Source organism: Aquila chrysaetos, chromosome 13, assembly GCF_900496995.4.
Source record: "Aquila chrysaetos chrysaetos chromosome 13, bAquChr1.4, whole genome shotgun sequence".
Lineage (NCBI taxonomy): Eukaryota > Metazoa > Chordata > Aves > Accipitriformes > Accipitridae > Aquila > Aquila chrysaetos.
In genome coordinates, this window is record NC_044016.1 from 5,497,853 (window position 1) to 5,569,941 (window position 72,089).

At 41.9% G+C, this 72,089-nt stretch overlaps 2 protein-coding genes across 3 annotated transcripts; one reads left to right on the forward strand and one right to left on the reverse strand.

The window, feature by feature from the left end:
- The first annotated feature begins 1,184 nt into the window (after positions 1–1,184).
- LOC115350052 (carbohydrate sulfotransferase 8-like) lies at positions 1,185–5,038 on the forward strand. 2 transcript variants are annotated; one of them, XR_003926312.2, is made up of 2 exons: positions 1,185–1,351; positions 1,896–2,172. XR_003926312.2 is itself a non-coding variant. In XM_030035181.2 (2 exons), exons 1-2 carry the CDS (start codon positions 1,252–1,254, stop codon positions 3,677–3,679), a joined length of 912 nt encoding a protein of 303 aa, XP_029891041.1. In that variant the 5' UTR covers positions 1,185–1,251; the 3' UTR covers positions 3,680–5,038. The 2 variants fall into 2 exon arrangements, 1 of the variants encoding a protein (XP_029891041.1); XM_030035181.2 differs by lacking the exon at positions 1,896–2,172 and adding an exon at positions 2,868–5,038.
- XDH (xanthine dehydrogenase) lies at positions 4,921–58,769 on the reverse strand. The gene is made up of 37 exons (XM_030035179.2): positions 58,520–58,769; positions 51,626–51,683; positions 49,083–49,179; positions 47,748–47,856; positions 46,525–46,651; positions 45,649–45,710; positions 44,277–44,345; positions 43,396–43,464; positions 42,858–42,944; positions 41,409–41,550; positions 40,517–40,609; positions 39,572–39,723; positions 38,538–38,631; positions 37,586–37,695; positions 33,634–33,818; positions 32,933–33,107; positions 32,345–32,434; positions 31,509–31,678; positions 28,825–28,948; positions 28,294–28,413; positions 26,636–26,732; positions 24,554–24,678; positions 23,704–23,837; positions 22,146–22,233; positions 21,450–21,536; positions 19,548–19,739; positions 18,910–19,055; positions 18,242–18,323; positions 17,546–17,641; positions 16,697–16,825; positions 15,608–15,682; positions 14,699–14,751; positions 13,438–13,552; positions 12,705–12,770; positions 10,755–10,943; positions 9,283–9,450; positions 4,921–8,325 (listed from the first exon to the last, which is right to left on the reverse strand). Exons 1-37 carry the CDS (start codon positions 58,571–58,573, stop codon positions 8,275–8,277), a joined length of 4,080 nt encoding a protein of 1,359 aa, XP_029891039.1. The 5' UTR covers positions 58,574–58,769; the 3' UTR covers positions 4,921–8,274.
- Positions 58,770–72,089: the final 13,320 nt, after the last annotated feature.

Sequence of the window (72,089 nt, forward strand, 5' to 3'; positions counted from 1 at the left end):
CAAGGCTGGGCTAGGTCAAGACCTCCTAGGAGGTGGGTTTCCACCACCCAGGGTTGCTTCACTGGCAGGCCCCCATGCAACACAGCCCTTGCGCCCACACCGGCTGGGCACTGCCTGGCTCGGTACCCTGCCCCAGTTTGTGTGCCCAGCGTGCCTGCTTGCTAGCCCCGAGCTTCGAGGCAACATTCCCTTCTCCTTCGGCCGCTATAGCCCCTCGTGGCTGCAGGGTCTTTCAGCCAGACTGCATCCCTGCCACGTGCCAGGCCGTGGCCTGGCTGCCGGAGGGATGCTGCTGGTGGCAGGCGGCAACTCTCGCCGTGAAAAGGCAGTTTGTAAATAATCAGTCCCGGATTTTGCGGTCTTTGTAGCCGTGATAACCGTGGGGCTGGACGGGAGCGTGTCACGCTCCCCAGGCTGCTGCAGTCCCCTTTGCCTTGGTCTTCACAGTTGTCACACTCCCCAGTCAGGCTGCGGCTCCTTTGGGAAGGGGAGGAGCAGCATGGGCGCCTGCCTGCCTGCGTGCGCTCCCTTTTCAGTATAATGGGGCCTCTGCTCTGCCTGGGGTCTCTGGGTGCTCTCACAAAACAAGCAGCAGTCACAGACTTTAAGCAGCCCCCAGCAAAAAGGGCAGAGGCAGCAGTTCAGCGCTTCCAGTCCCTGGGTAGTCATGGACCTGCCACATGACACTGGATGTGCCCCATCACGTCACCTCTCCTGCCCCAGCTTCTACCTTGAAAGACCCACCAGCACCACGGAGGCAGGACCCATGGCCCAGCACTCGCTTGTCCAGCCCCGGTCCCGGGACATGCTGCTCCCCGCAGCAGCATTCCCCTAAGAAGTACTTCACCAAGAGGCAAAGCCAGCAGAGAACAAGAGCGTATCGGGGGACCGGGGACATCTCACCCCATCTGGCTCTGCGGGACCCTGCACGGGGCTGTGGGTGCAGGGCTCGTTTCTCACAGCGACCTCAGTTATCTGGCGCGGCCGAGTGCTGAGGATGGCAGGAACGTTGAATAAAAAGGCAGGATCTGCCCCAAAAGCTCACGTTGTAAACGTAAGGCAGGAGGCACCTTTTGTGCCTCAGGCCATTTCCCTGCCCCTAGGCGAGCCGCTGCCCAAACAGTACTTTAACCCAGCTCTGGGTGTGTTTCCTCTTAAATAAACACAGGAGGTTCCCCAACACCCTTCCTCCAGGTCCCCACCTGCTCGCCAGCGCGGCGTTCGGCTCCCAGCCCCGCAGCGGCACCCGAAATGCGTTTCCTTCCCCGCCTCGTCATCTCAGCTGCCTTGGGCATTGCCACCTTCCTGAGCTGGAGGCTGCTGCTCCGGAGCCCAGCCGCCGGCCACGAAGGTAACGCCTGGGCACCGTGGCGGTTCTGCATGGCTGGCAGCATTTCTGTACCACTGGGGAAATGATCCAGAGCTTTTTTTGGAGGTTCTTGGTGGGAAAATGCCTACGGCACAGAAAATACTGTTTGCACAGCCCCAGGGGCAGGATAACCTGCGGGGAAAGCCCTCGGTGTGGAGCCCTGCAGCTTTACGTCCTTAGTGGGGTCATTGATCTCAGGTGTGGTGGGGAAACCGGGTGTCAGACTGCTGGAGGTAACTCCTAAAAATCTTTGCTGCGAAGGGAGAAATGCTGGTGGGGAGGCAGGAGGGAACAGGGGCAGGGAAATAAGTGATTCATGCCTCACTTGCCTAAAAAACGCATCCCTCCCCTCTGGTCCTGGTCAGTCCAGGGCAAAACCATCACTAGATTTTTGCGGACATTGTCGGTCTGGGGCTGGGTGAGTTGAAGAGCAGCCCAGGATAGCTTCAGGCACCACTGTGTTTCTTCCTGTGTTCCCGGTGTCCTTTTCCTAATTTTAACTGTGCTTTTCTTCCCTGTGCAACAGCCTCCCTGAATCAGTGGGAAATATTTAACTTCCCAAGGACTCGGGAGAAACCAACAAACTGACTGCCTCCCCAGGGCTGCCAAATGCCTGCACTGAGCAGATGAGACAGACGTGCTGCTGCTAAAAAAAAATCAAAAAATAAAAAATAAAAAGTAAAGTAGCAAGGCAGGCATTCGTCCTCTGCATTCAAAACCACTATGGCCCCTTCACATCAAAAATAAGATGATAAAGAGTAAAAAGCAAAGCTGAAATTTGAGAAATTAAACCAACTGTCATGAAGTCTTTTTATTTGCTTTTGCCTTTTATATTTGCTTTGTTGTCTTCTCGCTTCTATTTGCTTTTTGCTTTTTATTTGCTTTTGCCTTTTTATCTACAGGAGAAAAAAATTACATATGGAAATGATGCAAGAAGTTATGTCATTTGGATCCCTAAATCGCTCCGAGCCATTAAGAATAATCTCTTCCTTTCACATATATTCGGTAGCTGATGTTAACCAATTAACAGATGCAAAAGGGTTTGCAGGGGGTTATGTATTTGTAGCTACAAACCAATTTACTACTCCTCAGTCTCTCAGAATATTTCTGACTCATTGGTAAACTCACCTCAGTTAAGTTCAGTCGAAAGCGAGGAGTTAAAAGCAAAAATTATGATTTGGTGGAGAACGGGGTCTGTGGCACAAAGCTACAGTCAAGACCAGTGCTCAGACTCGGCGGTCTGGGGAAAGTGGGGTCTGGGTGTCCATGATCTCACAAATTCATGGGGGCAGAAACCCATTTCCTGGCAAAACTGAGCTCTTTGCCAGGCAGGGCTGGTCTCCCTTCTCCTACCTATCTTCTTCGTTCACGCTATATCCTTTCCATGCTGGAATAACTGGAAAAGAGCCTGCCACAGCATCGCGCGCTGGGGTACTGGCTTGGGGCAGAGGTCCACTACGGGCTTTCCTCACCCTCATCTACAAATGGTGTTTCCCAGGTGACCTGGCCCCCGAGGCGGAGGAGGACCTCACTTTGACGCTGGACACCTTCCTTCACATTCAGCAGCTCAGGAAGGAGAGACTGAGAGCTTTCTGCAGCCGATCAGGCAAAGTCACCTCTCCGCCCAGCAGCTGGGAGGAGAGAGCCCGCCTGCTCTTGAGTTTGAGGGTAAGCACCAAGCTGGACCTCCTTTACTGCCAAGTGCCATCGACAGGGATGGAGGAATGGCAGCAGCTTTTGGAGAAGCTAGAGGAGAATGAAAATGTGACGCTCCCGGTGCCGCTTCCCTACCCTCGGCAGCACGCTCCAGAGACACAGCTGAGTAAGTTCAACCTGACGGAGATAGAGGCCATGTTAGGGTCTTACACCAAAGTGCTGTTTGTCAGGGACCCTTTCCAGAGGCTGATCTCCACATTCATGCAAGGCATGGGCAGCAGCCCTTCCTTCAGCAGCTTTGTTCAGGACGTTTTAGACAGCGGGCAGCCCAACGCCCCCATGGCTTGGAATCCGCTCGTCAGCCTCTGCCAGCCCTGTCTCGTCCAGTATGACTATGTGGTGATGTTTGGCTTCCTCAGGCAGGAGCTGGGTCATCTGCTGCGGCGAGCCGGGCTGCCGGTGGACAGCCACCTCCCCAAGTTCACGGACACCCAAGTGCGGTGGACCTACAGCTGGTTATCAGAACAGATGTTCAGCGAGCTGTCCCTCCAACAGAAGAAGCAACTGTCTCATTTCTACCGCTGGGACCTTGCCGCTTTCTCATTTTCTGGCAGTTTGCTATCAGACCTCCTCAGCACCCCAGAGACCTGGTAGAAATATCCTGGCTAAAGGGACTGTTTTGGAGAGCGTTAATCCAAATACAAGTACTTCGAGATGCCAGCTCGGTCATAGGCAGATCCTTGCTCCACAGCTGCATGCAGTGCACTTGTCCATGTCACAGCTCCAAAAGACACGTCAGAGAGCCGAGACGGACCACTGCCAGGGACATGGTATCAAGGCTCTTCACGTAGTTGAATTGCGTTTAAATACGGCAAGAGCAGGCACTATCAGTAGACCCGTGGCTTTGGGGCTTGGAAAACGGCATGAACTGAACTGTGATGGGGTAAGCAGCTCTCAGCAAACCTAGCGTTTTGGGGTAGGGTGGGCTGGACCTGCTACAAACCACAGCAGCATCGGCACACGCTCTGCCTGCACTGCCATTTCATATTCTGGGCTCCCTTTTGGGCCAAGAGGTTTGGCAACAACTTCTTCATGACAAATGTCCCCGCGCAGAACAAGCAGCACTCCCAAAGGAACATGTCACCTGGAGTCTGTCTACTCTGCACAAGTAGGTGGGATATGGCACAGGGTGGCACACCCTTCTGGGGAACCACTGGTGATATTCCCAATCCTTTCATGCTCAGGGAAGGCCAGGAGGGGCCAGGCCCATCATTTGGTCTTACCTGTTCTGTGAGAACCATTCCTGTTTTATGACCTCACATCTGCTGCGTGTTTAGGCTCACGAGGGCCCCGGGGACACGACAGGATGCTTGCTGCGTTTGCAAGTTTTGAGTGAGGTTTCCCCCTCTACAGGGCTGACTCAAACGGGCCAAGCCTAGCTTTCAGCTCTACTCACTAGCAATGAGACAGGGATATGGCAGTCTGGACCAGGTACCAGTCACGCCACGCAGACAGCCAGACTTCCACCTTGTCTCAGAAAGCTGGTGGGCCCCGTGGAGGTGGCTAGAAGCATCAGGATGCATCACTGTGCTGCTGTGGAAAACACAATGCTGCTACTGTAAGCTCCTCTTGGCAGAGAAGTGCAAGGACCAGCTCTGCTTTCTGTCGGACTTGGCTGCCAGCGTGGCTGGGTGGAGGCCCAGGCTCTCCAGCTGGCTCACCTGCTGCATCCAGCTGGGTGGCCTTGGAGCAATCACCTGCCCTCTCCCAGCCTTGGCCACTGGGCTGATCTGCCTCGCAGCCTCTGGGAAGGGTCCATCCTTGCCAAACACTAAGGATGAGCTGAAGCTGTCCAGCTTTGAAATCGTGAACAGACTTTTACCATGCCATACTAGTTTCCAGAATATTTTTTAGCTTTATTTTGCAATGTTGTGACATTCACAGAGAATTCCGCATACATTCATGTGACAAAGACACCGATTTGACAATGCTCATTAAAAAACAACAGTGAAACATGTTGATTAGAACTGACTTAAAACAATTACAGAAAACTTGGCCTCCCTCTCTCAGTGAGGGACATGCGATTAATAGCGTTAAGACATCACATCAGATGGCCTCCGTTCACCCTCCCACAAACTATTCAGCTACAGCAATTATTACTTAAGTGCTGTTATTGTGCGTAATACTTTACAGTCTAGCAAGATGGCGTAGTTCCTCTTCTGAGGATACAGTTCTGGAAGGAGAGAAGCGGCAAATTTCCAGTTATATGTAACATTGGAGTCATGCATTCATGCTGTATTTCGCTGAAAAGTACTAGGAAAGGAACATTTTTCTTTTTGTAAGTAGCTTTCCCTTCAGCAATTGCAAGCTGAAATCCCATGCAGCGAGATGTGCGTGAAAAGATCTGATGCAGCACCTAGCAGAGAACAGTGCTGTGCACTCACAAGAGAGCTGTTCTCAGACAGCTTTGTAGTGCAGACCGCATATTAAGTCAGCCTGTCCTATAGCAGCACCATCCCTTCCTGCCAGCCCTCTACAGCAGGTCCCACTCTTTCCCTAAGATGCCTGGCACTTAGTTCCATGGGAAAGCAATGTATGAAATGTAAAGACACTGAGAGGCGAAATGAAAATCTCAGCTTCACGTTCCTTAGGGTCCCTGTCTCACCAGCAGCCCAACCAGGTATTACAATGATCTCTCTGTAAATTCCTGTTAGTCTCCAAGCTTCCCTTTTTCCTATACACTCAAAACCAGTTTCTGTGATTCCTTTGCAACCCTGATTTTATCCCATTGCCCCCTCCCCGCAGGTGTTTGGTATCATTTACATTCAATTCCAGTGCACCCCAAAAGGAAGGTCTTTCCTCCTTCCGTCAGCTAGTGGCTGTGGAAGGGTAATAAGAGGGCCCTGAGCTGGGGTGGGCTTGAGGGCAAGGACTGGTGCCTGGGAAACAGCAGCTCATTGATGCTGCAGCAAAAATGGCTCCACAGGCTAAGGTCTGCACGGAACTACCCTGCCCTGACCATTGCATGTACACATAACTTGACAAATACACTTCAAATGAGTGCACAAAGTGAATAATGAGAGAGACTTGATACATCTAATTTAAAAAATTTCACCTGACCAGGCAGTCACTGTGGCTATGTGAGACATCACAAACCCATTCTGAAATGATGAAAAACATGCTCCCAGAACCATGGGGGATAAAGAGCACTTACTCATCCTGCTAGTGACATACCCTCACAGGGAACAGGTCTCTTGTGAATGCTGGTGGCTTTCCCCCAAGACGATGCTGGAAGCTCCTCGACATCACGCACTCTGCCTGTAGCTCCCCATGTTCTGCGTTAACACACATTACATTCCCTTTGTACTTCTTCACGGCCTGGTCTGAATGAGCATGTCCAGCAATCCCATGAGGTGGATGCCACAGAAACACTGCCAACACCAATCTACCTTACAGACTTTGTATTTTGCATCCCTTCCTGGACATCCAAGAACATGAATACACAGGCTCCGATAGTTGTTTTTGCACACAAACGATCACGTTTTCTTCTCTAAGAGGTTTTTTACATATTGCCAACTTTCAGGAGAAAACAAAAACGTGTTCTTGCCCAGTACCTCAGAGCTTAAGAAACATCAATATCATATTTCAATTAATAAAGCAATTACATAGCAAGCCCAGCAGGCACAAAATACTTTCTGCAATTCACATATATAAATGCCCTTCTTCTAGACTGTAGAACCATAATATTTTAAGCTGAGAAATAAATCTACACATTTCCAAGCTATATATCCTGGAGTGTTTAAAAAAAATATTTCAAACTGTGCGTACATTGTTAAGTCCTAAGATGGAGACCAATTTTAAGCAGTTTGTATGTGAGCAAAATTTTATATAAGGCAATGGAGTTACATCCTCTTGCACCATGTTTTTTTGATGGCCCTAGGAGTGCAAAAATAGAAAAAGGACATTTTCATAAAGCTGTGGGCCAGAGAAACGGATAAAGTTTGCACATGATGAGCAGGTACAGTACATGGCTGACATCATCTAGAGATAACATGATGCTACAGTGTTAAATCTGACAGTGACAAAACCTGTGAAGAGGGATGCCCAGCATTAAATCCAACATGAAAAATGCATTCAACCCAGAAGGCACGAGGTCATCACATAGTCAGCACATTTTTCAGACAAGCAGTCCCTGTAGCAAAACATACCCATTCTTTTACATTCAGCAAAACTAAGAGTTGTCTTGAAAAGAAGGCAAGGCCATAGCATGACAGCAAGCGATTGACCCTAGAGGGCACCCAGAGCCAACTAATCCCCAGCTGTGTCCATCCTCCTGTTCCTTGCCTGGGCTGGTATAAATTGCCTTGGGAACAACAACGAGTAACTTTCTCTGTTACTCCAAGGTCTTTGATGTCCTTTCCTATTTAAAAGATGGGGAAAGATGTGGAGGTATGGGGCAGGAAAAGGCTGGGTCAAATGAAGAAGCATCTTGCTGGAAGTCCTCTTGGTATCTCTAGTTTTTATCTTTAAACAGAGAAGACAAGGTAGCACATGAACTAAGAATTCATTAAAGCCCCGGTGCAGACAAAGCAATTCTCATTTAACAGGATAAATCAGCTATTGGTCACATTTTAGGGTTTTCCTCTGAACCACTTTTGTTACAGAGGTAAGACCACTTTTGTTACAGAGGTAAGACCATCTTCGTTAGCTAACATCAAAACTCCTCCTCATCTTCCTCTAGTGTATATCTGGCTTTGTGTGCAGAGGGGACACAACAGGGTCCAGCCCTCAGTGCCTCTCATGCCTTCCCCCATCTCAGCTAGAGGACTGTTTGTCTGGGTTCAATGCATTTAAGTCCTTCTTGGCATAGCATCACAAGGTGATCTGTCTTTTCCCCATAGTAGAAAAAAAAGAAACAACCACCCTGCCATTTCACATTGGCTGGTAAATAAGCATGTCTCCCATCCTCACAGCAATTTTAAATGAAACCTGTAAGATTTTTCAATTACATCTGGATAACATCACCTGCCACTTACTCTTCATTTGAATTTACATCACAGCTATAATCTGGCAGCAATTACCTCTCCTAGAGAAAACAATGATTGGACAATTAAATGTGAAAGCTCCATGAATCAGTGGATGAACCACATGAACACAGATTTGCCCCCCCAGTATAGTCCTACTGCCTTGTGGTCCCTCTGGTGTAAGATCAGTTTTCATGAGGAGAGTTTGCTCCTCAAACTTCCCTTTTACACACGCACAGACCATGGCTTAAAGGTCCCTGGCTCAGCAGAAGGGCACTGTAAAAAGAAAAAAAATTAGGTTAGCAACAAATGAGGGTCCTGGCCTGCCCCACAGTGCTCCCTTTGAGGTAGGTGACTTTGTACCATTGAAGACCTGAGCTCATATCCCAGTCTTTCAAAACACAGAGATGTCTATCTCATGGCACTTCTGTTAGAGGCTGTGCCTGGCTCTAGCTGAAGGCCTGATGGTCAACAGTTTGTGCAAATTGTCAAAACCGTTTCCAAGTCCTTCTCCCCAGAAAGTGATGCAGGTGTTAGGTGAGAAGGACTAAGATATCCAGGTTTTGCTGTTAACCACAGCGGGGTTCAAGCTGACAAAAGCCTGGAGGATGCCCGCATGGACAGACAGCTGTGTTTTCTGGGTCACACAGGAATCAGCAGGACTCTGTGCAGCGACCCACTCCTACACAGCCCTGTCACAACACTGTAACAGAGGAGGAGCCCATGAAGAGACAGTGACTGGGTTAGCTCCTGCACTCCTTCAGATCAAGTCCACAGTGTCTAAGGAGGATCCTGTGGTCATAACATTCAGGAGAAGTGAGCATTTTCAGTAACACTTTCCTATCCCTCCCTCCCTGAGGGACACCACTAAATCACAGAGTGGACCTGCAAGATATGTTAGTGGTGGTCATCCCCTAAGAGATGATAGTTGGAGCATCGGGACAAAAAGTCAGTGCCTTTGTCCTACAGACAGCAGTTGGAGGATGGAGGAATGAACTGCAACTTCATTGATACTGTATCGCAGTCCTAGCAATGCTGCTCTGTGGATTTGTCTCTCATTTGGTGGCATGTTAAATGAAGGATAACACCCATGAAATAAAACCCATCTGCTTAAGCAGGGCCACAGCCTCCCTATCCTGCCCTAATCCCAGACCTGGGCCACTGTGACCAGCACACACACTCCATGTGGAGTAGGCTGGCTAGGGAGCAGACTATGAAACCAGAAGCTGTTACCATTTTGGTGAAGATGTCCACACAAGCATTGCGGATCCTCTCTGGGGTGGCAGGGCTGTCTAGCCTGAACAGTTCAGTCAGGCCGGAGTCCCTCCTTGCTGAGTAGATGGCATCTTTAATGGCATAAAACACTGAGGCAGACAGGAACAGAGGCGGCTCTCCCACAGCCTAGACAGAGCACAAGCAAGAGTGAGGCTGCAGCCCAAAACAGTTCTGGCCCTGGAAAGACTAGAGGCTAACAGAAAGATAAGCAAGCCCTATCTGACTATCAGGAATTGTTCACATTCTTCTATTGCTTCTTTGTAACTTCTCAGTCTCTCAGATGTAATCAGGAAGGAAAGGCCAAGCCAAAACAGCCCCTTGCCTTCCAGATGTGAACCTCAGAGTCTACCAAATGTGATCAGTGAGGAAACACAAAGCTAAAACAGCCTCCAGTCTGCCAGGTGTTATCAGTGAGGAGAGACTGAGCTAAAACAACCCCCAGTCCATTTAAAGAAGAGACAGTAAGAAAACACAAGCTTTCTGACACAGCAAGGCTGTTATGAAGGAAAAAGGGACTAACCCATTCCCACTACCCTTTGGATGGTGCTAAAATTGCAGCAAAGGGAATTCAGATAAGGCAGTGGTGAGTTGTCTGGGCAGAGAGCATGATGCTCCATCACTAGAGGTCCTTGCAAACCAGCAGGAATGCCTCCCTCAGGGATTACACAAGTATTATCTAGTACTGAGGTCCCTGTCAGCACCTTTTTTCTTAATTCTGTCATCAGCACTAACCACCAAAAAAGTTCTGCTCATTTATGAAGACGTTCCTGTGGATAAAGGGGAAATGGGAAACTGTGAGGAGGCAGGCCAGGCATATACAGATAAGGATGCTGGGTGGCCTCTCTAAATGCTCTGTTGAACTGTAAGTAAAGCAAATTCACTGATACTGTAACATCCAGCCCTGCTCTGTGCAGCCCTCACTAACTGCAGAGAACAGCACTGACTGCAGTGGAAACAGCTGAAGGACACGTAGATTACTAACAGACCTTTAAGGGTGACATGAGCATTGTGAAACAGTAAAGAAAGCAAAAACATGAAAACTCAGACACAAGATCTTGGTATATCAGATCTGGAGAAAAGATACTGCTGAAACGTTATCCACAGCGGTGGTTCTGGCGCCAGGGAAGGGAACCAGGGAGCTGACATGCAGGGGGATGCTGGCAGCCTCTGTTACAGCAGAACTGGCAGAGCAAAGCCACTTCAGTTCTCTCTGATGAACAATCAGGGTGGCAACGTTCAGGTTATTTCAATTCTTCCTAACTATAAAGGATGGTATACATATTTCTGGTAAGGAATGGGAAAACATCCTGACCCCAGAATAAAGCCAGCATAATGATATTAACTATTTAGACACATGCATTGTTACTTTATCACAGTCTGCTTCAAAGAATTATAGAGCAGGAAGAGGCCTGCAGATCTTGCAGGTATACCTTGGATGAATAAACTGCCTTGCTGTTTGGACAGTCACGGAGAAGCGACACATAGAATTCTGTTGGGATGTCTCCAAATGCTGGGATTTTGTACATCCCAGGCCCTCGAGTGTACAAATTTCCTTCAGGAGAATAGCGCAGCTCCTCCATGGTGAAGAGCCCAAGGCCTTGGACAAACGCTCCTTCTATCTACAAACATCCAAACAAGGTTACATTATTTTTTTTTGTTGTTGTTCTTCCCTGCACAAGAACAAACAACGATGATTTCCACCAGAGTTTTCAGCCCTCCCCTCCTGACTGATTTCCCACTTTTCATCTCTAAACCCTTGTCCCTTCTGCTGAGTACAGCTTGGCACCTTTGCACAATTCCTGTGTTCCCATATAGATGTGGCTGCATTTCCCTGGCAGGTGAAGCAATTTACAAATACATGCAAACAGGTATGCTGTAAATGTAGGACAAGAATTTTCTGATGAAGCAAGGAAAAAAAAAAAAAAAATCAATGCCAAAAATATTGATTCCTTCACAGGCAGATTAACACTGAATGAATTGTACTTGCTGATAATTCAAAGGACAAGAAAACTAAAAGGTCTAAAGATGACATATCTGAAGACAAACTATTTTACGCTTTCTATTTCTGTATAAATACTTTCCTAAGTACTGCATATTCTCAGGTCACCAGCACAGACACCTGCAAAAACACTCCCACATCCATTCAAGTACTAAAGACTTCTTTGCATAGTTTTTCTACTGTAAATTTTAGGAGAATAAATAAATAAATAAAAAGAAGGGGAGCAGCTATGAGAGGAGGATGTGCCTGAACAACCCCACATGTAGAAGCTCTGGTCTCTGTGCCCACAGAGAGATCTGACAGGCAGACCAGTCTAAAGATTTGGCACAAATTTGCATTAACTCAGCTCTATGTACTTGTGTTCCTGCAGTCTTACAACATCCTTTCTCTCCTGTCCCCAGATCCTCTGCAGCAATTCATGGAAGGACACAGGAAATTGACATCTCTTTGACAGGCTCCGTATAGCCCTTCTCTTTACTCCCAGACTCAAACTGACAGGCTGCGAAGACAGAAAGGCTCCTTCTGCCCTTGGCCACTTCCAAAAAAAGTCTCTTTCAGAAAAAATGTCACTTTCAAAGAAGTTTCATTTTAACTATAGCAGAGCTCTGCATCTCGTGCTTTCCTGTAAACCCCAAAACCTACGGCAGTTTCACTGGAGTTACATCTAGAGTTAGCAGGGAGCTAAGATGGCTAGACGAGCATGTACAAATGTTTAACAATTCATGTCTTGGTATATCAAACAACACTGTGTTTATTACCTTTATTTGCTGAGAGGTATCACTGTGATTATAACTGCACAAAATATGGAAGTAAGCTTGTCCCTGCCCAAGGAATTTGCAAGCTAAGTGACTGGTCCAACTTCCTATTAAGATCCCTACATGCCAGTAGCTGAAGGACAGAATCTATCACGCTAAATCTATTCACAGAAGAATTTTCAGTGAATTAAATGGGACTTGATTTTGACAGACCGGAGTATAAAAATCAGGTGTGGGATTTAGTCTCGCATGCCACATTGCAGAAACTAAGCCTGGGATGAGGTTACTCCATCATATTAGTATTATCTGGATTCATTAGTCAGGCAAGGCAGATATTGAAAAGCATCAGTGTGGTGATAACTGGAGAATATCCTGCAGTCTTAATATCCAAGGCAAAAAAAAACCCCAACAGGATATTTCCCTACATAATTCTGTGCCTATTGCATAATTAAGTGCGGGTCAAACTGGTTTTCATAGCTAGCCTCAAATGCCTCACTGGATACCCGAGTTTAAAATGCTCTGTTTGCAAAGGCACAACCTGGAAAGGGATAATGGCTCACCTAGAAAAGCCTGAGAGTAGTGTGATCACTTTAACACGGTGGAAATAGCAACACTATTTCACTTACCTGTCCTATATCTATGGCTGGGTTCAGACTGGTACCAACATCCATAACAATGTCTGTGCGAATGTTCTAAAAGGCAGAAATAAAGAATAAATCGGTACAGAACATTGAAACTGGTCTTTTATGAGGAGGAGTAATGTATTCAACCACTACCCAAATGTAACCAACCACTACCCACACTTGGCCAGTGTTCAACAATCCATCTCAGCTCAACTCTTCATACTGACTTTTAATCCAAGTTCATCCCTAAAGCAAATCAAAGGAATTCACTGCCGTTTTCCCCAGAGATCCAATGGACCAATTTATATTAGTTCCAAGCTGCTAGCATCAGTGCTCTGTACCTGAGCATAACCAACTAGGTCAGATGTTGATGAAATCTTTTCCTTTTTTCTTTCTAAAAGTCTTCAGTGCTATTTTTTAATGATTAACTCAATTCCAGTATGTTTCTGTTCTTTCGTCCTAACACAGTACTGCTATCTCTTACTTAAGCAAATCCAGTAACTTTTGCAATCATTCATTAAGCCCCCTAATATCCCTGCAGGGTAGATAATTATCATTTTATTATACTTTACGGATTATTGCACTGTGGAACAGAGGAGTTAAGAAATTTACTGAAGGTCACACCAGACCAATGACAGAGCTAGGAACAGGCTGACACCCAGTATTTGTTGTAACTCCCTGTGAGTGTTTCAGTTCACCTAAACATAGAGGGCTATTTCACTGCTGACCCCCTCACCTTGTGGTCACCTGTCAGGCAATCTATCTCAACCTCAGAGCAAGCAACGCCATAACTGAAGTAGCAGAATGGTTTTCCTTCATTCTTTTCAAAGTCGTAGCCAAGGTCAGGAATTCTTGATACAAAGAAAAACAAAACCACATTTCATTCCATGAACAGTCAAAATTAACACAAACATGTGTCAACTTATCGAAATCCTTATTCAATTTTGTTTCATCCCTTCCATCAAGCCCTTGCAGAAATGAAAAGTGTAAACAACTATAAATAGAAATCTGCTAAAGCTGCTCTATATTCCAAAACCTGACTGAAACTATCAAACTATTTTAGCCACCTTTATTTTCCCATGAATCTCAGGGCTTGTGATGACTATTATGAACTCATTCCCACCAAACCAGTAGCAAATCTTTTGCTTTTAGAGTGCAGTTGAACATTTCTTGGAGGTCATTAAATTTCAGAGCATAATCAAGTTGAACCAGAAACTGGATTAAGCTAAGAACAGATTTTAAGCAAAGTTCATAGCAAACTTTGTGTCTGGCTACTTACACTTTTATCTGGAAACTGGTTTATTAAAATACTGACAGTCACTTGGTCAAAAGAAAAACACATTTCAGAGATGCAACAGAAATGAGGTCATATTGTATTTTAGTCCTAAACAGGCTCTTCTCAACACTGTGTTTAGTTTTTTATGTCAACCCCTCTGCCTCAGAGGTGATGGATCTCTGTTTTCCTCCAGCAGTAAAGCTGACTAAGAAAAGTGCCTCATTTCAGAACTGCACAGGAACCAGCAAGAGTTTAAAGTGGGACAATGAAATTGAAAACACTGATATCTGCTCACACCACAACAGACAGAATACTGCTGCAGCCAATTGCCATAAGTAGCTTTGTCCTCAAGGACAACCACTGCCCCCTTTTTCCCTGCATGATAGTTCTAGTGCAACACTAAGTCACAAGGCTGACACAGAACAGAGCCCCAGGCAAAACCCTGATTTCATTTATGCCTCTTCAGACCTAGGTCAGCTAGAGTGAAGTTAGATCTACTTCAGATTTACATGAGATCTGAACTTGGGCCCAAGAGCTGTGCTCCATCAGGAACCGATTCTCCCCAACCAGGAAAGTGTTAACCTCAGCTTAACATTTCTAGGTAGGAAAGGGAATGCAGCCCTAAGTTAGAGCAGTGACAGGGGGATAGGGGCTGTAAATCCTCCCAGAATTTCCCTGGATGCAATCAAGCTGTGCCTCTGCAGTGTGAATATTCACTTACCTATAAAACCCCGTGGCCGACAGGCTAACACAGTTCTCATAGGCGGCTTTAATCTGGCAAAGTGAACAAGAGTTGGAAAACAGCAATTGACCACCCAGTCTCTGCAAAATAGCTACCCCAAACACATTTCCAGGAGACCATGAATAGAAGGTGTCCAGTGACACATAGCTGTCATGCTACCCAGCACCAGCAGTGCCAAGGGAAACATCATGATGCAGCTGCTTCCCCAAATAGCTCTGTCAGCAGCTACCAAGGGCAGAACTTGCCCATTGGCAGGGGGATAAGACTTGCTCTGTTTGTTCGGCTCTCAGCTACAGGTTATGCTTTCAACCTCAGACAAAGGTTAAACTGACAGTCACCTTGACTTCAGTGAGGCCAAGGGAAATCCTATCCTGACTTCCAAATCACAAAGTCAAAGCTCCTTCCATGAAGAGAAGAGCTTGGATCTGAAAATGGCCTGAGAGCCTTACAGCACACCAATCTCTTATTATTGAGGGTTCAGAGATATTGCAGCCAAGGAGCACTACAGGAGGTGGATGGCAGCTCAACAAAGAGTCATCTTTGTCACAGAATCCCTTCACTACAAATCAGGTTTCTTCTTGTCCTAGAACGTAGCCTGACTAGAGAGATATATGTAACCACTCAAGACTTTTATTTGGTCAAGTTTGTCATAGGTAGGCTGCAGGATCAGGAGAAATCTCAGTATTAAAGTCATAACTGATGTTTTGGGGATGACCTCTTGCAAGCTTTGGTTACTTCCCTTGCCAGCTTTCTGTTTCACTGTCTTTGCTCAAATCTTTGCTAGTGAGATGCAGAAGACCTGGAGGATATACCTGCGTACAGGGTCTGCTAATTAAAACAATCTCTGACAATGTCCACTTGTCTCCCAACAGATAACAAACAGCTTACCCAGTCTTCCCAGGATCCTTTGGGATTAGACTGTTTGATTGGCTCAAGTCTTTTTAAGATAGTCTGACACGCATTCTATAAACAAAGAGAGAGAGAAGCAATATTTTAAGATTTGAAAAGTCAGCTTATAGTATTAAAAGCCCTATAAGAGTTTCAAAGAACCTTCTGTTTAAATCAATATTGCCTTTAAGACTTTGGCATATCATAAAAAGGAACAAAGTTCACCTAACAGATGTCTTGCTGTATAGGAAGAAATCTTGACTGAAAAGGATTTTCAGCCATCGCTGTGCTGATGGCAGAATGGAATCTCAAATACAGAACAGAACTTTTCAGATCATGACACAAAATATCAGAAGTCCACCCATTTAGACAGTAACTTTATCTGTACCAAGTCATAGCAGGACAGCTTAGCATATCTAGCAAGATGATCCTATAACACTGAAAAAAATATTCTTGCCAAAATTCAACCTACTCAGAGAAGCCGTGCAGAGAATAAAAACAGCCTGATGATTTTACTTTACAGGTTACACTTCCCCTTTTCTTTAAACCTGAGAATGACCGGTACTAAATTCCTCTTTTCAATAGAGAAGTCACACACCCTGCAAATATATGCATTGGTAACTCCACCATGTCAGAGATAGTCATGACCATGCCATTGCTACAGAAGCCTGTTTGCTCTGATTGTATCAACACTTAAAGGTGTTTGGTTCTGCAGCACAGCCCACAAACCATCTGCTATTAATGTTTGCAGCACAATATATTTGTTACAGATAAGGATTAATTACTAAGAAACTATCTATTTAAATGAATGCTTTGTTGTGTTCATTTTGAGTAATCACAAACACTCCATTTTAGAACTACAAAAGGACTGAAGGAGAGCTTTGAACAACTTGGAAAAAAAAATACAGTCATTCATCATCTAACACCACCAGTAGTTATAACAGGTAAGGAAGTTATGAGGTATCCTTAGCCTGGAATTGCCTTTTGATGGTTATGTTTTCCTTAAGCAATAGATAAATACACATTAACCTTTCATGTTCCAGAGTCCTAGCTTATAACCCACTAGTTTAAATAACTCAGTTTCCGTACATGGACAGCCATTCCATTGATGTCTGCACTGACAGATGCAGCTGTCGGGGAGGTATTTGGGACAGTGTTTGTGCTCGTTTCACTGATGTAAATTTTGGAAGTGGGTATTCCCAGTGACCTGCTAGCAACCTGTGGAGCAAAGGTAAACAATTGGTAAGCAGCTCTTCTTATACATTAGCATTATCATTCATTGCTTACACTGCTAGGACTCACACTGCAACCTCTACCCTCTCCTGTTCTAAGTTTCATTTTTCTTGAAGACTCAGTTGATTCAGTGACTGAGAGCTAGCCAGAACAATAAGTTTGCACTTCACAGGCTGAATGTGTGCTTACACTTACACTTTTGCCACAATGACAGACATTCACTTCACTATTATGAGACTAAACTCTTCTCTCAACAATTATAAGAATCAGAGGATAAAGAGCCCTATTAGATTTCCCTTTCATTTCCCTGCCAAAGCAGTGTTGCTCCATTAGGCCTTTTTAACTACAAAGCATTAGCGTATGCAGATAAATGTTTACAATACAACTAATTTTTGTATAAAATATATGTAAACTGTAGTTTTATGAGATGAAATGAAATTGCCAGAGAAGCTAGATTATAAGCATAACCTGCATTATCTACATAATAAGAGTTAAGATGATAAAGAATCTAATTCTCATACTCAATTGTGATAATACCCTGGAAATCTAGCACTGCTGCTGAAACGATTAAGAGGAATTAGTCATGATTTGTTACCCTATGCATGCACATAGAGGAAGTGTCAAGCTGTCTGAGGCAATAATATGGAGTGAGTGTAATTTTCCTGAAACAATGTCTCATTCAGTTAAGTCCAAACTCATTGTTACCTGAATCATTTTGGTGTGAAGTCCTTGACCCATCTCAGTCCCCCCATGTGTAAGTAACACAGAGCCATCTGTATACACATGGACCAGAGCTCCAGCCTATAAAAGGGAACATTAATCCAAGAGTCATCATAAATGAACTAGTAAAGTACTTAGCATATTTCAGTTACAGACTATGGAGAGAATTAATTTAGAACTACACCAATGTTGTTCTTTGGTGTAATTAAAGCCACTAGTTCACACTTGAGGTGAGTTTGGTTTAGTCTCACCAACTCACTAGAAGTTCCAATGACATAACAAACCTCAGTCAGTATTTTCAGTTCAGAAAGCGGGTCACGTAACCCAAAACTGCCCTTGTGAAACAGAGATGCACCCTTCACCTAAACTTGCTAACACCACTGACAGTCCATCAAGTCAGGTCAAACACAGGAACAGTGTTTTGACTGTTGAGGAAGAGGGCATAGGCAGGGAAATTAACATAACACAATACCACGGAAACATAGCTGCATTGTGGTCTCTTTTGGACAGTATAAACTGGTAACTGTTGCGTTGCTCATTTTAGTTTGAAAAATGTGTGCTCTTTGTTAACTAATTTACTACTTCTTTGAAAAGCTCCAGTTTGGTACAAATGGAGGAGGGCCTAGGGGAGGCAGCATAAACCTAGCTTCTCTACTGAAAAGATGCATGACACTTACAGACCTGGTTCAGAAATGGGATAGTGAAACTGATGCCAAATTTGGTAGGAATGATGCACATCCCTCTCTTCTTCCAGCGATTCTGCCTGCAAGGAAAGAACATTATTCATATACTCACAAGCCTTTCATCACAACTCAATACTATGCTTCCCTCTGACAGCTTGGGTATCAAAGCAGAAATGAAATACCTGAATGCAATATATACTGAGTTAATCAGTAATTTTTATGAAAGATTGGCTTTGTTTATGGGTCCCAACAATAAGAAATCAGAAATGAAGATGCTCCCCCAGGTATTATAGAAGCAATTGTCTGAACTATTAACTATTCAGTTGTATATACAAGCCAACTAAAAAACTACAAGGCAGTGGAAAGCCTAAACAAATTGCCTTGATAGCCAAAGCCTAGCTGTACTTAACAGACCCCCCTCCTTTGCTACATTTCCCTTACAAAATCATGTCATGCTAGGTCTGATTCCTGCCTTATTTAAGCTACCAGCTCTCTGATAGAGGTTTCTTCCCACAGTAAGCATGAAGGAATTTCAAAAAGAGACGTTTTTAGAAGTCTCTCTGCAAATATAAGGTCTGACTTCACATCACTCAAGTTGCTAATAGAACTTCAGAAGTTAGTAGGCAACAGGTGCACCCAGTAATAAGACAGCTCCAGAACACCTACTTGTTGAATTCTTCAATTAGTTTCTTCCTGGCGTGATAGCTAGAGCTTGACAAACATTCATCCCAGCATCTTCGTAGAGTAAATCCCTCCAGCTTTTGGTTAAAATGAGTCAGGTCTCCTTCATTATAAAGATTGAGCTTCCGCACCTTCCCAAAGAAACATATAAAGGACATGCCAAGTTTAATGCTTCAGACTAGGTCTTTTTAATGGATGACATCAAAAGCATGTCGGTTCCTAGTTTTACTCCTCTGCTCACTCTACAGAACAATATAATTAACAGACATACATCTGTTTACGGGAAAATTGGGACTAAGACATTAAGGCTGGGAATATTCAAGAGAGATTGGGACTTAAGCACATTGTTAGTAAGATTAAGGTACCTGCTGCCTTTGGACTTTTTTTTCAGTATCTATCCTTAAAGCAGGTGTTACATAATTGAGGCTACTGAGGGAATTTAATGGAGCAGAAGATAATCTATGCTATAATGTGGCTGTCATACAGAAAGTTTGAGATCCTGCTAAGGGCTTAGCAGAAATGAAGCAAAAGTTCTCATGCTTAATTATTTTCTGTTGTTGTGTGCAGTTCTCAGAGCTTGTTCAAAGGCAGCACTGCCCTGAAATGTGTCAGTGGATCTGTACCTCCTCAGGTGGCAGGCCACACTTCTGAGCAAGGTCGCTCATCCAGCACTCAGCGATCATCATTCCTTGGGGCCCTCCAAAGCCACGGAAGGCTGTGTTAGAAGGTAAATTTGTCTTGCAAACAATGCCCACGCTGCTGACATTCGGGATGTTGTAGGAGTTATCCAAATGTAACAGGGCTCTGTCTATAACCTGGTGAAGTGAAGGAATGGGGTGGACACATTTTACACGAATCACATGTCAGACTTCTTACTAGCTGCCAAAGCTGGCAGCTGGCTGGAAAGCTCTGAAGCTAATTTACAACAACCAGCACTTTCTCTTGCACCCTGCAGTACTGCAGTCAACACAGGTAGATGAGCACCGAGGTGCAGCCAGTACTCCCTCCCATTTGCAATGGAGTGTCAAGTGGTAACCTCCTGAAGGACAGGACAATAAGCACACTTCTCTGTTGACACTTATGACCCCAGGACAGATTGAGCTTCAAAGTCCTTTGTTGGCCCTAGGCTCATGCTGAGCCAAACTGCTACTAAATGCCATTACCCACCTGGAAGAACCAGAACCTTCTTTTAATTATACTGAGTAATCTGTTACTGGAAAAGAAGTCTTGCTGGTATCAAGGGGACAACTATATGAAACAAAGATTTTCAACAGTAAACTGCAAGATTTGAGATCTTTGTCCACTAACTGTCCAAACTGGGAAAGGGCCAGAGCTTCCTTCTGGCTTGTGTTTCCAGATTTCCCCTCCAGCAGCAGCACCGAGGGGAGATTATGCACATCCCAACCTTATTTCAACATGGAGCGCTTTCCAGTCCCCTGATTCAGACACAGTCAAAAAGACAATTCACATAGATGTACTCTCAACAGGGCCCTTAGTTTATGCAAAGACACTTGCCTGCCATTCTGCTCTGCACAGCACCAACCAATTGCTATAGCATTGAATGTGGCTCTGGTAGAGAGCTCTTGCAGTTCTCTCCTACCAAAATGGATTCATTTTTGCAGAAAATTATCAAAGACTTAGTGGGCTACAGAAAGGGAGCTAGAATAAACATGATTGACACTAAGGCTATTGGGTTGGTCACTCACATGACAGAAAAGGAGAGTTTTTTACTCATCAGCACAAAAATTCTTGGAGACAAACTCAGAACTCAGGCCCGTTCTTTTCCTTAGTGCTTGTGAACCAAGTGTTAGATTTAGCCGGTCCTTAACAAGCTTGTTGATTTAGACACTCTGCTCTGATCAGCCTATTGACTTGGATGTTTCTTATTCCAAGGAATAGCTTTCCCCAAAGCTGGAGAACTATCAGTCATCTTGCATTGTGCAACAAGTTTCCCATCACAGCCCTCTGTAATGCAAAGCAAACTTTCTTGACCCTTTTGCCTAATCCAAGTTATTACAGCATTACTAAGAATTATGCGGCACATGCCAAGGCAGGTCAGTTGGCTCAGAGAGCAGTTGTAGAAGCTCCAAAAACCCATCAAGGTCTGTTTTCAGTCATAATGTAACTGTGCTACAGCCATTATCATAGACTGGTTTGGGTTGGAAAGGACCTGAAAGATCACCTAGTTCCAAACCCCCCGCCATGGGCAGGGACACCTTCCACTAGATCAGGTTGCTCAAAGCCCCATCCAGCCTGGCCTTGAACACTTCCAGGGATGGGGCATCCACAACCTCTCTGGGCAACCTGTTCCAGTGCCTCACCACCCTCACAGTGAAGAACTTCTTCCTTACATCTAATCTAAATCTACCCTCTTTCAGTTTAAAGCCATGAAGTTTCAGTTCAAAGTCATGTCAGAGAGCAGGATGTGCAAGCAATGCTGTAGACAACAAATCTCTGAAGTCAGAGCAAAAGGTTGCACAGGGAAATGTCTTCCGTCTAGTTAGCCATCAGAAAATTTTACTTACACCGTAAGAAAGGTCTACAGAGTTGCCCCCATTGCTGTAGTATGACACCTCCAGACTCTTGACTTTCCCATTCTTCATGAAACCAACCTGTCAAGAGAGTCTCATCAGTAATCGGGTTTCTACGAAATGTTCTGGTTTGTGCTTCTCTCCAAAAACAGAATGGACCTCATATAGGCAAAAGGCTGACTGTCCTCTGCTGCAGCACAGGCAGCAACTGAGGAAGCTTCCCAGTAAAGGATCCATGTATGCATTTTAATCTTGCTCCAGAGAGCTCTTCTAAAATAAGTGCTGGCCACTTGTCACAGTCACACCTTCCTTAACAGGTTTTTGCTTTGAAAAACAGAAGCAGTTGGATGGAGATTGAAGAGGAAAGGAAGGTAACAAAACAAACAATAATAAGATACTGTAAACAAATGGGGAAGCATCTAAGAGCAATGTGATTGTCAACAGGGACAGTCTTGCTTGCAAGGAAGAGGGAAGTATTTATGCTGAGGTCACAAGAAGGGAACCATCTTAGCCAAAAGAATTTCTGCAGGACTTTAGCAGGAAAAATGCTATAACCCAGCTGACCTGATCCAGGGGAGATCAGCAGAGAAACAACGAGAGCAGCAATTTTTTTCACAGAATCTTACTACTCTCTGATGTTTCAGGTGACAAAACTGAGACAACATGCATTCAGTTCATATGTATACATACCTTGTACCTCCCCAGGAAGGGATGTCTCCCACCACTTATCAGCATGTCCTCATCTCGATCCAGCATGCACCTTACTGGGCGGCCAGTTCTGTTAAAGGATACATTTATCAGGCAAAGCCTGAAACGCACGATACAGTTCCTACAGAGCAAGACTCCTCTTTTTGGTGAAGATTGTCTTTCCAGAGTGGCAATGAGGAGTTAGGGGTAAACTGCTTGGTTTATATATCTTCCTCTTAAGAAATGGCAAGATTGAGTAAAAAAAAAATTAAGACCTTAGAAGTTGGGACCTGTTCATGAAAAATCTTGCAGAGACTCCTATATTAAAAACAAGTATAGTTTCTCACAGAGACAGATGCTCGTAACTGAGCAATCACTGCTTTCCAGACTATTTCTCAAGGCACACTCTTGGCTTTGCAAGAGAGAATGCCATAGGAATCATATAATAATGCTAAGTAAAGTACTAACTAGCCTTCAATTTGACCTTGGTTTTTATTTGTTTATTTATTATCCAAGGAGAAAAACAAGGAGAGGAGGAGTTGCTCTTCATTTTCTAACAATTCTGCCTTCCCAGTGCCTCTCTTCAGGTTGTAAAAATATCTAGGGGATGCCGTAGATGTTATTTTGTAACCTCTGGAATATAAAACAGTGATTTGGCTGGCAGAGATAAAGGAAAGAAAAAAAATGCCCATGTATTACTGATTAATTAGAGAAAGCAGGTGGTTTGCTCAGAACAGGAAAAATAAAGCTGATTTAAGTACAGGAGCTTCATTTTTGCTGTTCTCTTCCAAAGGTATTTTATCAAATTGCTGCTGTGTTGCAAGATCCATCTAGAATTGCCAACAGGGTGCATCCTCACCTACAAGGGCAGTGTTACATGCAGTGCACAAATGTCACCTCAGGGGCCACGTTCACTCACAACCACAGAAACTCGCACAGTTAAAGATGACTCCATATCAAAACTCCAGAAACCAGAAGCACATTTCCAATCTATGCTTCACAAATGGTTAGTCTAGGTTCATTCCCTGAGCTTTTAGGGGTTTGAAAATATGGGTTCCTGTTCAGTGGTCTGCCACCCTTCCTAGGGAAAAATCCAAAGAGTGAGTTTGCAGAAGCACAGAGAAACAGTGGTGCAAGGCTGGTGTAGTAGAGTTTTGAGCAAGGAAGAGACTCTCATACCTCTATTATACAAAACAAGAAGCATGGCTAGTGCTGGATTTTGAAAGGGTTTGGGGTGAAGTGAAGGGAAGAGGCAGATAATTTGAGATATAAGAGTTTTCAGAGATCACCAAAGGAACAGCAGAGTAAGGTTTTTTTCCCCCCTTTTCTATTAAAAGCTGACATTCCCGCATAAGCTTAGCCCCTCTGAGCAGGTTCAATTCCTCCTACGAGCTAAGAACCCATTAGACACCTCCTTTGGGAAATCCCAGGCTTGCTATAAGCTGTACAGTAACTAGACATGAAGAGTCTTAAAAGTGCTCCAGTGCAAATGGTGCTCCAGAAAGAGGTAGGCTGGGACAGTCTAAAAGGAAAAAGCCCTGTTCCCCACACCCAAACTTACTTGAAAGCTGCAACAGCCACTGCAGTTGTCAAAATAGTATTCCTAGTCTCTTTTCCTCCAAATCCTCCTCCCATTCTTTTCACTCGAACAACAACCCGATTTGAAGGGACTCCCAATGCATTAGCAGCAAACTCCTAAAGAAAAAAACAGCATAACATGTACAGAGCTGAGCTGGTGTTAGAACTAGATACCAACACATTGTCTTTCTGCAACCATTGCAACAGTGCAAATACTGTTACGTTGCACGTCCTATTGATCCTGCAAGTGGAACCAATAAGTCTGGTATTTCATCTCTGAAGAGGCAAGACACACAGTGCTTCAGCAGACAGCACCAGATTCAGGAAGAGATGGACACGAGATGAGGTTACCAAGACACAGGTCTCATTTAGCACAGGGTTTGATGTCCATATCACTCTGTCCATTCTCCTCACTCTGAGATCTTTGGACAGTCTTGGTGAGTTAGTACACAGGCCAAAGACATCCCATAGTGTCAGTAGCCTATCTCACAAGATGGCAGAGTTGGTATATATAGTCAGTGTTTACACCACCTCTCTTTCTGACATTTCGTTCAACAGCCATGTCTACTGACCAGCTGGCACCCTCTCCAGAAATGGTTAAGCATGTAAACCCTGGTTGACAAAGATGTGCTGCCAACAGAACCATCTCTGTCACCTGGAAGCAGATTCAGGACACCAATAGGATAGTTATGGACTTTAGATCCCATACGAAACTCTAAGCCTATGTGGGTTTTTTATTCAAGACAAGATAGGACCAACTGTAAAACAACCATTTATCTAGTCTGAAACTGAGAAACAAATGCCTTTTAGGTATCAGGTCAATGAGACAGTACCTGGGTCTTCATTAGGTTTTGTGTCGACACAAAGAGTTCCATCTCACCATCTTCCCCCTTTGGCACAGCCACAGTACAGTTTGTTTCCAGATAGAAATGCTCCTGCCCACCAAGGTACATCTCTCCTAGAAAATTGAAAGAAATGCCCCAAAGACAGGGTGTCCCTGGTGTTATAAAGTGTCTCCCATCATATGCTGCTTGCAAGCTACTGCCCTTTTGACATGTGTTAAATGGCAGCCCTTTGCACTGCCCAGCTCTGGATATCCCTAGCTCTAAAATTGACACTTCTGGTTCAACATTTAAAAACAAAACAAAACAAAACAGACACGCCCCCCCTCCCTTCTAGAAATCCTCAGTCCAAAACACAAGTGGCTAGCATTTAAAAAATAAGCCTCCACACCATGCCATTGACCCAGCATCCCTTAAGATGCAGTGGTTGGTGCCTTTCAGACTGCCCTGATAACACCACTGAGATGAAGGATAAAAATAAATCAAGTATAGCCTAGCTGAGCAGATCAAATACAAGGTTACAGACTTTGAAACAGGGCAACAAAAATAGAAACCCAAAATGCCTTAAGAAGATCTAACTGGGAATCAACTCTCTGTCACCGCATGTGGCTCTTTCCCGGGACACCTTATCTGGCAGTGCTGAGGGTACAATTTCCAGTCATGCTACACACTATTAAATGTCAGAATCAGCTTCCTTTCTCCATCATGGCACTGGTCTATTCAGCTGCCATGAAAAGTAATATTCAGAGCATTTCTCAAAATCCTGTTCCTCTCTTCCTTTTATTCAATTCAATTTTATTCAATTCAACAAAATAGCTGCCTTCATTAGGTACATCAGTGAGAAATGCATATTTGCATGAGACAACGCCTACTCTGGTATGTAGCAGGGGCCTTTCTCTTGTCTCCTTGAGGGGGTTGTCCTGGCATTCACACAGTATTGCAGCCTTTTAAATAACCTATTCTTCTAGCTCAGAACAATTTCTGCCTTGCCTGGCACAGTGTTTTCATTTTTTATAGTACGCTATAAGAAACATTCAACAACAGCTTATGGCACCTTTGAAGCGCCAGCACCAATCGCTGACTGCAGAGGAAAGTCTCAGCAATGCATACCAAAATACAACAAATGACAGACCTGGAAACGGGTGTTTCAGTTAAATAACTCCCCCCTTCCCCCACAGGGAAGTAAGGGGGGCATGCTTCTCTGTGATCTTCGAGAATAATCCCTTCACACCAGGCTTTGTGTCTGTAACTGATTTAACTTCCCTCTCGGATCTGTAAGAGGGATACAACACCCTTTTATCCATAAATACATAGTTCTCCAAAGGTCTGATGTTTGAGACTCTTCCTCTCAGGAGCTATTGATAGGTGATACATACACCAAGCAATGACATGGGTCTGACAGTATTCCAGTTCACAGCTCTGGCATCCTCCCCTCCTAACTCATAGAGGTTTTAAACAATTGTTGATAACTGCTATGTTTATCCACGTCTCTACAACCTGCTTGGAAGACTTCAACTGAATGAAACCAAGCAGCACACCAAAACAAACCCATACTCAAAGACAGACCAACAATCAGCATTGAGAAAATGTTACAGGGCAGTGCCATGTTCTTCATGATACCTACAGCCACCAGTGTTGGTGGATCAGATTTTCAGATACATATATGTCCCATTTTCATAAGATAGAGTCATATACCAGGTTAAAGGAAAGTGACTGTCTACAAGATTCAGACCAGACTATGTCTGGACAGGGAAGAGCTCCTATATGGATACATTTCAGGAAAAAAAATCACTTTATAGAATATTTGCTTGAGAATAATGTGTCCTTATATTGGAAGAAAGTTTTACATTTACAGGGGCACAGCTGGGAGCATCCAAGTCCATTTGAAACTGAAATTAAATCTTTCATAAGCTATTTGTATACAAAGTTAGTTGAAACCTAATATGAAATTAATTTAGCCCCGCAAGCCTTCCTTTCATGAGTTCAGTATCATATGCATAAAAAGGAGGCTGATAGCTTGACTTTTGTCACAAACTATCCTATTTTAAAAGAAGTATTAATGCTTATTCTCACCTTCCAAAATGTGATCAGATTCTTCAAAGCCTTTCTTCACGTCTCCCTTATTAATCCTCTTTATAGACTTAAGAAAGGATCGTTTCTCAATAGCTTCCTAGGACACATAATGACACAACGAAATTTTTGTGGAAGCAGAATGAAAACAAAGCTTCCTCTGACTGGAGGAGAAATATCCAAGATAAAAAGCACAAGAACTTATCAGACACTAACTACAGTAATAGCCAAGTGACTTGACTTAAAGCAGTACAAAATAATTTTTGGCAACACAGCAATTTCACAATAAACACCATAATTGGACAATCTTAGATTGCTCCTTGTGACCCATATTACATTATGGACCCAGAACCTCAAGGACTGTAGCCACCAGAGCTGACTTACAACTTGTGTTGACTATAGTTTGTGGCCCAGAAGGGGCAAAAAGGAAAAAAAAAAAAAAAAAAAAAAAAACAGAAAAATAAAAGAGGCAGAAGGAGAAAACTGAATCTCTCAGATGGGATGAGGTCTTCTGCAGAAATAGTTCACTTCTGACCTAATATACAATAATCTTTCTTGGGGAAGTTTTACAAACGCATTTCACTTTTGCCAAAACTGAAGCTTTCCATAATGGGAAAAAAATCACAGAATGATCAAACAACAACAACAAAATCAGCACATTTTTGGCTCCACTCTCATCTTCCCTCATTGAATAAACAGCTAGAAACTTCAGAAAAGAAAAAGTTCTCGCACGTTGTTTGTGAACCCACAAATCATACAAACAAATCAAAACCTCTGTCCACAGATGACAGTACCAATATCTGTACTAGACAATGCACAGGCTCTTTGTATTTGCATGAATACAATTCACATTACAAAACACATGGTATGAAATAGTTACCATTAAAAAATTAATTAGAATCCCATGGTTCTAATTTGTCCCCAATAAGAATAGCTTCATACAGTTTTTTCTCATTTCTAGATGTGAATGCTGTATTAGATACTATCATTTGCTTTTACTGTCATGTAAGGAAATCTTGTCAACAAGCCTTCTAGTTAAAAAAAAAAGCATGAAATTATCACAAATTGTTGACATTAATTTATTCATCTTTGAGAAAAGCCACTTAACGGCTGTGTCCATACAGTCAGTGGAAATGTTCACAGTGGAGAATGAACTACTGAAAATTAATTTAATCAGCTTCGAAACTAGACAAGCAGTCTACAGAAATCTCAGAGAAGCAGTGCAGTGACAGAGCTAGGAGAGACATTTTCACCCCCTATTGTTGAGTGTTATAAATCAGCGAATGAAGAATGAATACCAATGAAGCCAGCAGGGTCATACCAGAGAATATTGAAAGCAAGCGCCTGTGGGTAAGAATGTAACTGACAGTAACCTTGTTAATTTAAACAAATTTGTGCTGAGCACAATATATCTACCAGAGTTTGGTTTATTTGTTTTAGCTTTAAATAACACAGAACAAGTTAATGTACTCCCAATCAGTACCACAAACGTGTGTCCTCTTTATATTTAAATATACAAATTATTCCTTCTATCCATATCCTGCTCCATCCACAATGACTAACAAAACATGTGGCTAAATAACCACATATGTGACAATAGAAGTTAACTACACATCAGGGGGTCCCAAGCTAACTGCAGAAGCAGATCTGAGCCATCTTACCTGAATTGTGACAATAGGTTTGAGCTCTTCATACTTAATCTTCACAGCTTTAGCCGCTCTTCTGGAATGTTCTTGTGTGTCTGCAAGAGCTGCACCGATGATATGACCAACACAAGTGACCTACAGGCAAGATTAGGACCCACCATCATTTGGTGTGTATATATGCAGTAACTGAGAGGCTCATCATAATTCTCTTAATCTATTCCTTTCATGCAGTTTTTCATCTGTTTGTTCAGACTGGTCTATTTAAAATCAGTCAAGGGAAAATGATCACAATCAACTTTGGACAGTAACTGAGCGAGTGAGTCTGTCCCAGTGGTCTGCAGCTTAGAGGAGAATAGTGCAGATAACACAGAAGAGAGGGGCATGGGACAAAGGGACTCAGGCCTTATTGAATTTGGGACCAAGATTTCTATTGACTCCAGTGCAGTTAGATTTATCTCTGTATGAGGTAGAGGTCTTCACTGGACAATATGAGAAATCTTATCTCCTGAGCAGTGTGATTGAAAAAGGCTATTTTTAACCACGTACCACATCCTCAGCAAAGACAGTTTCATCATTAGCGATGCCAGTGATGTTACTGCCAGGAACATCCTTGGCGGAGACAAAACACACAAACCCAGGAACACTCTGGGCTTCAGATGCATCTATAGAACTAAAGAAAGGAGGAAAGGCAGCGTTATTATTTCTCATTTTTCTTTTTGTCAGTGCATATGAGATACCAATACATTTTCAGGCCTGATTCCCTGAAGTCTGGCTGTACGAGAGAAGGTGTTTGTCACATGAATACCGTGTGAAACCAAGGCAGAAAGGGCAATATATTAGACTAAAATCATTTGGGATCTATATGATAAGGTGAATCCTGACTGTGAGTCTGATCACCAGTGTGCTGCTTTGGACTATACTGTATCATACACCTTTTCCCTAAGACATATCTGAACTTGATCCAATCACCACATGTACTAAAGATCCCTTGATAACCTTTAGGAAAGACAGATTGGTGTTAGTGATGGTATGCCTCCACTGTCTTCTTAGCTGCCATGATTCTGTGAAGGCAAGATTCCTTCCTGTCCATTGATAAACATGAAATTTTACTGCAGACACATATCATCTACTGTGGGTTCACATCTAGAGAAAAATGTGGCTGAGAGTCAGGGAGAAGTTGTTGAATATCAGTCACAAGGAAGCTGCAGGTTATTTAAAAGGATGCAAAAGAAATGGCACTCCAAAAGACAAAAAGCTTCATGAAAGGCTTTCTTTGGTAATCAGCAAAAGAGATATGTAACCAAAATGCTTGTCTGCTTGAATCATATACAGATTTAAAACTAAGTGACAAGCAGGACAGAAAGTGACTACAGAAGCACAATATAATTTAATTTTTATATAGAGCATTTCATAAAAAATGTATTGCAAAAGACTTCCAAGCTCCTTTTGCAATATTTTGTACATTGGCTATGTAACTGTCTTGCTTTGCAAGGGAACTGTTGTGAAAAGAAAAGCTGTGGCTTTGTTTCTGCTAACTGAATGATTTATTGTCTTCTGTAAATTGCTGCAATTTTTCAGCATGCTTGTTTAGATTCCTGAAACACTGATACAAACTGTGCCTGAAAGTAGCTGTTTATGCATCCCAGTGAGCTACAGACTTTTTAAAAAAAGACGTTAAATGTATGAATGAACTTTCCCACATGAACTCTTAGACAGCAGGAACTGGAGACAATACTATTTTTCTTTGGAAAGTTCACTTTTCCTTGCTTCTGCACTAATGCCTCAGAAACAATCCCCTGACAGTTTCCCTTAGTTAGAAATACAGAGGCAGATAATTTCTAATTTACACTTGGTGGTCAAAATCTGACTCGGGCGAAGTGGAAGTTTTCAGAGCCAGTATTTTGACCGACGAAATCATAGGCTGCAATACTTCTGTCATCTGATTAAATATTCTACTACTTCCTCTACAGAAAAATACAGGCTCGCAGCTTGAAATGTGAGTGCGCAACACAAATGCAAGAGAATGTGTACAGCAGTCTTTAGAAAATACTGCATATTGTGGTCGCAAGCATAGATCTGATGCTTTCTCTATTGCTCCATCTGCACTGGTAGTAGTAGCAGTACTTATGCTTTTGCAGCACTCATCAGTGACCATGTTGCAACACCTAAGATTTAACTGTGATGACAGAGCAATTTCTTTCATAGCCTGGGAGTCAATTACTCCATCTGTCTATCCATGACCACCATGCTGCCCGTCCCATGTTAGACCACTGCGGGAAACCTCTGAACAGGAAGCATAAATAGGCAAGAAGTATTGCCTAAGGAATGAACAGCACATCGCAAGGCTATTGAGGATGACACGAGGCAATGTAACGCAGTGTTCCACATCAAAGCAGGTGAGGGCAGATGAGTGCCTGCAGAGCCACCACAATGTAAGCACAATTAAGGATTCTGGGGTGCAGTGAGTTCCACAATATAACAGCAGGAAAACTCATATAAGAATGTAGATGGCATTACCTGCCAGGATAGGTGTTTTAGAGTTGGTTAGTCACTATTGTTATAAATTAGGCATCAGTCATGCCCTGCATGGACAAGATGTTTTCAGAGACAGCTGCACTTCCAAATACCGACCTACACACCTTGCTACAGCCAAGCACAAACAGGTCTACATCTAATAGCTGAAGCTAACTCACATAGGACTGTTATGCAGAGGGCTTGATCATAGCCAGTGCAAGCAAGCACTGTGCAAGGCAAAAACCAGAAGACAGTACACACACAGCTGACTCACCAGCAGCAGTGCTGTGGCAGAACTGCATGTTACAACCTAAATTTTTAGGCAGATAGGAAAAAAGCATGTTCAAGCTGCATGCTCTGGTTAGTGATTAAAACGACATCTTCTCAGACATTGTGGTTCTCTCCTACCCTGCTCCTTTTTAATTCTGCACACTTGAGTATAAGAGATGGGACATGCAAGAAGGTTGCTTAGGGCTGAGGGCTTTGTGCTTTAGCAAAGCTCCGAGCGTGGTGTTAATTCCCTCATATTCCCACTGACGCAGACTTGCAAGGCAGCTGTAACATATACAGCTCGCCTCCATGTAACAACGTGCAGTGAACTGGAGTTCCCACCAATGCAAACACCCTTCCCTCACCTGCAACTTGACAGGTCAATGCTTTCTAAGCCACCAGGCACTGGATGCTTCCAACATCTGAAACTCAGAAGCAACACTTACAGGATCTTAGCGTGGGCTTTGGTGCTGGTCACCAGCGTTAGATACAGCTCATTCTCATAGTGAGGGATGTCATCACAGTAAACAGCTTCTCCACATGCTTGTTTGGCTGCTGAAACGTGCATCAAAGGCCGGCCCACCATATCTTCAACTGCCTGCCCCCTGGGCACTTCCTGGAGTAAAACACATGACTGACTACTACTGCTTAGATTGCAGGGGACAGAAGCATTGACAGGAGAGCAAAAAGCACTGTGAGACTTTCTAGTGAGATGGGGAATGGGATGGGGGCTCAGTCCTTTGGGAAAGGCAGGTAAACAAGATGGAGTGGCTGCACAGAGGGGACTGCAGAGAATGAAATGAAAGGGATTCGGGTTTTGAAACTGCTATGGAAAAGAAGGGTTTGATGTGGCAGCTTTCATAAAAGATTCAAGTTCTGAAGCTAGCTTCTACTCTCAAAGCTGAAAAGAACAGGTCATTAATGGAGAAATAAGGAAGAAGATATATCCTGAATCTAAAGCCTGAGAGATGCAAAGAAAAGCAGGCTGTAACTGGGGAAAGCAGAAGGGCAATTTCAGTTTGGATATGGAGCTGGCTGCAGGAGAAAAGTGCTACCCACAGCAATTTTTATGAATCTGTACACGCCAGGAAGAGTCCTGGGCAATGACAGAGAAGAACATTGTATTCTAAAGCAAGGAAGGGACTGAGACCCAAATACAAGACTCAGGAATGGCATTGCATGAGTTCATGTATTGCCCATACTCAGGGAGACAACAAGATAAGAAGCACAGTTTGAGCTACAGAAAAGCCTGGGTCTACATCATGCAGGTACTGCTACTTACTTGGAAGAGCTGGGCATTTGCAATAGGATCTTTGTGAAACAGCTCTGTAGCACTGATGTAGTTCGAGGGGACAGGCTCACACAGATTGTTCTGCCAGAGAGATATTAAAGAGCAATCATCTTCCTTGCCAGTGCCTTTCTCACATTCCCCAGTAGCCCAGGATATTCTCCATTCTCCATCCTCTAGTGAAGATTATTCAACTTTTACTGGGTGAAAGGCAAACAGGGCTCAGGCTCTGTGCAAAGAATAGCCACAGATCCATGACAGCAGTTGTAATGCAACAAAGGGGAGAAGTACAGGAATCCTCCTGCGAACCCACAGATAAGCATTCTTCTACAGCAAGGCGGGGATGCTACAAAGAAGCAAGTGGGAAGATACACTAGTCACTGTCATGCAGGTAAGGAATAGAGTAGCTCTGGCATCTATTGCAAAATGGAGTTTGTTATCAGGTACGACTCTGCTTGAATCTGTGTCCTGCCACAATGCAGCTGCCCAGATGGGTTTACCCAATGGTCCCCATGCCTCCCCCACCAAGACAGCACATACAGGTCCTCCTTCCCCAAAGCTGCCTTCCCTAGCAGCACTCACAGTGCCATGGTGGTTTTTGCTCAGTTTCTGAAGGACCGTCAGATAGAACTTGAAGAAGAAGCTGAGTGTGAGCGTGCGTCGGAAATCCACCATCCCACCAGGCGCAGAAGGAGACAGATCCATCTCACCTGCCAGTAAATGGCAGGCATTCTGCAGCAGCTTCTCATTCCAGTCTCTGCAAGGGAACAAAGGTGACACAGAGCCCTTGCTCACCCTAAATATCACCGGGGCAGACTAACTTTTCTGACATGACAGCCCCACAAGCTCTCAAGCAACAGCCACCTGTTCTATCTCTGTTCATAGTATATGTGTCAGCTTTGCTCTTGTCTTGGGCTCACGTCATCTTTTCTAAAGACGTGGAAAAGCTATTCAATGATAAGAGTGCAGATTTCTCAGTCCAGTTTGAAAGAAAATCAGTTTTGTAGGTCATGCCCACGTCTAGCTTCTGCCCACTTCAACAGATGAGTAAATTTAGCAAGGAAATGGCTCTCTGAATGAGACACTGACATGGATCTTTGAGGGTAAGGAGTACTGGAGGAAGCAAGGCATCACACAAAACAGAAGGAGCTGCAAGAAGTGTAGGTACACTTCTTCACCTTTCTCCTGTGTACTATTGGAGAAGATTTAGGGTATTTGAACTGCTCCTGTAAAAATCAGCACTATTCCATTAGACAGCCTTTCTATCACAGAAAAATTCCTACCTGCCAGTGAGCTCCTGGCAAGTTTTTAGCGCCATGACCGTTGTAGGAGCCATTCCTCCATAGCTTAGTTTTATCTCCTCCACTCGGCTAGTGCCATCTTGGAACAGGACTCTCATCCCACAGGTCACAATAGCAATGTCATCCTCCCGACGAGAAGCCTGCTTGAAAGCTGAGAAGTATTCTCCCTAGAAGACAGGAAAATATTTCTTTATTCTCTACTTTGGCATGCTTTGGAGTATAAATATGGACAAGCTGTTAGCCTATCTCTACATGGATGAGCTATGCCAGGGAACTGTATCTGGTTGATTCATCTTGCAGGGCCAAGCAGGACATGTTTGTTCAGGCAGCACTGTATATTTTCACATGATTCAACGATTAATTCTAATGTGTTAGATCAGTGGCTATTAGCCAACCTAGGACTGTGGGGGAAATGAGCTTTGACAGAGATCTGCTCATACCTGTCACATTTTTTCCATATCTTCAGAGGAAGAACCAGGACAGATTTTTTTGTACATAAACAAACATACAGTTCCTCAGCAGCTCTTTCTTTCCCCCAGGCTGCTAAGCTGAAAGCCTCATCAGTAAAACTCATATCCTAAACCCCTTCCCTTTGAAAGTCTTTGAACTCTGCAAGTACTGAAATCAATAATCACAAATGTCTCACAGCTCTAGAAGAGACCAGACTAATTAATATAAGACAATTTCAATCAATCTGTTACTGCAAATACAATTCTCAGTAACTATCTTGAATCCTCTGCTGCTTTCCACAGAGCAATGAAATTCTTTCAAATGTACCAGCAACTACAACTCACAAAACTCAGCAGCTCTCCTATGAAGTGTAGCAGTAAATATGAGATTAACACTCTATCAGTATACACCAAGCGATGGTGTCACCCTGGAGTCACAGTACAGCCAGTTTTTCCCCTTGCCTGTCCTGCAGATTATGACAAATTGCTGTTCAGGCATCCTGCAGACTAAGAGAGGAACCAGATCCGATATCTTTGCACGGCTCTTCTGGAGAGCTTTCTGCCAAGTTTCTTCTCTAATAGGTTAGCCAAGTGACTCTGCACAGCACAGCAGTCTGTTCCATTAATTATTTCTACTCAGAAGTGGACAGCAATTCTTTCATTATTGTAAAGAACAGTTCCTCTACTGTTGGCAATGAGAACAGTTTCACAAGAGGCCCCTTTTGCACATAGAGAACTTGTTACTGGAGATAGAACTGAAGGGTGTGTTTCATTTCCTGAATTCAATTAATTAGTGGGCAGCCAGCAGATAATAGCAAAGGAGCATCAACAGCATCCTCCCAATGAGGACATTCTGCCACTCTGCTTGTTAAACCAATTAGCTTTCAAAGAGTAAAAAAACAGCCTCTTCTCTTACTGCACACTTCAGAGACTTCCAATAACATGATTGCAACAGAAAGGCAATATTTGCTTCACTCCTCGCAAGACACCTTAGTTTTCTCGGTACAGAGTCCTGTGGGAGAAAAGGCACTCTATTTTTCCTCACTAGGAGTGTAGGTAAGGTAACCATCACATCAGTTGCCCACGTCTGCCCTACCTCCTGATAAAACAACAGATATTTAGAGCATGTCCCCTCTAAGCTATCATAGTGAAAGTTCCTAGGTGCTAGTTATTCTCATAGGAAAACCAAGCAACCCTTACTCTTAAGGGCTGCATATTAGGGACCTAGATTAATCTCCCCTCTCCCCTTCTGGACAAGATTCAACACAAGCTCTAAAAGATTCATAGGCAATATTCACAACTGCATAAACAATGTTTCCATGTAAATTTTTTCAGTCCACCACCGTGGAATATAGAGATCAATAACGGATGAAGGTTGGATGATACTAATTTAAAGGATGAAGTAAGACATCATGACCACTTTCTCTCTCTTAGCAGGGCAAAAATTGTGATACTATGAGCCTATGATGGTAATACTGAGGAAACAGTAGGTTTAGATCTTTTTTTTTTTTCCAAAGATAGAAATATATAGGCATTGCGTTGTCAGGCTTTTTCTTTTGGAAGACCAGTAAATGTATATATGATACACGATACTATTATCATAAAAATTAAGTAATAGTGACAAATGTGATAGAGAAAGATGTATGCAAGGGAAAGGACATGAAAAACTGATGGTCACTAAGTGAGTAATAAGTGGTGCATAACATTTGTGAACATTAGCTGGAACACAAGGAATGTTTTTACAGTCCAGAAGAGAAAGAGGGTTGTTAAATAAAGCATATGTCCTGTTCTAGGAATGCCTTGTTATATACAAAAAGCTAAGCAGTTTTCTTTTCTGGAATCTGTTTATATTTTATCTTTAATCCAGTGAGCAGTTTCCTATTCTAAATACTATCTTTGCTCAGCTGCAATTCCTTACAAGTATAGACTCAAAAATCTTTATTCCCTGAATATCTTAAATATCTGACACACAAAGTAGCAGGGAAAAAGGTGTTACCTCCTCTGCCTCAACAGCCTCTCTGTGATAAAGCCTACCCTGAGCTCAGTCCCCCTACAGCAAGACTGAGTCATGTAAACTGCTAAACTTCTTTAGTCTAATTCTTTCTGTTGTTTGACCAGTCCTACCCTTGTTGCAACAAGTCACATCAATGCAAGAGGTAACATCAGTTCCAAACAAACATAAACCAAAAAATTCGATCTAGCTGTGTGCTGACATAGCCTTGTTTACAGTTGTGAGGAAATCAGTTCCAGAAGACTTTGCCTGCCACATGCCAGTACCTTCAGACATTCCCTGAAGAACTTTAGTCTCCCTGACTTCATGTTTGTGAGCAAAGAACAGCCAAGGAACCATGAAGCAGAGAGTTCAAAAGTTGTTTTAGTTTTTCAGATCAATGAGCTGCACATAACTTAGGGATGAAGCCATTGCCCTACTGGTAAACATTTGTTCATTTTGTGAAATTGCCATATGACTGTCATATGGATGGAGAAATATGGTGTTTTCCACTGACTACCTCAAGCATGTTTCTCATTTTGGCAAAAAGCAATGCTTCCTGCAATTATCACAAGATCAAAGAAGAATCACTCAGAAATAGATGGAAAAACACCATAAACAAAATAGCTGTGTTCCCTTAATAGTTAGATACAAAAATTAGAAAGGATAGACAAAGGATTTATTGGTTCTATCCCATAATATGATGACATTTCAAGTAAATCAGTGTTTTCCATTTCTAAAGAAAATGTGTTGCTACATGGTGAATCCTTGCATCTTATAGCCTCAAGCCCTAAAAAGGTAAATACCTTCACAGCCATAAAATTACAGTCTGATGCTCTCAGCCCTAAAGGGAAAAAAGAGAGTTTTACCTCTTAGACATTCTGAATCAGTTATGGTTCATGCTGCTACAGAAAAGAAGTGTTCATTGTTCTATTTGAAGGAAGTTTTGCAGGCTCATCTGAAGTTGCAAGTCTACATTGCTAAAATGCCCTAATAATCAGTCCTCATGGTTTCAGTCTTGCAAGGCAAGGATGCAGAAACTGAACTTCCCTCTTATCCATACACAATTTTTCCCATGTCAATTCACAGAAATTAAGCAGGAACCTCGGGAACCTTAACTTCAGAAACTGCTAGCATCTTTGCTGTACTATTTTGCAAACAGAACTTAAACCTCTGGGAACATCATTTTGTCACCTTTCATCATTACCAAATGCACTCAAAAAGCTCCAGACAATAAAGTGAAATTTATATTTCTTGCACTAGAAAACTTATTGGGCTTACCATACCTTATCACAGAGCCCAGCCCCCCTTGCTTGTCAAAAAGAGTATGTTGCTAGATTTTCACCAAATAATTTACTTGCTTCCTGGTCCACCTGGGACTACATAAGCATTTGGAGGTCAGTCTCCAAGGAAAAAAGTGCCTAACATTGAAAATAACACTCAAATAACAGCATTTTAGCTCCATGGACATCGAAGTCTCTTCCTACAAGCTTACCTTCTTGCTGTAGGGTATTTCAACAAAGAGAAGTATTTCTTCAGGCTTAACTACTGTCTTTCTGTATCCGGTGAAAAACTTCTCATCCATGGTGATAGTCCTTTTGCCCTCTGTAGAGCAAGGAGAGATCAATGGCAGATGAATGAATAACTCAGATGAAGAATGACAATAGTATGTGTGAAAGAGCCTTCAACCTACACAAATCACTCTTGACATGATATCAGTTTTCATTTTTCCACCCTCTTTCACCAAATCAGGAAGGATTTTCTCAGATTTATGTTGATCCTTCTGAAATCTATGACAGCTTCTGCCTACATATGAAGTTTTATTTGCACAGGAACTGATCAAAGAGACCTCCCTCCTTCTTTATCTAATTAAAGCAGAGCATCCAGGTGAACCAGTTTCCACCATCGCAATGTAATTCCCTCTTTCCCCTTTCCTTAGCCTGCATACAAACCAGTACAAGAGAAAGTCACTGATCGGACAGCCCACTTCGTTTAGGGTTAGTATTTCGAAAAAATTCTTCCTAAGAGCAAATACAAATTGAGACATTTGGCTTTCTTCATAGAAAAAAACAAAACACGTTTCAATCTGTATCTGAAAAATCCACAAGGATCAAAGTCTGATAGTGACAGAAACAATTTCATGCCTATTATTTTTCATGAACAGGCATCTTCAACCAGCTCTTCACAAGGACGTGTCTGTAAGTACATATACAGCACCAGAAATTCATTCTGGCACAGAAGCTCAAAATTCTTTAGGAAGCCAACCTTAGACCTAGCCTTAGGACTTCAGCCTCAAAAAGGGCAAAACCCCTGAAGACTCACAGTAAGCCTGTTTTACATAATGCTAACTTCCACTTTCAAGTTCTGACCTGGCCTAACAATCCGTTGCAGAGGACTGTTGACTATCCCACTGCCCTCAGTGCCACAGGGAAATGTAAGTAACTTACCATTTGACACCAGAGTCAGTTTGCTTCCACTTGCCATTAACACAGGATTTAAGTCAGAAATTGGGCTTGCTGTCATTATGTTCCCACCAAGAGCCTGGAGTGATAATATACGCATCAAATACTAAAAAAACTGAAGATACAGCCATAGCATCTTGTAATCCTGCATTTGTCCATACACCATGCACTAGAGGTTAGCTCTGCTTGAGTTTGCTTTGATAAATTCTTTTTTGCTCACTCAGCAATTGTAGGCCTTTAATGAAGAGGGAAGACATAAAAGCCATGAAATCCATTGCTGTCCCAGTCAATACTAATGTTTGCCTGAAACAGTTTTAGGAACAGTCTTTGGTAATGCATCAAAACTACCTTATGTTCAAACCACGTATGCCCAACAATGCCAAAATTCAATCACTGTAGCTGCAAGTAAGGGAAGATCCCTGAAAGTATAGAGCATCTTTTCAGTAACATCCAAGAAACCAAGTTTTTGGCTGCAATACAAATGTATGGCACAGTATCTTGTGGAACAAAATTTTCTGTTTGGTAGGTTGATTCATCTACTTGCTTGACATTTTTTTCTTTTAGTATATGGAGTTTGAACACACTGAACCCAAATTCTCTTTCCCTTTAAAACTAGAGAAAAATTAGCCAGATCTGATGCATTAACACTATGACTACCATAGTTGTGCTGGCAAAAATCTACACACCTGCTTCTTTGAAGCACTCTAAATACATTTTTGCTAAATTAGTCAAATCTCACTACAGTTTCCCCCACTTATATTGATAACAGCAATGGAAGACCTGGACAACTGCCATATTTCCCTTGCTTGCTAAATCTGTGATACCAGTGTAGCACAGACACCAGCTGAGACCCATGTCACTATCAGTTCCTGGGGCTGGTTTATGTGTACCTGCCTCTTTGCCTAGGTTTGCAAATGTACTTGTGTGAGAAGCACAAGGCACACCAACATTGGATAAGGGCCGCCAGCTCCTCAGTCTGAGCTTTCAATTCCAGTCCCTGATGCTCCTGAGTCACTTACAGCAACGTTCCTAATCTGTGGCCCTGCAAACCACCGCAGCTGTTCAAGGACAGCCTGGAAGACCTCTGTTTTGTAAGGAGGAAGCTCTGCCACCGCTTTTCTCAGCACCTCCTCTACTGAGCTGAGGGTACAGGCAGCGCCGAAGGTGACCCCTGTAAACAAACAAATGAAAAGAACTGTTGTTCTCCCAGACATCAAGGTACAGGAGGACGGTTATAACTGTGTCTACAAAGCTTAGATGCTACTGAGTTTAATTAGACAGCAGGGTTTAGAGAAGACTTTCAGTCACAGTAGACTATTTTGTATGGACTGCATGTAAACATCAGATCCTCGGAACAAAATTCACCTTTAAATCACAGCTCATAGTGGTATTGCCTCTCACATGACAGTAACCCACTGCCCTTTTGCCTCAGTGTATTATGAATGATATTGCCCTCCTATAGGTATTAGTTTGTCCTTTGAGACGTGAACTCCAACCCCTCTACAGTTTCCACACCTTAAACATGCTACCAGGCATTGGGCCACATGCAGCACATTGTCCTAATTAGATCTAACTATTTGTAAGGTTGATCTGTTTCTACCACGAAGATAAATGCAATACTTCACTTAGTCACTTAGACTGTCAAATCCAACATCTTTCCCCCAGTTACTAATTTTAAAATCTTTCTAAATAAAAAGACTGCCCATTGAAACCCATTATTAACCCAGTTAATAGACGTAAAACACCATGCACCAAGCAGATAAAATGTCCAATATATCTTCTAGTGAAAGCCCTCTTTGATTCTCAAATGATTTTTACATATCACTCAGTTGATTCCCTGCATGGGAGTGGCATTAATGCATACATAAAGCAGTTTTTAATCTGGGGATTTTCCTTCATATCTTCTTTATTATTTCATGGAGTCCCCACTCACTTCACAAGCATTCTGCCTCTTTTTTGCTCACCTGTTTCAGTGTGCTGAACAGCGTTCATTTCAGAGATCCATGCTGGTGCTATTATCACTGGATACAACATGTTCTTTAACCTCATCTCAATACCTTAAGAAAAAGTAAGACTCCTTCAGTTACACACAGGTGACAGAGAGCCTAAGTTAGCCATTTCCCAATGAAATGGCAGTAGGCCTAATAAAGAGTCAGTTAATTGACCATCTGTTACACAGATTACATAAGGTCACTTAGTCTAAAAGCTGTTTTCCACTAATACCAGAATTCATGTAGGGAAGTTTTAGAGACTCTTTTCTAGGCTTACAATAACCTTAAATACACTGTTTAGTACTTGTGTAACCTGACTATTGTTGTACATAATCCTTCAGGAAAGAACAATGTATACAACGAACCATACAAAGTTTGGGGATTATCTCCTGAACCAGTTGCTCAGGATAACAGAATTACTAAATATGTCTGAACTCTCTTCCTCAGCACTAACATTTGCAGAAGAATATATTTGGGGGGAAAAAACAGTAAGATTTCAACTCTTGAGGGTTTACTCACTGAAAAATCTTTCAAAACACAGGTTTCACAACTGAATTCGTTTGATTATAAGGACACTTTACACTGTGCCACTCTCCTCTTCTCAAAATTCCACAAAACTAGCACAAAAGCTCAGAGGTCTAAATAAGCATTTTTTTTTTTTGCCTGACACAGCAAAGAACAGGGAAAACATTCACTGTGAGATTGCTCTACCTGAGAAGAAAATTTGTTCCTACATACAACCTGAAGATTAAACAGCTATTTAACAGCAACAGCATGAAGGAGGTTTACATTTGCACTGTTCTCATAGAATACTCTGTGGGAGGTTTTCTGACTGCTCATAACGAGCATCAGCTCTTCCTCTTACCCACTTCTGTGTTCCCCACAACGAGCTTGGCACTGGGATACTGGGATTTGAGAGCCACCAATTCCTTGAGAGTTGTAGGCTGGATCCACATCACACGCTCACCTTTGAAACACAGCTGTTTCTGCTGTTTGTTACTCTGAGTCTGCAAAAGTGAATTCAGATAGAGCTCAGACCCTACATCAAGCCAAGAATCCCTGCTCACATGCTGCCCATGCCTATGCCAGGCTCCATCTCAGTCAAGTTACTGACAAGTGGCTGTGATATCCACACAGTTGGCAGTAAGCCATCCCCCATCATTCTGCTAGCAGTGACTAGAGTCTTTTTCATGCTGCCAAAAGTTTTGCCTTCCTGGTATTGCCAGGTGCATCCTGCTGCCACATCTCCCTAGCAAGACCTCTGCCAGCAAGCTCCATCTGACCAAAGTTCTGGCAGATGCCAGTGGTTCCAGCTGTCTTAGAAGTAATGGGTTTTCCATTCTCATCTCACTGCAAAAATGTCAGTCTTTAGCACTGCTGAATTTGAGTTACCAGCTGTAAAGCCAGATTCTGGTTCCCTTTTTAATTCCTTCATCCAGTGACTGAAGAAAACAGACTAACATGGCTGCCTCTCAGCAACATCAGATCAACCCTTAGGCAGGAGAACATCTTAGAGAAGAAACAGAAGGGACCTATCTCAAGCTAAATATATATTATGCTATGGTCTACAAGAACCTACTCATGCTGTAGCTCATGACACATTTAGTCTGGGTGCAGCAGCAGAACTAATGACTGAATTTCAGTTGTTTGTTAAATGTGAAAGAAGCTGTAAACATGCCATGTGCTGGACTAGATTCCTGGCTGGGACACATTTGCTTAGGGGAAAACTACCCCGAAAAAGACAGGAATGAAATGTGGAGAGAAACTAATCTCACCTAACTTTTGATGTCAATGTGAGCAGCCAACTTCTACTCTTGCTACACCGAGTAGAGAGAAGTTGGTGTTTTCAGGAAGCCATCTAGTTGAAACATATATTTAGCTAGATCACATAGTTCCTATTTCTCTTCCTACACTATAAAGGCAGCACAGGCCTGTTAGCTCAGATACAGCTGTATTTAATGTAGAAGTTCACATCTGACCTAGTAAATTGAAATCTGGATGTCAGCAACTGTTCCACCCCTGGGTAGGCAGTGACGGGAAAGGAAGGCAACCCAAGAGCAGGCATGTATGGTGAGAAACAGAGAGGAAAGCCAGCTGGGGCAGGCACTTGGCCTGCATATCTTTTAACACAGCCTGGCTTAAAAGCCTTCCCTTTTATAAAACAGGGAAGCATTCATGCCCATGCATCTGCTTTTATCAGCAGCCATCTTTTGCATTGCCGTTTCCTCAGGGCAGAGACACTGCGGACACCCAAACCCTGGGCAGAACAATGAAACCAACAAACCACATACTATTTCTTTTTGAATGAACTTACCATTAACTCTGGTGGGAAGATTGGCTCCTGTGTAGGGTCCAATGGCTGGAACTCAGAAGAATTGAACAGGCTGGAGGACATCATTGTCTATGACAGAGAAAATGCAAATGGCTGGGCAGCAGAGGAGTAAGCTATTCACATACAATCTTAACTCGTTCCTCTTTCCAGTCAAATCCCTATTACTATTTCGTGGAGCAAAGAATGGCAAACACAGCAAAAAGATGTCACCTGATCCATCGTTTTAGATTCTTCAGTCATATTTTTCTGATCACAATGCATGGCTGGTCAGAAACCTGAACCCTGAACACACTAACAGGTTTTTGCCAATCAAAAGTGACATCACTTTCACACTGGCATGTTAAATTACATCAAAGGTACCTTTTCTGAGGTAGACACCAGCATAAAATATAAGTTAGTCTAAACTGGTTTGCATAAATACAGCTAAATTAAAAGCATTGGGCTTTGGCACAGAACAAGCCAGAGCTAAGACTTCAAAACATCAGAAACAGAAAAAACTAATAGTTGAGAGGCACCTTACCACATTGTCTTCTTTTCCATTCATGCAACAATCTGGACCATTGGTTTTACCTCCACAGCAGCCCCCATTCTGAAAAAGAAACAAGCATGCTTCAGCTATTCTACAGAAAGTCAGAACATTCCAACTTTTACAGGATATATTCCTCCCCTTTTACCAATCCCTGGATCACAGAAATTTGCAGTAACTTTTTTGATTAATAAACTACTTTGACGAAAGAACTCCGAGCAGTCTTAATTGCTGGAGTATTCCATGCAACACTGAATGCTTCCTAACAAAGAATCCACTGGAATTTCCTGGCAAAGAATTTCATTATATTCTTTCTTTCCTAAATTCATTTTATACTCACACTACCTTATGCTCTAATTCCTTGTTTTCATCCTTCCATTGTTTGTACCTCAACTGGTACATAAAATGTGATTAACTTTTTTCCTCCAGATGTTCCAAAAGGTTCCAATTGTACAATTTATTGGAATGGTGATTAAATTACTTCATTCATTATTGGACTGCAAAGTTTGGGAAAGATCATACTGGGGAATTAACTGGGTTTTAGATCTGTTTTCACAGAAAGATGGATCGCTTCAGTGTACCAGAAGCTGGTAACACATTGCTGACAGTTGTCACCATGCTATTTCACAAAACTGTTGCACCTCACAGATTCAGAAGGAACATATCTAGATCGCTATTGTAAAACCTGTGTCATGATGGCTAGTCATGCTAAGTAGGACATATGCAAGCACAGTGTTTTCCAAGAGACAGATATTCAAACCAGCTCAGAGGGCTCTGAATAACTGCTCCAGAGTAGAGCCAGAGAGGTTACTAATACATCAAAACTCTAATACCATATTGCAAATTGAGGTTATGTTTGTTAAAATTCAGCTTACCATGCTATTTTCCCTCTCACTACGACAACATCCAGTGCCATTGGCTACTCTGCCACAGCAGTTCAAGTCCTGTGGGGACAAAAACTATTCTGAGAAAAATGTGCAGATTCCAAGGAAATTAAGTAGGCTTGATTCCCTTTTCAGAGAAATTGATCCCACAATTATTATACCCAAATCAGAAATGGGAGATGGAAGGTGCCAGACAAGTAGGTGTTTCCCTTGCCAATTGGAAGGCAGTATCCTGCAGTGTGATGGCTAGGTCATGTCCAGTCTACTGATAAACCTCTTGTTCTGGTTTAGAACTACTCTGACCATTCAGCTGGTATCTCTGGTCCAGATGCAGCTGTGAGGAGATACCCAGAGAAGAGTAAAAGGGACAAGCACATAGAAAACCTAGTACTCTACCAGCATCCAATTGCATTCAGCTTACAGGACTACCTTAGCCCAGTGTGGTTTCTGCCTCTTTAGTAACTCTCAGTACCTCTCCATCCCAGTACCTGCTCAGTCACCCCTGAAGCCTGTGTAAGTTTTGGTGCCCACAAGACCCTTTGGTGAGTTCTGCAGGTCAGCTACCTTGTACGTGGCAGACCATCTGCCTTTGTTTTCCACCTGACTCCTACTAGTTCCATTTCTTGACATCTTGCTCTTGTATTGGAAGAGGCAGCAAGCAGCCAATGCCTGTCCACATTCTACCTGCCAGTCACAATTTTGCAGGTCTCTATCAGAGGTCAACACAAACCACCACATGGGCTATGTAGATCCCCTTCCCCTCCCTGACATCTTTGTTCCAGGCTGAAGCATCCCAGCCTACTCAGTGCTTCCTTGTATGGAAGCCAGATTACCACATATGTGATCCTTATTCCACTTCTCTAAATCTTTTCCTATTCTGCTATACCCTGTTAGAGATGAGAGGACCAGAACTGCCCAGAGTATTCAAGTGTAGGATAAACCATGATGCAGAAGTGGCATGGCAGTGTTTTCTGTTTTGCTCTCTATGCCTTGAAGTGTTGTTTTGACTGCCAGTGAGCACTGAGCTGATGCTTCGGTGGAACTGTCTACCACACCTCCAAGATCATCTTCCGGCATGGTAGCAGGAAGATGACCGTATAGAATCATAGAATCATTTAGGTTGGAAAAGACCTTCAAGGTCATCGAGTCCAACCTTCATCCATGCCCACTAAACCATGTTATGGAGTACCTCGTCTACACGCTTTTTGAATACCTAAAGCACATACAAAGGGGTCAAGAGTTGGAGCTGGGTTGTTGTAGCATGAATATTTCCTTCCTCTCCATTTCATCTCATGGTGTATTTTAGTAACAGAAAGACAGCCAGCCTTACAGATTTTTTTAAACATTATCTGAATCCACTTACTTTAGCAAATGTCCTGTATCCTTCCAGAATGGGTCTGTACCCTGTACACCGACACAAGTTCCCTGCATTGCCAGAGCAAAAGAATAAAGATTTAGTGTCATTTGGCTGAGAACTTCTGTTCTTTTAGAACATGTTATTGTTTCTCACAAAAGCTTGTCAAATCTAGATAAAGCTAATGAAAAAACTGGGAGGAGGAAAATTTCATTAGTATTCTTGCAACAATCCTACTATCCCTTTTTGTTGAAATTTCAAATTGAAATTAATTTAGAAAAAATTCAATCTGCCTTATTCAGTATTCATTTACCTCAATTGTGTACGTCTAATCAGCATACCAACTATCCAGTCTTCTGAGTCACAAACAGGTTGCTTTCTCCTGCATCTGATTTCCTCTCAGATCACTGCCAGAAGCATGGTAACAGTAATAACCTCAGCAATAACAGCAGCCTCTCAGATGATTTAGACAGTTGGATTCTGCCCCACTCCATCATGTATATTGCTGTCTTGGTCCCTGAGGTTGGCTGGCCCAGATGCTCCCTGCCACCTCTGCAGGCTCTTGTGACAGCAATGAATAAACAAGGAGATGTGGATGCTTTTATAAGCCCCCCAGGGACAGGCCACCTTTTGTTCTCTGTTAAGTTTAGTGGGGTCCTAATCCAAGACTGAAGCCACTTGCCCCTGCTTCAGGACAATGAGACCATTTTTGTTCACTTCATAGCACCTGGCCAGTCTCCTTGTGGAAAAGTTAGTTCTTAACCTCATAACAATAGGCTATCTGTAACGAAATACATTAAACAGAGGTGCACCTCCATCCCATTTGGTGAAGCAGATGTAATGAAAGCAGAGCAGATTGCATCTCTGCAGGGATATGAGTATTACCTTGGAAAGCATCTTCTATGTCCTCCATTTGGGGCTCAGGTTTGTTCCGAAGCAATGTATACATGGACATGACAATGCCTGGAGTGCAAAAGCCACATTGGGACCCATGACTTTTTGCTATTCTCTCCTGAGAAAAAGTAACAACAACCATCAGTTCATAATATCAAGGTGAGTTCATTGTTGTGCTTGTTTCTGTAACATCTCTGTCAAAAAAATAACCAATCTCACCAGAGGAGCTAAGACCATCATCAGATGTTCTCTGATGAGATGGTCAATTAACCTGTGAAGCAGACTTCAAAGAAGAGAACACTCTGAAAAGTTTGCATCTAGGCTTTGAACTCCCAGTGTAACTGAAGGCGACTAGAAGCCTCCAATGAGATCAGTTCTTTAGACTTGCCATGCTAGAAAGGTTGGGGCTACCTGTATAGACCCGAGTTTGAATTTCAAAGCTTAGCTATTAGAATCTTCAGGGGACATAGGGAAAAGAAGCAAACAAAGGTCAAACTAGCTGCCATCCATTCATGCGTGTCTAACTTATTTTTCACTTTGTTGTTTACTGTCTTAGATAGATATTGGCACAAGTCCTACCCGCTGTACAAACCGAGGTGAATCATAGTTTCCCTTAAAGGAGCAGTATCTCTGACGAAGGTGAGACAAGTCTGTTTCCATAAAAAGTGAGTTATAACACCTTGCTAGAAGAGCAGGTTTCACACTGCTGTCACTCCTCCCCACCAAGAATATTTTGGGGCTCCAGAAACATTGCTGACCCAAACCTTACTGCACCACTGCAGGGAAGGTTCCTAACTATGCAGGATGAGAAACCAAGGTCATTCATGGAAGGCCATAGAGAGCCAAAACCTAACTCAAATTTCCTGGCTCCAAGTCATTATATAGGCTTTCACCACAACATCAGTCTTCCCAGTTCCTGGGATTTGGTCCAGAATGTGGACCAGATACAGCCACACAGCCCTAGAACAAAAGCATTAGCAATTCAGCCAGGATAGCACCAGTTAACTTGTTAGGGCATAACGGAGCTGCAGCATTGACCCAGGAATTTTATTTCATCACTTAGCCACTCCTGCAAGTAAAGACTACTCATGTGGAAAGTCAAACTCCCAGCTTTAACATTATGATGGAGGTTCCAACACCCTGGAATGGAATTAATTAACATAAGAAGAAAACACGGATAGAGGGGTTTTAAGTTACCAATATTAATAGCTTACCTGGGCTGGGTGCAGCCTGGATTTCGTGTTTCCTATGCCTTCAACAGTAGTTACAGCTACATGATGCAGGGCACAGAGAGGGAAGAGGCAAGCATTGGCAGTATGGTGGCTAAAATAATAAATTAAGGTCATTTCATTTGACAGTGCTGCTCAACAAAGGAAAAAGGGAACAGGAGGACTGAAGAGTACTCAGAAACTGTAGTAGTGGACACAATAGGAGAACTTAAATAGATGTCATTATAGGTATTAGTTACAAGCCAAATCCTACAACATCTACTCAGCCAAAGTTCTCATCAACTTCACTTGAAGTTTAAACTGAGTATGCAGCATAGGATTTGACCTAGAAATAACAACTTTAAACATCCTCATTCCGTGTTAAGCCATAGAACCCATGTAAGTAATTTATAGGGGCAGACTACAAATACCAAGATGTTATACAGCTGGCCTAGCCCACTTGCAAAGTTACCTAAGAGCATGGAGTTCTTGGCCTTTTACCTAGGAAACCATTTCTAGATGGTACACATGAGGAAAAAGTCCAGGCTGAAGGTAATATAGAATAACATTGCCAAAATTCTTATAGGAACTAGCTACTTTATTTCATTTCTATCAAGACAGAATAATGACCCTAAAGATATCCTATTCAAGGCCAGGTTATTTAGCAGAACCACTAAGTTAGATGAACCCAAGTTAAAGTATCTCCAAGCATTATTCCAAATACATCCAAGATTTCAGTGCTTTCCATTCCTCACAGTAAAAATAAACTGGGGCCTGTCCCTCTGCCTCATCTTCTCTCTCTGTTCCCCTTTTTGTTTGATTCCATTGCTTCAGTCTTCAATTAATTAAAGAGAGAGCAGGAGGAAAGTTTATGTCTCAGAAAATAAGAGTCATTCTGAAGGTTACAATAGAAGTAGAGAAAAAGTATCTGCTGGCATACAGAAACCAGATTATTGTAGTAATACAATAGCAATAAAGATTTTATCACAGTAATCATCATTTGTGTCATCACAGCAAAAAGTTATATTACATCGCAAGAAAGGAACATAAAGGTTTTCTGAATTGGGAAGAGGCAGATAGCCTGTGTGCTAGAGTCAGTGAAGATATTTCAGGGCACAATGAATTAGTTCCCTATCAGCACTGTGCAATGCTGTAGGAAAAGATACCTTCTTGTCTTAGCCTTCTGAGTTAATGTTCTGAAAGTGAAAAATTATGTTTTGGCAGAAACATACATTATATAACTTTTTTTTTTTTTTAAGTAGTGCCACATCTGGAATGTCAAGAACCTGGATCTGTCCCCATTTCATTTCTCTGTTGAAGAGTTCAGATTGCAAAGGATACAGGATTTTCTTCCGGAAGGGATCATACTTGGATATCATAACAGTGCAAGCACCACATCCACCTTCTCCACAGCCTAGTTTGGTTCCACATAGGCCCACTGAGAGAACAGGAATCAAGGAAAACATGAAGAGTGTTGGCAGAAGCCTGCTCAAACAGTTGTCAATCAAGGCTTAGCAACAAGTTCTTGCTGGAAACCAAGTACTCATTTTTTCTGCTTAATAACATAATATAACATAAGCAAAGTTTCAAATGCTGGCATGTGAGCTTTGAGATCAACACCCAAAACCCTAATAAGCAGGCAGTTCACATTCCAACAGACTCTTAGAATAAACAAAAAATTTCTGAACTTCAATAGTTCCCACTTTCCATTAGACTCAGAAAAGGATATTACATTAGGGAGACAAAGCACTCGGTAATTGCTGAGCTGGAGCTGTTCAGGCATGCAGCCATACCCCTGAGATGCATGGTGACATCTCCTTCAGCACCTCTCACCAGTGGTGGTTGACTTCATCCTACACCTGGTGATTCGTACCACCTAGAAGGCACCCAGGCAGGGCAGTCATGCAGTGCTACAAGTCACACAATTTAGCACTGACACGGGAGCTGCACTCGAACTGCTCACAAACTATCTGCATCTCAAGAGTTATGGTCTGGCTACTCTAGCTTCTCTTTTGGCCCCATTTATGATGACTTCTCCATTGCTAGGCACAAAACCAGCCAAGCACACTCCCCAGTAACCTGGTTCTCATAAAACCACAGGAGGGAGACACTGAGAGCCAGAACTAGCAGAGAGGTGCACAGAACCACTGCACAGACACTTGGGAACTCACAAAGTGCATGGACTGGCCTAAGTAGATTATTCCACAGGCTGCAGAGCTCATGTCTGTACTTTACAATCAGGCATTACCTCAAATGTTCTGCAAAGGGATTTGAGGAGAGAATTCCTCAAGTCACTTCTGCTTTGGGTTCCTTCATTCATTAGAAAGTATTTAGACACTGTTACTTATTGTGAAGAGGTTGGCCAATGATGAGAGACTTTTGGTGGGAAAAGAACAGCTGCTTTCATTGGCAATGAACACATGCCTGTGCTGAGATACTAAGCCCGTGGAAAAGGCCTATTAGGCCTGTGTAAAAGCAACAGGCATCATGATATAGGGAATTAAAATCATCTTTGCCTTCACTGCAAAGATTCTGGAACTGTTTTCATAGAAACGTAGAAATCATAGAATCATTTACATGGGAAAAGACCTTTAAGATCATCGCGTCCAACCATAAACCTAACACTGCCAAGTGCACCACTAAACCATGTCCCTAACCACTGTGTCTACTTTTCATACAATCATGTGCCTGCTTCAGCAGAAATACAATTTTTCTATGCCATCCAATGTTTCTCTTGATGACAGTGTTAATCTGGCTTGATAAAACATGTTTCTCAAAGTATTTGTCTGACCCTAACCAGACATCTACAAAATAAGTTTACCAGAATGTTCCGTTAGAAGATCAGAAGGTTTCAAAGAGCTCTGATTATGTCTTTACAAAGCTATTTGCATTAGATATTAACAAGCTTAGACACAAAAGGTCTAGCATGAGTAAGTGCAGACAGGCAGAAGAGTCATGCCACTTATTCTTCCTCTTGAACCTTATCTACCCAAGGTACAGTCAGACAAAATAAGGCTGTTGATAGTTCTGCTGGAAACCCCAAAGAGGAGTGTGATTTATATCCCCGCACTTCTTTCAGATCCCAGTCAAATAGAACATGGCAGCATGGTGACGTAAGTATGCATGATTCTTTTTAAGGAATACACCAACACAGATGTGAACAGTTTGGCATATGTACACACCCAGCTGGTCAGACAAAAACTCAGAAAACACGGAATGACACTACCTACTGAACCAGACCTAGTATAGCCAGCCTGGTCATCACAGTAATAACTACCCAGCTCCTGAAGCTAATCTGACTCATGTGTTGACTAGTTTCTAACAGGATTGAAACGTGACTGCTTGCATCTGCTCATGTAAACATGCCCACAGTATGTGGTGGGAACCCCTGCCTCTGAGTTTGTATCCCTGGGTCATCTGATAAACAGGCCACAGGATAATCAAGTTATTGGATATTAACTATCCGGTAAAATCCAAATTATTGGATGATAAGGCAAGCAGCTCCAGTGGCTGTAACGTTTTTGCCAGAAAATTCTTTACAATTTGTGTGCAACAAACCTAAATTTCCTTCAATTTTATTGTCATCTCAATTTTGCTTTCTTTCCATCATATTCTATTTCCTAGCAATTCTGAGAGTTTTCCCTTTAAATTATTAATAAATTATTTAAAGTTTATTTAAAGTATATTATTTAAAATTTGCTATTGTTTAAGCTTGGAATACCAGCTGTAATCTCTGCCAAGAAATATCACACCATGCAAAGCACTCCCTCTTATACTCTGTGCACAAGCTCTGCCTAGCACTCAAGTGACAGGCAGAACAGTAAACAATTATGAAATGCTGTAGGCATTTAAAGCCTTCTGCAGTTTCTTCTGACACTGGATACATTTTCTTCGTAGATAGGTTAGCAGAGTTGTTTCTGGGTCCACATCTTTTTCCACCACCTGCAAGAAGGGAAAGGTACTGTTACACAGAATGCTTTACAACACAGATATGTTAGTTGGAAAGAGAAAGTTTGGTCTTTCTGCAACTTCTTTTCCAAAGCAGGGAGCAGAACCACTGATTAACTTCCCTTACTAGGTTCAGCAATGTTGGTCATGTATCCAGAGGCAACATTTCCTTGAATTTATTGTGACAGAGAAAAGTATATGCGTTACATACATCAGAGCTTTTCAGCCATGGCACACAGGCAAATCTTAAAAAACTTCATCAAAAATGGCAAACAGAATTAGCAGTGAGCAGAGAGAGGAAGAACAGTGGTTTGCACTTGAGTTTTGAATTCCTGACATCTCCCCAAATTGCATCTCATCTTTATTGACCATGCATAACTAACCTCTGTCCCTTCTCCTTCTTACTATTAGAAGATACAAAGAAAATGAGCAGATAAACAGAATGACAGAAACAGCATCAGTAATAGACTTTGCAGAGAAAAAATAAACTACAGTGGAAACCCTAACATGACCAATACAGGTGCTGCAGGACAGACAGCAAGTACCAATCGTCCTGAAGTTTCTCTTTCTTCCCTGCTAACATTAAATCAATATTACATTAGTAGCCATCCTAAACGTAGGAATGTGAAATTCCAGCCAAGGAGAAATTTTCTCTGCACATTTTGAGTCAGCTCCTTCCTACTAGTGAACAACACTATTAGCGGTTATCTATTAGACATAAAATTAGATTTGACTTCAACCTCTGCCTGATGGTCAGAAACCAAAGTTCTGCCCTTGCCTCCAAATGGCAGCAGAGCTTGTCTTCCCCTTTTTCTGTTATTAATAGAGTGTCAAGAAACTTTTCCAAATGCACTGCGTGCCAGAACGTAATCATGTGTTCTTGGCTCTTACATTGTGCAAGTTCTAAGTACGATAGTTACAGTTTATTTAAATTAATCACTCCCGGTTTGAAGGGCAAATTGAAACAGAGGTCATTTGTGTAAGCCTTTTTTCTTACTGATAAGAAACCTTCACAACCTCTGTACTGCTTCAATTTTATGCCTTTGACATGTGACAAGGTTATTCTAAAAAGACAAGGTTCACACCTCCTATTTGAGTCCATGTTTTTAGAACCACCTGATAAAGTTGCTGCTGCAAAACACAACTGGTCATTTTTTATGCATCTCGTTCCTGCATTGGGGATAATCTACAAGGAAACAGAGTTCATTCTTCTAGTTTGGGGATGTCTTACTGTAAATCATGCAGCACTCCTATTCATAAGCTATTCAGAGCAGAGTGCTCCTGTTCCCTCACCTTCTGGATGCATAGAAACAAGTAAGAGCATACACTGGCACACTCATGACCAGTTGGTTCAGAGTAAGCTCATATATCTCTCTGCTGTAGTTTTGTAAACAGACGTGAGCAGATAATTCAAAAAATGCCTATGACTCCAAGTGTCCTGTGGGCAAAAGGCCTTTCACAGCCATTTCACAGGCAAAGACCCTTTCCCAGCAACTCATACCCTCACTGTCAAGCTGAGTTTCTTCCTCAGGGCTGTGCCAATGGCCATTGCAAACCCTTCTGAAGCAGCTTCCAAGATAGCCAGGCACAGACAAAAAGCTTCAGAATAGTTTTCCAGATGGTTAAATACTATTGAGCTTATTCTATGCTTAGATCAAAGAAAATGTCTCAGGAAGTTTTCTTGAAAGAATCCAAGAAGCACTGCATTATGGACTGAAACCAAGCAATTAAAAGTTTGGCCCAATGGCTGCTTTTCAGGAGGTTAAGGAATAAAACACAGGCCTCAACCTTCATTCAGCAAAGCATTTAGCCACTGAGCTCTACACACTCTTAGTGAAGTACTTAAGCATGTATTAAGTCCCAAAGTCAAACCTTTGCTCAACTTTATCATAAGCGGCTCTCGGTATGCAGTAGAACCTGTCCTGACCAATCCTCACTCTTATGCTGTTCAAACCAATAGCCCAGGATTCCTACTTCAGTCACTTCAAAACTACTCCACTGTAACTATGTAACTGCTGGCAGACAGAGACTTGGGATCAGGGGGAGATAAGGGATAAGAGTTTGGAGGACATTCTGGATTAAACCAAATCTCACATGTCAGAGAGCAAGGAGTCATTTCTTTGCACTCAGATTCCTGGTGGGGGGATGCTTGTTTATGAGTCTCTCTTGCTGGCCACAGAGTAAAAACTTTTTGCTATTCCTGCCTTTTGTTCATTGCCATTGATGCTGGTTTTGTCCTCCAACATGTCATTCCTCCAGTGGTTTGTTACAATCACCTGCTGTGATTTGTTCTTAAAATATTTTAAAACCCTGTGGGTGGGGATAACATCTTCTCTTGTCTGATGCCCAGAACAATATGATTCACTGCTCAGTATCTTACCCATCAAAACAATTCTTGCTCACCTCCCCCAGTGTTCTTGTACAGAAGGAAACCGAACTATATCCATTGCCTTTAGTGGGAGTAGGATCAGCCTACCTAGATATTGTAATTAAAGAAATATTTCCTTTTTGCTCAGTTACTGGTTTTTACTTTTGGGGGTTTTTTTTAAACCAAATGTCATATTGCCAGATACATCAGATTGATGGCTACATTTTGACAGATTCAAAACTGTGGATTTTTCTGCATGTGGTAGCTTAAATATTAATCAAATGCAGAAAGAAACTTTGTTGGAAATGTTAGGATGGCACTGACAATCAAATGACTCTCAACAAATTTGCTTTGTACTGCCATGTTTGTACTACCCATCTATTTGTCTACTGACTCTAGGAATCTTAAATACTCAGATCATCTCAGCAGGGAGCCCAAACTGGCCCTACAGTTCTTCAAGCTTTAAGTCCTCCACAGAACAAGTTCCTAAGCAGTACTCTGTACTCTTAGAGCCCGTGGGCTGGTCCAGAGAGGTGTTGAGCTCACTTCCCCGTGATATCACATACAAAACTTGGATCTCAACTAATATTTTTTTGCTGTCTTTACCTGCCTTTCACTAACTCAGATAACTTTGCCTTTAAAACATAAAGCATCATATTTAAATTAGTATTCCCAGAAAGTTAAAGAAAGGATTTTTCCATTTAAAAGAACAGTAGTTGAGCAAGATAAATAGAGGAACAGAAAGGAAAAGAAAACAGAAACTTTCCTGGTTTACCAAACAACATGCTAAGCTTTCCATCAGCTAGCATCTTTAAATGAGAAACAGATGCTTTTCTGAATGACAAGCTCCCATTCAGTCACTAGTCCCTAGTCACTCAATTAGTTGCAAGAAGAGAAGGTGAAAGGTTTTAACCAGACTATGCAGCAAGTCAGACTAGTCAACAGTAAAGGTCCCCTAGGACCTTAAAGTCTGTGAATGTGTATTCCTAAAGTCAGTGAGAGATTTCAAATTCATTTACTAGGGAAAAGAATTAGAACACAGATGAACAAACTGAATATAACCACACAATGTAAATCTGCTATTGGTCATGAGAACATTTTGTTCTGCTTTAAACCAGCACACTGAAAACTTGTAATTCACTGTTTATGTAGGACCCAGAGGGTCCCAAAGCTCAAAAAAATACTGTATTTTGGTTGGTCCCATTTGCAATCAAACATCCACAGGCTTTGGAAGAGGTCTAATGTGGCTTCCAGCATAGACCCCCTCTTAACATTCAGGATAGAAATAGAAATATTGACTCCACGTGTTTGAACTAAAATTACATGCTGCATATGCATGAGACAGACTTGTCAGCTGAGGACAACAAAATTGCCACTATTAGCTTTAAATTGTCTGTGTTGTTTTCCATTCTAGTCTAGGCAGACTATCAAGCTAACTTTGTGCTAGTTGTGTGCCAAACTTTATGCCCAGTGAAGTAAACAGGGGCTTAAAATAAACAATCCTGAATGTGAAGTATGCTCAGCTGTTCTGAGGAGACTTTTTCTTAACAACATTGCAGACTTGGCTAATGCAAGAGAAGTGTTTGCTGCCATGAAAGTCCCCATCTTATCAACCACCTCTTATCACAGGGTTTTGTACTATGACAAAATATCAGCAGCCCATTAGCAATGTCAAGCTGTCACGAATTCACACAGCAGTAACTTTTCCCACTGGCCATGCTATCACATTCTTTGCAGCTAACCGACTGAAATATTTAGTCAGGTCTCCAGATGGATGGAGCCATATCCTAACGTGCTACCTGCTGTTTCAGCAGCATTGCCCAGGCACTTCTCACCACCCCTTCCATCATGTAACTGCTCATGTGCAGAAATGTCCCAACAAACTCCACATTTGTTGCCACAGATTGGATTGCCCCACGAGTCCAATTATCTCTCTTAAACCTGCATTTGGTGGGGGTGTAACTCAAGCCACTTTGGCAGCACACCCAAAAAGGGAATAGAAAAAAAATATCACTGGAGGCTCTGGGTAGAGCACAATCCAGGAAGCCCTCTCCTCTCTGATCAAGTGGAACCTGCTCCTTTGCTAGTACTGCTGGTTCCATGAGCCAGCAGGGAAGGATGCTGAGACAGCCTTGACACGTGGAATGAGTTGGTACCATTGGCAGTATTAATCGTTCCCTAGTGTGGGTTTTTTTTTTAGCCAACAACTGCCAAGATCACACTGTGATAAACACCTTTACACATGCACAAGGTCAGCTGTGAGATGTGGCTTTTGTAAACAGGAACTGCAGTTCCATAAAAATTGCTGAAATGCACCAAAGGCAATGCCATTCACAGCATGTTCGTTAGCTCTAGGACATAGCAAGAACAGACAGCAGATACAAAAGGAACTGGTTGTCTTCTGCTGCTAGCCTTCAGGGTCTAGGCTGCGCTTTCTCCCCTTCTCCGCCCCACCCTACATGCATAAAAGAGTCCCACAGAGCCAGTTCTGTGCAGCTTAGTCTCTTCTCTTTTGCTTTGACTAATACACATTTTCATATGTTAGCCAAGAGTCTCCTCCAGGAGAAAGGGCTTTTCTACCAATTTACACAGAGCACCAAACAATGCTGAAGCACCAGTTGTAAATGTATACAGGAATTTGTTTATAAACTCTTCATACCTACCATGAGTGGCATATTGGTTTTGAACCTTAGCTGGTCTGGCACTAGAACTACAATTCTCTTTCGTTAGATCATACCAGAAAAAGAAAACAAGACAGTACACTAGGCCTGTATCAGGGTCTGGATTTGCCCAACATGTTTGGTGCAACCTCCTACTGCAAGACTCAAAAAGCTCCCAGTTCACCCTCTAAAAATTGGGGTTCACTAAGGGATCTGAAGTCACCAGAACCTTCACAGATCAAGAAGACAAGTTAATGGTATACCACCTGTGCCCATCATAGCAGAAAATTCATCAGATTAAATTCACAGATCATCCTGTGCCACTGCTTCATGATCTCTGTTACCAGACTCAACTAGCTAGTCATGATTAACTTGGAGCTTCAAGTTTTCACCTCCCTCTAGAAACAATGAATGGCTGATATGTCAATTAATGTTGACATACGAACCATAACTGATCTGTGTGAGCAAAGCTTCAGTTGTCATCCTTCTTTAAAAAAACTCAGAACCAGGGCTGGGTTCTACATTGGTATTAGATTCAAGAGAGCTCTTTGACTAACTTATAATCCATCCTAGATAAACTTCATTCTCCACCTAACTATTGATACTTAGATAAAACAAAACTTTGATATCAAGTGCTCTAGTACCTTGGAAAGTTCAAATTCCAATCCAGTTTGGGATCCAAACTCGTAAATAAAGCACCCTAATTGTAGCAACAATCTTATCCACATTTACACTTGATTAAATTAGTACCAAAGATCAACAAAAGCAAAATTGATAGTAATCCTGTGCCAGTCTGTAGGGCAGGGCACAGAGCTTTTTAACTAAAAATATTGTGCGATCCCTCAAGGGATTAAAAAATTAATTCTCTAGCCCAAACTTAGGGGTGCATGTGATTTACCTCTAAGCAGCACACAGGGAAGGTCCACAAACTCTCGGCTCCACAGTACACAATGAATATGCAAACCTCTCCCCTCCCAAGTTTCCCAGCTGGAAGCTGCTTTGGCACAAGTTTCCCTGCCCAAGTATCTAAGCAAGGGGAAGGTGGTAGGGCAAGATTAGTGTTGAGCTGAGCTCAGAAACAGAACTAACTTGGTACTTGTAGTTCAAAAAAGAGGCAGCCTTAACTTGTTAAAAGCTTTTGTTGCAATGCTAGCCAGGGGAAGTCCAAACTGAGAAAGAGGGCTCTGGGACAAACTGTTCATAGGTGTCCAGCATGTGCAAGGACCACCCCAGCCTCCTGTGAGAAACAGTCACTTCTTAGGTAATTGTCAGCAATTGATCTAGGAAAGAGTATCAGTTAATAGGCTTTGATTTTAAAGAGTTTTCTAGCTTCTTAAATGGAAATAGAATTAACATTTTACTTAAATCCCTTTTAAAAATCAAATGTCAGAATTACTTACTGAACATATGAATTATATATGGATGCTTACATTTGAGTTATATTTTCCAGATCTGTTGTAATTACTGAAACTATTTCTAGTAGAAATGCCTGTATAAAATCAGTGCACCTTTACTTAAGAGTAGTTACCTCAGAATTGCAGTAAATTATTGCCAACAAATCTAAAATGTAAAAGGAACATTATATAGTTGTGTTACTCTTTGAATAATTCACAAGGTAAAGTCAAAGAAGAGAAAAAGCCACTTAGCAAAGCAATAAATAGTCCTCACAATTTAATATTTAAAAGTCATGGCAATTGTGCTGGTATTAGAAAACTTCAGAGGAGAAAAAAGATGACTAGAAAAATAAGTAATCAAGCCACAATCCAGGAGCAAGCTGGACAGAAAGCTGGAATCTTCCTTACCTTTTTACCATTCACAAAGAAAACAAGTTCATCCCCTGTCTTGTTTGGAGCCATCCTGCACACCTTCTAAAATTCACTCAAATAGGGCCACAGATAACCCTTCTGAGAGCAGCCCTACACCCCACAGTGAAGTGAGCACCAGCAATATGACAAGTAATACGAGTCTGCCTCAAAAATGTTTGACTTTATTTCTACATCAGTGCCCTGTGAAACCCCATATTATATAAGAGCCAACGAAGAGGCGTGCCAGCTGCGTTTGGTTGGTGCTTCTGCAGCAGTAATGACAGAAAAGGAGCTGGAACGAGCAGAGTGACCCGCCCCCTTTTATATAGCAATAGATCACAATTCAGCTGCATTCCCTTTAGATTATACTGCCAGGCTTGGGGCACTCGGAGTGTGCCACTGCAACGGCTGCCAGGAATTCACAGTATTTTGCAATACAACGCAAACTCGGGGGGGCGGGGGAGGGGGGGTTCTCCCAACTATCCCTCACCGAATATTGATAAGAAAAATCTGTTTCCCTTGCTCTGTGCATAGCCATCCACCTGGCATTCACCACACAGAGGTCTCTAACGAGAGCACCTGCTTTTTTAAAAACTCCTCAATATATGCACATCAGCTAGTAGACTGACTGCAAGATTTCACTATTTTTCCTTACAGTTTTAAAGCTATAGTACCCTACACCTGCAAGGACATAATTTAAACAGATATGTATTTGTTCAGATAAAAGCAGTTCTAGAGAACTGACGCTCTGATCCAGCACCTCAAAAGAGGTGCTGGGCTAAGACCATAATGTTTTCACTAGGCTCTTAAAGCATTTAAGCTTACCTTTTTTGGCCTAATCCTCACATCCCAGATCTTAGGCACATGTTACCAGTGACACAGAGGAAAGCAACATGTTTTTGCAACATTCTTTGAAGAATTTTTTGTCTTCCATTTCCTTGCTGGTGGTTTTTTCTGGTCTCTCCATTACACAACTGTACATTTTGCATCGTTTAAGTCTTCATGTTTTTTCTTCCAAAGTTGTCACAGAATTGTCCCTAGATATGATGTGTTGGTTTCATGAACAAGATATCAAAACTCCTAGTTCCAGTTTAAAATTGCTCCACAAAACAACACGATTCCAAAGTCTCATGGAAGTTTCCTAGCAGTGGATGTAATCCTGTCTGCTCTATTCTGATTTTTGTGACTTTGCTTTCCTTCTTCAGCATGCTAGGATTATTAGTTTCACTTAGTTTTTTTGGTTTTCTTAAAATCCCTGGGAAAGCACTACATCCAAGTCTACCTCCCAGGAATCTCTCTGAACAATTCACAAAACAACAAACCTAATTAAATTACCATTTTCAGAAACAGTCTTTCCTTCAGTGTTTTGGAAATATGTCAGAGTGGATACAATACATACATTATTTTTACCATCTTTTATCTTCTGACTCATGTATTACATTGCCCAGTCTATCCCCTAAAAAAGTTATTTTATAACAAGTGTCAAACACTGTCTCAGCACTGCTTTACAGGCATTCAGTTTGCTGAAAGTATAGTTCACAGCAAACTTGTGCTTAACACCAGCTGCCTTAATCTATGTTTGCAGTAAAGTTGTGCGTAGCTGAACCAGTGCTGACACCTATTGTCTGGCACCTCCCACTTTGTAATACAAGAGTGTTAGAAAAATGACACTTTTCTCCAAGAAATCTTCAGCTCTGTTGCTTTATATCTCTGTGCAAATTTACACAAGCAGTACCCTCATGTAGCAAGCATCAATCTCAAAATTAGTGTACACAAGCTTAGTACTCATAAATGGTTTTGTAATATTTTAAATAACAATTATTAGTCATAACCACAGGTAACATGTTACAGCAATCTTAAAGCAACTAGCCATTACAGCATTAACACCAAAATCAAACACGCTTAGTTTCCTAATCTGTGTTTTCCATAATGCATGATGTTCTTCTTAGGTTTAAAGAACACTTGTAATCATGTCACCTCTTTTTTAAGGAATCCCATGCGCAAATTTTTGCCTAGCCTTCGTGATAACCTTATAGCTAAACCATCCCTTTCTACTAAGCCAGTAAACAGCATCTTACGATATTCCATCATAATGTTTCTTTTTGACCCATCAACCTACTGTATACATAATATAAAGATAAATAAATCCATGATAGTGATCTCTATATGTAGGTTACACAGTAACATAAAACTTCAGACCTCATCTCAACAGTGTCACTCAACAGTGTCACTACCAAATTTATTCATTCTCTCACCACCCTGATGGGATTGTCTATTACTATATCCATTTCACAGGCAGAGAACCAAGACACTTAGAACAGGAATTTTCCAAATCCTCTAAACTCTGGAGCATGAGAGCTTGTGCTATTGAAGTCTCTTAACCATTGTTGGAAACCCCACCCCAAACAGAACAGAGGATTACCAGAAATGACAGAGAAGAAAGTGAAAAAAAACCAAACCACCCAACCCTCAGTAAACTTCTGTAACATAAGAACATCTCCATTAGCATAGAACTCCCTTAAGCAAGCTAAAATTAAAAACTTTTGTCAATCAAACACAAATTGGTTGAGACAAAGTATTCTGACTTACCGGTCAGTTAAAGTCTAGCAGGTTTCCCGTTTTAGAAATCATCCCTTTGCCCCATCATAACTCAGAAATGGGTATGTTTTAGAAGTTTAAAACTCCCTGCAGTCTCATTCACTTATTACAAAGCTCAGAAAGCCGTTGATATTAGTCAAGAATAAAAAAAAAAAAAAAATAGAAAAAGCAGCTGGCTTTTCTCATTCTGACTGGTTAATCCTGCAGACCTGGCTGTTACAATCATAATGGTAATCTGTTCTGCAGATGATCATATGCCTAGCTCAATAAATATGGTGACATTTACAGAAACACCATTCCTGCCTAAGGAGTTTACCACCAGAGTTAGGTAAATGCATGGAAGTACAATAACAAACCAATGCCGGAGGTAATACAGGAAAAGGTTTAAAACAAACAAAGGTGAGAATGTTCGTTGCTTTGTTCTCATATTCCTCTTGTGGGACATGGGAGGGAAGAAAGTACAGGCAGCTCTGAAGAGGAATCCATGGCGGGATTTATGAGGAGCAGTGTGGTAAAGCAGATACTAAATAAAACAAAGTCCCAAGTCAGTGCTTTAATGCAGTATTCCATGTATCAAGCTTCCAGTATTTTCACATTAACTTTGTGTGCCTGCTGCCCCTCTCTAATAGCTGGACTACTACTATAAATTCATGAAGTATCCACTGTTGCTAAAACCTGTGGACAGCTTCTTTCAGCTAAAGTGGAAACAACTTGTTTGCCTTAGATCTGGAGATCCCTCTTCAGTTGGCACATATCCTTGCTGGGAGCATGTACTGGCACTCCTTTTGGGGATCTCAAGTGGTCTCCACCTGCTGAAAGCAGGGTCAGCTATGAAGGCATACCAGGTTAGTTAGGGCTTTACACACCATATCTTACTTCTTAAAGATTCCTTTTCAGAACATTAACTATTGGCGGTTGTGTTGCTTTGTTGTAAGTGTTGTCAGTGTAAGTTAAAAAATAATCACACAGTAGTGATTACAGACTGTGAATGTGAAGGCAGAGGGTGTTGCCTGAGGATGTCGCCTGAGGATGTCTGTTCTCCTTGGCATCACCTATTGACCACTGGTGAAGTACATGCTCATGAAATATGTGGACTTTTTGTCTGACTGGCTAGGGATATTCATACCTTATTGGCAAAATCTCCCAAAAGATCTCAAAGAATTGGAATCTTTTCAGGATCCTAATACAGACAGTAAACTTATTACTTTGCAATAACAAAAAAAAAAAATTCCATAAAATTGCCATATGAGTATGAAAGTAAGGTATTGCTTATTTTTTCAGAGGCATTTCTCAGAGTTGAAAAAAAAAACCCATAGGTTTCATGCACTTTCTTATGAGATGTCTAAATTCCTTTCTGGCTACAGATAAAGGTTTGAAAAAGACCATGGTCACAAATCAAATACAGATTGGATCTCCTCATTGAGGCTTGCAAGTGGATACTAGCTTATTATTCATGAATCACTAATCATTCAGTGTTCAGCTTATAATTGTATAAATATTGTCTATTTGTATGGATTCATTTCATGAATTATGATCTCTTCACCTGCATTTGAAGATGGGTGGAGTTTAATTATAGCTCTTTTCCTAGTCCTACCACCTCTGACAGCAAGAAGAAATGAACTAAGTTAGTTAATTCCACCTTCTGTTGAGAATTACTGCTTGTCACTAGTCTTCAGAGCAATTAGTAAAGCAAGACTTTTTGTTTCAGTTCATTTGCAGTTTTTCCTTTCATTACCTAGTTCCAGTGGACCAAAGGATGTTTCAGATATCTGACCTCAAAAGCAACTTCTTTTCAAGAAGACTTTTTAATATGTGTTCCTCAGCATTGTCTTCAGCAGCTGCTAACTTGACACCTATCAGTTGTCTTTTACTTGCTTCCAGGATATCATGAGAGAAACTTCAGACACCTGTCCTGACAATCTAACTCAATAAAATCAGCAAGGTATTTTAATCTTTTTTTCTTGGCCTTTCTTTCTATTCATCTGCTGACATTCTAGCAGTATCTTTTGTATTTAGTCATTATAACCGTCCCAGGGTGCACCAGAAGGAAGCAAAGTCCCCTTGCAGAGACTGGCTGCTGTCTTTGTCACAGGTGGAAGCATTGTCTCCAGTGGGTGTTTCAAGGAGGAAAGGGGAGGGGGGCAGCTGCAACCACCACGTAGAGCTCTTCCTTCTTCTGAGCAGCTGCTAAAGCACCTAGCGTCAAATAATACCCTGATATTCCAAGATCCCTGAGCAGGCAAGTAGGAGCTTCTGGGCCAGTCTAAATAAGTAAAAGCTAGTTCCCACACCTAGCTTGCATAGCACATGGCTATTTTTCCACTGCTCTTCTTCACAGGAGGTAGTCCCTACACAGAGCTCTGCCTCACTTGTTTTCTTCTGCCCCTGTGAAGGTATGGATGAATTTTGCTCAGGAGATCATTAAATCTCATTTTCTCTTGTCTATACACCAGATGCAGTGAAGCATATGGCTCTTTGTCAAAACTCTGATACCAGCTATATGATATGAATTTCTATTTAATATACTGTCCTAAACCTGTCTGGGCATCTGCACAAGTCCTCTGGCTGCCCTGTGTATCTCACTACTAATCACTTTCTCATTTTAGAATGCAGTACTTTGGTGGACAGTTTGTTCAAAAGACAAGAAATCCTCCACAGCTGCTTCTGCTAACAAAAAAGTCTTCCTGAATCAACCTAACATTTGACTGTTCTGTCTAGGAAGGATTTGTAGGCCAAAAGCTTGTGAGCATTCTCCAACTACTTAAGTTTGTCTAAGAAAAAGACTGCCTCTCTTCACAGATCCTGCCAAAACAGAGACCTGTACATCTTAGTACCTTGTACTGTGATTTCCTTCTAGTCCCAACTTAATGGTAGAAGTTGTCAAAAGTAGACTTAAAAGTTAAAAAAAAAAAAAAAAAAAGATAGAGAAAAAAAAGTAGACTTGACAAGTATGGCAAGTTAGTCCCCCAGAGAATTTCAGAAGAGCTTTGTTGTTGGTATAATGCAGGACAGCAGATGCCATCATCATCACTGAAACAGGCTAGTTGTCTCAAATTACAGCCTTCATGGTCAGCTTGTATCCCCCAGACTGTCTTGATTTCTCTTCAAAACAAACTTATTCAAAGTAATTTGCCACTAAGTAATAGTAACAGACAAACATCGGGCAGGAAAGAAGCCCCACTGGAAAATCATGGACAGTGCTGGCTCAAGAGCAATTGCTATAAACCCAGCATGAATCATTTAAGGTGAAAATTAGAAAAGCCATAAACATTATAGCAGTAATGTTGAAGAACACCCTTCCAAAAGAAGCAGTGCATGAAAGAAAGATTGACTGCTTTCAAAATTAACCTTGAACAGCCTACAAACTGGGTAATATGCTATGCATATATTACAGAAGTTGAAACATAAATTACTTCAAGTCCTGTGTTTCCCCTACAATCCTACCTCATGTCCAAAAGACAGATTTTAAGTCATGTTCCTGATAACCTACAGTCTCAGCCTGAAAAAAAAAAGACTCCATACTCCCAAAGTTATTTTATTAAAACTAGACAGGGAAGAAAGCTGACTGTACGTAGAAAGCCTGGAATGATGTACATCTTAAACATGTCTCTGAATCCCTGACTACTCAGAAGAGATATTCTTAATTACCTGGATTATTTTCAAACATAAGTACCTTATAGTCAGACTCGCTGCTTTCAGTGATAGACTTTATACCCCCAAGTATGGACATTTAAAGGCACAGAACAGAAATCTTACACCATCATTCCTTAAGCTTTTCAATTCATGAAGAACAAGCTACCTCCACTTTTCAAGAATTCACTCGGAAACCAGTTAAAAGAGAGATTAATGTATTCCCTCCATTACACTTCTTCCTATATTTGCATGATGAACTTACAGATCCCAAATACTTCTGATCATTTACCGTTATTGCCCTTTGTACCACCTGATGACAAATATCACAGTTTTCATCTCCCTTTTTTAATAAAACTGGTTTCCCCCCACTATTATTTTTTTTTTATCCTGTATTATTTTATATCTGAATACAATATCTGATAGAGCTGATAGTTTTCATGGGTTAGCGGGAAGTTATTTTGCAGAATTCAAGCAGGCAAAATGAGGTTGAAATATTTACCAACAAATGAATTACAGGGCTGTTGCAGAAAAATATCCAGCATGACTAATGCAAACACCTAACTAGAGTACAGATATAACTGTACTGTGGGGAGAATGCTCCTGATGTACCTTGATGTAAACATAGTTAACAACCTTGTTAAATTAAGATAAGATGGGCTTTAACCAAACAGCTTAGAAAAATACTTGAGAAAAACAATGAAAGAGTAAGATAAGGTATAAAGATGTGTGTACAAAGGAATTCTCAAAGCTGCTTTTCCCAGGACAAGGTAAGTGTGCCTTAATGGTTAACAAGGTTGGGACTGTAGAAATTGATAACAGACTGCTAGTTGTTTTCTGCTCTCTGTTATCTCTATTACTAGCAATACAGGAATGTCCTATCACACCTGTGTCTGGTTTCTGCTGAGTAAATCCATGGTTTCTTTGCAATTATTTCAGTGATCCTTCTACGAGATAAATCAGATCTAGACAAAATATCTTAAGTTAAATGGTCAGGGTAGCCAACATTACTCACTTTATTAAAGAGGACACAAAAAGCTTTTATTCCCTTGAACAAAATATAAGATATTCTATATAAATAAAAACACAGTGGAGTTGAATCCAGAATTTCAGATCCATCTCCCTTGAACACTATGATGGTTCCAATCCTAAATTGGATTCCATATGTAAAAGCTCTGACATTTCTGTCCCAGTAGAGTCGCAGCAGTGGTCCTATAATATTGTTTGGTTTATTCCCACATCAGAATACTTCCAATAAGAGGGAGAGATTTCAGCTTCTGTGCCACAAAGTTTGCAATCTAAAACAAAAGCTTCTGAAGAAAAGAAATAGGCTGAGAGAGCCCAGAGAAAAGACCTAGTTCTTTTCTAATTATTTTTATGATGGTGATTACTGCAGTAGATAATAGCTTTTAGGAGGGACTAGTACGGAGCCTGTAACATGCAACCTGCTGCATATTCCATGTCTAACAGAATATTAACCACAAAAATACAAACAGTAACCTGCACTGAGAGCTGAAATAACACAAGAACAACTGACAGGATTCTAGCATCATTGACACCAAGCCAACGATATCAAATACCCAGATCCTAAGGAACTTCAGTGGTCATCTGAATTAACATTTTTCCATCATCACATCATCCCATATCACAGCTGTGTGTGGCAGAAGCAATTTTTTAATCAGATCTTTATTTTAGTGAGTTTATCTGTTGCACTGGTCAGTTAATATCTGCACGTGTTCATAGATTTTACTTTTTACATTTAATCCCCCTCATCCTGAAGTTTATTAGTCAGCCACTTTTACTGCGGCAGTGAACAAAGATCAAGAACAAGACCCCACTCTGTTAGTCTCCGCCAGTTCAGAGCACAGCCAGTCTCTGCTCTACCACTTCCACTTCAGATGAAGCAGCTACAGGCTAGCAGAGCACCCATAAGATCAAGGAGTGGCAGCCAGTTAGGTACATGATGATTATTACTTTAGAAAAAGCAAAAAGTGATGGTAGACAGGTTTTCACTAGACTGTGTTCTGGAAGCTATATTTTATTCTTCAAAGGCAAAGTCCTTTTCTTATACTTGCCTCTTCTTTTGAGATGCAGACCTTAACCAAGTTGGCCTTCAAACCCCCACTTTGATCCATCTATTGGAGTCATGCATTGAGTGGTCTCCACTTTTCTATCAGTAGAACAAATATTTGGGCAACAACAGACATTCAGTTATTTTATATCTACCTTTTATATTATTTAAAGTGTACAAAACCATCCTTTTAAAAGGAACATTCGTAGAAAACCAGCCTTTTTGCACATGACACTTCTCATTTCTATGTGGATAAAAAAAGCTAGTTTAGTTTGAGTTTCTCATCTTACAGAAGAAATTATTGCAGTACAGAAAAGTTAGACAACCTGGCCAAACAGCAGGACAAACAGTGATGAAACCAAGGATGAAATTTTCACAAGTACTCAGTGCTGAGCTCCTTTCTTACTACACTCAGTGGGAGAGAAATTAGAAAAACATTAAATGCTTTCTGAATGATTCCACCTAGTGAGAAACCACCCACTGTTTTCACTGAGACTATAATCTGAACCCAGAACCTATACCCTGTTGACTGAAACATAACATGTACATATCTTTACTTTGTTTACAGTTCCCAGCACTGATGCCCCAGCAAAAGGATGCAAAGTCAAAGTAAGATCGATTAAAACAAATGTAAACACACCACACTGTTTTCCTACACTGACCTGAAAGGCATGAAAGCAACATAAGCTTGAAGAACAATGCAAGTACTACCAATTTTCCTGGAAAGGTTTTGTTTTGTTTTCTGGAATAAGAAACAACGATAGAGTAGCTTATTTCACAATGCATAATCCAGTGAATTTCCAAGAGCAGGAGAGTTTAGAGAGTTCAAAGCATATTCTGTTATCACAACTCCTAGGTGTCCATTGTATCTTATTTGGATAACGATTTGTAGTGAGTACAGCCACTCAACTCAAGTAATGTTGCAGTCTCCTAAGATATAAACTGAATGTTTAATTTATAGTTATTCACATCTCTTCCTTGTATCTCAGGAAAATCTCTTTAGCACAAGAAATGTTTTTTACATTAAAACCACTAAGGAAAAAAATACATATAGATAAAATTGAGTACCCACCAGTTTGGGGGCACCACTGATAACATATTTGATTTTGAGATATTTTTCCCACGCTTTTAAGTTTCTCAGGTCTCCTAACCTGACCAGTGTTCACATCAGCATTTCTTGCAAGAAAAAACGTAATTGTCCCTGATCCCTTACCTACACTGACGTCAGAGGAAGTCTGGATGCTGAAAGATGACACAATGTTCAGGATAAACTAAAGGAAAAAAATTAAAGAACTTTCATGGTCAGGGTCTACTGATCTATGAAAGCCTGACTCAGCAGCAACTTAGCGAAAAGCAGGCCCCTATTGGGCGAGCAGAGGGAGCGGATCCCAGAGCTGGTCAGCTGGAGAGGTCAGCGGCAGGACCGCAGGAAAGGTCAAGGGCCTGGCAGACAGTGCGTGGGCCCTGTGCCCAGAGAGGCCAGGCAGGGATGGCCAGCGGGGCACCAGCAGGTCAATTGTCTTGCCTGCCCCAACTCCACAGCCCTCAGCAGGACCCCAGCGGTGGGATATGGCTTGCCATCATCCACTGACGGCAACTCCTTCAGGCTAAGACTTTGTGGAGACCAGCTTAAATGCAGCGAACCCCCTCATAAGCAGACATTAAAAGAAGAAAGAGGACCTGCAAAAAATTCAGACATTCCACTGCTTATATAAATGATAATGGCGAGCGAGTATATACACTGTATTGAGCCTTAATGGATCTCCCTGCCCTTATTTCAGACTGTGCCATGCCATCTGGTGGCTGTTCTTTACAACTTGAGATGGTCTCTTAACCGGCCCACAAGATGGACATGTAGATAATGTAACCACCAAAAGCTGAAAAAGCCAGTAGCTAGAGAAAGGGAAGAATAGGAGAAAGGGAAGAACAGAGACACTTTTAAAGCAATTTAAAAAAATTGTGAGCACAGGAAAAATTATTTCATGGGACAAATACGATACATTTGTTTCTCTGGGAAAAAAAATCTCTCTAAATTATTTCACCTATCAGTTAAAAATTCTTCCGGCCCTACCCGGACTGACAAGGCACAGTAGGATGGCTTCCTGTCAGACTCAGCTTTTCCTGCATTGCATAGGACACTTCAACAGCTGCCCTGACAAGCTATAAATAATTAACTTAATCCACGTTGTGCAAGCAACAGGGCAAAAGATTACAAAATCCATTTATGCAATTGAGACGTGTTACATTGGGACACCCAGAATACACCTCAGCAAGCTGATTGTCCTCTTCTAGTTTTTATGCATAAGATGGAAAACATTGGGAAAAACAGACATAGCATAAGCTAAATTTGGTTTAAAATATGGAACTCCTAGGCTGGAAGAAAAAAAAACAAACATTTTTTAAAATACTCATTGAGATTCTGTCATACAGCATCACTAATGTTGAAATTCAACAACAACAAAAAAAAAGAAACAAAAATAGTTGTTTATTCTATTTATTCCATTGTAAAAACTGAAAGGGATATGAAATCTGGCATTCGAGATAAACCAGGATAAATAATCCATGTAACTTTTTTTTCCTTCCCCTTTTCAATTTATGTTCTGGCAAGATGACAGTTTTTCTGTAGGCTTTTTATTTTTAAAAAGTCTTCACAAATCATTCCAGCAAATCATTCTCAATGTATTGATAATGCAAACTTCTGCAAGTATTCTCCACAACGCAAAAAGTTTCCAAACAATTGTGACTGACTAGTTACAATTATATATACTATTCAATCATTTAAATATCACCATACAATTGATAGTATTCACTTCCTTGCCTGGAGAAGGCAAAGTCTTGTCACTATTGCTTGGTGAGACATTATAACCTTCTTCACTGACTCCCAGTGAAAAAAAATCATGACCAAATTCAGCATTTCTGTTTTAGCCTTTCCATATAAAGGATATCTCAAGATCACTGCACAGTCCAGAATTATTAAACTGCTGATCTGTTTATCCCACATCTCACACACTATTTTAAATAAGTATCTTTGAGTTACAAGAGTGAGAGCCAGAAAGAAGAGCTGGTTGCCAAGTTATGGCAATGCATTGGAACTCCCTTTCCTCAAGGGAAAGGAGAAATCACTCCAGATGACACTGTCTTTAACAGGGCAAAACCCATAATTGGAAAAGCACAGGCAGGCAACATTCTCAGAAAATATGACAATGCTCTGATGAAGAGGTACCAAGTGAGTTATGATATAAAAAGAAATCTAGAAATTTTTTCCACTGAGATGTCAGAGGACACTTATTTGATGCCATATTCTGTATTTTAAGAGTCTTCTCTCTGGTAGCATGGCATTCAGCATGGGCCAAGCAGTTCCACAAGAGGGAAACTGATCTTAGAGGGGTCTTGGAGCCAGGCAGTCTCACACTCCGCTGAGTTGAGTGTACCCAAGTTCAACAAAAGACTGTACAAATATGTCCACAGACTAAGTCCAGCAGAGGTCACAGTGTTCACACAGTCAGATAGCTCATCTATGGTTATGGCTAGGTATTTTGAGTTTCCCACCCAACTCCACAAAACTTCTGGGTGCAAGAAAGGAAAGGCTGGAACAGGTGGATCTTAATGTTTCCGCCTTGTCATTTCTCCTTTCCTTCATCTTTTAGTCTGACTCATCCATAATCATTGTCTTAAGACAATGACCCTTACCCCTTTCAGCTAAGAGTTTTTACTCAGAATCCACTTTATCTTTGATTCATCCAGAACTATGACTTCAAAAGTTCCTTCAAAGTTTCCAAACAGAATAATCATAAATATGCTTTGACAGCGATCCCCCTAGAGAAGTTTCCTGAATAGATCCCACTACAAAATCTATCCCTAAATCTTGTGGATCTCTCTATCATGAATTCCTGAAAATCAAAGTTGATACAGGACACGTTCCATGTGTTATAGTCTCTCCAGACCAAACCTGCTACTTGCTAGCCTGCAGGATCACACTCCACCACAGATCACTGCTGCCTCAAGTTCCAACCATGCTGTCAGAAGAAGGTTGATTACCTTTCTGATGTAGGCTGTTTGTCTGGAAAGGTGACGACATATTTCCCTTCCTTACATTTTTCCCGTACTCAGTTGCCTACTTCTGCTCTGCAGCTTACCAACTGAAAGCTGGCTTACTGCTCCCTTCATACAGCCTTCCTGAGACATTGCTTGAATGTCTTTCCTTCATTTCATTTCCTTCTCCTTGACTGTGTTTCATAAGTACCATGCTAAAAAAAGCAAATGTCTTCTATTTGACCTTTTCAAAACTTGTGCTCATTAAGTTGTGGGATTTTTTTTCACTGGTGCATCTCATTGTTCACACTTCATCAACAGAAATTTCTTTTCCCTTTCAATTACTGCTGGGGATCCTTAAGGCAGTTTAACAGAAGCTAAAACCTGCCCAGACAGGCTAAAAACAGGTTGCAAGCAAGCATATCAGGCATTCAGGTCTGTTGTGGGCATACAAAAAGTATACATTGTTCTAAAACCAAGACTGACTGCAGAAGCAGCCCTTTGATCAGCACATTTATATAACAAGTACTTAGAGACCTGAGTATCAATATCTGATTAATCAGATTGTCATGGTTTAACCCTAGCCAGCACCTAAGCACCACGCAGCTGCTCACTCACTCCCTCCCGCCCCCCCAGCGGGATGGGGGAGAAAATTGGGAAAAGAAGTAAAACTCGTGGATTGAGATAAGAATGGTTTAATAGAACAGAAAAGAAGAAACTAATAATGATAATAACACTAATAAAATGACAACAGCAATAATAAAAGGATTGGAATGTACAAATGATGCGCAGTGCAATTGCTCACCACCCGCCGATCGACACCCAGCTAGTCCCCAAGCAGTGATCCCCTGCCCCCACTCCCCCCAGTTCCTATACTAGATGGGACGTCACACGGTATGGAATATGCTGTTGGCCAGTTTGGGTCAGCTGCCCTGGCTGTGTCCTGTGCCAACTTCTTGTGCCCCTCCAGCCTTCTCGCTGGCTGGGCTTGAGAAGCTGAAAAATCCTTGACTTTAGACTAAACACTACTTAGCAACAACTGAAAACATCAGTGTGTTATCAACATTCTTTGCATACTGAACTCAAAACATAGCACTGTACCAGCTACTAGGAAGACAATTAACTCTATCCCAGCTGAAACCGGGACACAGATATATACATTTAATATCTTATTCAGACATCCAATTCTGCTGTTTTCCTTCCCTCCTGTTCTTATGACACCGAGCTCTCTCCAGT

What these genes read in the sequence shown, in the direction of transcription:
- LOC115350052 (XM_030035181.2), top strand. Translation starts at nt 1,252, where the DNA reads ATGCGTTTCCTTCCCCGCCTCGTCATCTCAGCTGCCTTGGGCATTGCC. An exon ending in CCCAGCCGCCGGCCACGAAG is followed by an intron (nt 1,352 to 2,867) that starts GTAACGCCTGGG and finishes GGTGTTTCCCAG; the next exon opens with GTGACCTGGCCCCCGAGGCG.
- XDH (XM_030035179.2), bottom strand. Translation starts at nt 58,573, where the DNA reads ATGGCTCCAAACAAGACAGGGGATGAACTTGTTTTCTTTGTGAATGGT. An exon ending in AACCTATTGTCACAATTCAG is followed by an intron (nt 26,733 to 28,293) that starts GTAAGATGGCTC and finishes TATGTGTCCTAG; the next exon opens with GAAGCTATTGAGAAACGATC. An exon ending in GTGGCCTGCCACCTGAGGAG is followed by an intron (nt 19,056 to 19,547) that starts GTACAGATCCAC and finishes TTCTTTGGGAAG; the next exon opens with GTGCGGAAGCTCAATCTTTA.